The sequence below is a fragment of the Gouania willdenowi genome, chromosome 15 (assembly GCF_900634775.1).
Source record: "Gouania willdenowi chromosome 15, fGouWil2.1, whole genome shotgun sequence".
NCBI classification, from domain to species: Eukaryota; Metazoa; Chordata; class Actinopteri; order Blenniiformes; family Gobiesocidae; genus Gouania; species Gouania willdenowi.
The window spans coordinates 27,084,807-27,156,895 of NC_041058.1; the positions used below are offsets into that span (position 1 = coordinate 27,084,807).

Consider the following 72,089-nt stretch of genomic DNA (forward strand, 5'->3'; position numbering starts at 1 on the left):
CATCATCCCGGGACGCCTAACCATACTCCCCCCCACAATTTATGGATTACCAAGATGGTACGCCAAATAATTCCAAGATGCCATGGCCTTGGTCAGAGTCAAAGGCAAACCAGACTTCTTCCTCAGATCGCTTTTTGAAGGTCAGCAGACCCATCAAAGACCAGACATCATTGCCAGAGTATTCCACATGAAGACGGAAGCTCTACTCACAGACCTCCTGAAACATGACTTACTGGGACATGTGGATGCATTTGTGATGGTGAAAGAAACTTAAAAAAGACATCATCCTCATATACAGTACATATGCTCATCACCATTGTGCAACGTGACAAACCCAGGACCTCCACTGATATCGATTGCATTGTATCTGCAGAGATTCCAAACAAAGACACAAAATCACATCTGCATCACATTGTCACATCACATATGATTCACCGCCCATGTGGACAATGGAATCTTAACAGACGGTGAAAGCTTCTCAGACATCCCTTACTCACTGTACAGAAGACGAGCTGAAGATGCACCTGGCTCTCCCATCTTAAAGACAATCAAAGGGGGCATAAATGTGTCTGTCAATAATGAGTGGGTTTTGCTATACAATCCATAACTCCTGCTCCGATACAATGCACACATTAACCTTGAAATTGTCCAGATCAATGTATTGTGAGGTTGGATGTTGCTGACCGTGAGCAACTGCGACACAATGAGATGACGCGCTATAAGTTTGAACAGTACATCACTGCATCTGAGGCCTACTGGCCTCAGATGCAGTGATGTACATCCAACTAAAAAAAACACCCGTAAAAACGCTGGTAATTCATGTAGACGTTCAATGATGAGAGCGCTGGACCACCTGAAACTACACTGACTGCCTTTTTTAAAGCAATGTCTCTACATCCACACATGCGACACATTGTGTAAACAGATGTATTTCAACACTTCACATATACAGATAAGACATTTCAATTGCAAAAAAAAAAAAAGACTAAGTTCCCACGATTATCGCATGGCCGACACCGTTGGACGCATTCCAATGATTGCCTTCAACCCACACACTGCACAACTGTTCAATCTCCGCAACCTTTTATACCGTATCCCAGGACCTCCTTCCTTCAGAGACCTCCGTAAAGTTGTAGATGTGGTTATGGGCACCTATCTAGCTGCCTCCATTGCATAGGGCATTGTTGACAATGACCAGGAAGTGGATTCTGTTATGGAGGAAGCAGCAAATGTGACCTTTGGCCCAGCACTACGTGAAGTATTTGCCACCATGCTCATGTTTGTGCTTAGAGGAGAGCACTTGCAGTTTTGGAAAAGACACAAATGTGTTCTTTGTGAAGACTTCATGCACAGGGCTGCAATGAATGAGCCAAATGAGAACATTCTAAATCAAGTGCTACTTGACCTCAAGGACCACATTGAAAGACATAGCTTCACACTGAGTGGAAACTTTGGACTCCCTGAGCCTAATCCACGTCATGATCAAAATCAGACTCCCCACATCATCCAGCACGAGACAGAGCACAACATGGAGGAACTTCACGCTCAAATTACTCAAACAGAAAACACACTTAATCACGAGCAGCAAAGTGTTGTCAAAACAGTGATAGAGAGTGTGGAACAGGGACTTGGAAAGATGATCGCGCTTGATGCAAGCGGTGGGACAGGAAAATCCTTTGTATTGTGCCACATCCTGAACAAAGTCTGTGCAAAAGGCAAAGTGGCTCTTGCAACAGCTGCGACTGGCATCACAGCAACCTGTTGATGTAGAGACCAAGCGGTTGTCCTGCTACACCTCGCGACACGGCAAGTGTTAACCCGCTGTCATAGCCTGGGCCCTGCTACAGAAGATTATCACGGCTTCATTTTAACCCCACTTTTGCGTTGACATCTCAGGTCACGTCCTTTCGCCCCCGTGGCAAGGAGGTGAGGACCGTCAATCCCTCTTAGATTCAGCAAGGGAGAGATCCGTGCAGGGTTTACGGCCCTCTCACAAGACGAAGTCCGGTCTGACGATTCCTATACCGACCCGTAGGTCCTCTAGTACTCTGTCGCCTCCCTTCAGATGCTGGTCGCCTTAACCCGTTTCTTGAGTTTCTCTCTCAGTAATGTGCCTCAGCCAACTTCCTTTTAATCCCTAATACCTTATGAACTGACATATTATTGCACTGAGCGTCTAGCCCTCAGACAGGAATTTCCTAAAGGGTTTTCTCCTAATGATTACCAGCAGATTGAGTGATCAGTACTATGACTGACACTTACCAGAGGTCTAGGTGTAGGCTGTCTCAAAATACAGTGTCACCAGACAAAGTATAGAAGTCTTCTTTGAAGTTTCAATTAATTGGTTTAATCAAAAACAAAAAATCAAAAAGAAAAGTACAAAGTATAAGTAAGCTCGCAGGCTTCAAGGTCTTCAGATAAGCAATCAGCAACAGGGTCCGTGTCTCATGCAAGAGTTCGGCCCTGGCATGCAAAAACATTTGGCTTATATAGTTTCCTGATGGAAACTTTTACGTCACTTGTGGTTACAAAGCTGCGTGGGCAAGCAAGCCTTTAATGGGTAAATATCAACACCCCTCCTTTTCTGACCACAGAGTCAAACTGGCTAAAAGCAGTTGAGAGGTGGTTTACAACTTTTTTGGGTGTCAAACAAGTCAGAAGCAGTTCAAACAAGCTAGAAGCAGTTGAGAGGTGGTTTACAACTCTTGGGTGTGGTTCTTGGCCTTGCTAAGTAGGTCATGAAGCAATGCAACATTTCTATATGTCCATATTGTGCAACACAACCCTACTGCCAAAAAGCACCACCTTTCACAGTAAAACAAAATGTCCTTTCATTCTCACTGATGAATCCACTTGCGCTGTCAGTGAAAATGACAACACTGTCACACTCATTAGGATGGCACATCTCATGGTTGTGAATGACGATGATGGATCGCCGTGCATTATAAGCAGCAGGCCGTACATTTCAGTGGCTTCATAGATCAGACAAACCAATTGGTGGCATCACAATGGTCTTTGGTGGCTACTGGAGGCACCGATCATAGGACGGTGTTGCAAGAGCTCATACCTATGGAAAAATGTTGAAACTTTCAGTCTAACAATAAACATGAGAATCTCTCAAGAACATCAACAAGCTGAAGAAAACTTTGCCAAATTCCACTTAGACTTTGGCAAGGCAAAAATTCCAATAGTTCCAGAGGAAGGTGAATTCGCAATTGAACTCAACGACACACTGACAATTCCTGGTGACAAACTAAAAGACATTGTAAATTGGGTGTATGAAGACATGCTGGCCAACATTTCCCGTTCAACGTGGTTATGTGAACATGTGATATTATGCGCAACTAACACTGAAGTCGACACAGTAAATGAGTACATGACCAAGATCTTTCCAGGACCAGAACACGTTTGCAACAGCGTTGACACAGCAGATTCTGAGGGTCATCATATGTACCCAACTGAGTTTTTAAACACACTCTGCCCTTCCGTAATGCCTCCTAATCGCATTTCTTTAAAAGTTGGAATGGTGATCATGCTACTGCGAAACTTTGACCAACAAACTGGACATTGTAATGACTCAAGATACATTATCAAAGAAATCCTGCCGCACCTCTTGATTAAAAAATCTGTAATTGGTGTAAATGCTGGACGCACACTCTTAATTCCACGAATCACACTCATACCATCTGACAACATCTTCTCATTCACCTTAAGACGGAAACAATTTCCAGTGAGACCATGCTTTGCCATGACTGTGAATTAGTCACAAGATCAATCTTTGCAGCATGTTGGTGGTTTCAGCACAAGAGATTTCTTCAGCCATGGACAATTTTATGTTGCCGCCAGCAGATTTGGAAGATCAAACAGACGTTGTATATTTGCTCTAGACAAAGAAACTAAGAAAAAGCGACACTTTCTAAGCAATGTTATATATACTGAAGTACTGACTGAGTAAACCACTCTCTCATGCTCACTCAGTAGTTGGGGGGGAGGATGGAAGCAGTGAGACCCAGTTGTGGTGAAGCCCAAACATGCTCCCACTTCTGACTTGGCTTACAGTTCTCTTAACCCTTATACTACACAGAATCTGAGGGTGTGCTTTCATTATTTTTAACTTCTTTATTAATTACGTTTAAAAACATTTATTTTGATTTTGAAATCAACACAAATTAGACGAAACGAGACATGAGCGGGAGGAGCGCCTGAGCGGCACGCACACTGATACTACGTACTATTACTACTAACACTAACAACTAACAAACTAACATCTAACATGGTGTGATGGTGGGAATCCAGCCGTATAAGGACTCACTCAGTGTGTTCCTGTGTGCCAGTCCCAAGCCTGGATAAATGGAGTGGGGCACCTTTAGTGTAAAACCCACCAGTTTTCTGTGTCTCTTCTCTATGGTCATATGTTGGATGTACATGACGTTTGTGTGTAATTAATTTTCCCACTGGGTTTTGTGTTTTTCCTTGCCAAGGGAGGGTCTACAGACAGGGAGGGGATGCTCTGGAACATTTATTATCCATTTACCTAAGTCCAGCAAACATTGGTGCAACCTTTATCTACTGTATATGTCATGCGCATGTTCCATAGAATTAAACCAAGGAAATCACACGCTATTTTACTTTGCACCCACAAAACACGACAGAGTATGTGCACCTCTTTGTACATCCAACCCTAACCCTTGACAATAATTGACAACTCTAATTAAGCTCCTCCCACTATATGAATGCATACTTCTGACAGGCACTGTACTAGTCTATCTATAAAGCAGCAAAGGTCTGTGTGTGTGTTAGGGATGGGCGATATTGACAAAAAAAAAAAAAAATGTATCCCGATAATTTATAGTATTTATCACGATAACGATAAAAATCACGATAAATAAAAACTATAAATAAAAAAAATCACAACTTCGTGTAAACAGGTTCCTTACAAACAAACACAAATAAATCTTAATACATCAACACATTTAAAATGGCTACAAGAGCTGCTGACTCAAACAGCTCATGAGCTGATATTTTATTCAATATATTTGTTAATGTGGATTACTATTAGTGTTATTTACTCACTTGACATAAAATTATTAAAAAGCACATTATAAGCGCAAATAACTTTTATTATTTGTCATCCCTCGTTTATATCGAGGGATGACAAATTCTTACCGGTGAGAATGTTTTTGATGATAAATCATAAATGATAAAATATAAAATATCAGAGTGTGAGGGGGCGCTAGCACACCATCTATATCCATTTCACTGCACAGCTCACGTTCGGTGCATGCCAGAGCTCCTGTGGACTTCCCTTTTGAGGAATAATACTTTTTTATTGTTCCATATTTGGTGATGACGTTTCAAAATGTTTATTTTCATGTTAGTTTGACCTTTCACTATTTAGACCGGGAAGTTTTGACGCGACCCGGAAATTATTGACGGGCAATGGCTGCTGTGTTGAAAGCTGCACATTTCTCTGTGGTGCGTGTGTGAGAGAGAACCAGCGAAGGAGATTAGAGTCCCAGGTAGAGAGTCTCACACACACACGTTGATCAGGTGCGCTTCACTATCGATCACGTGACATGTGTGCAGGTATGTGAGTGTTGAGTCTATAACGGACCACCATTTACTCCGTTTACAGTCTGTCTGTATTTCACTTTGCACCTGCAAATATACCCCTTTATAACACTACAGAGTAGAGTATGTACACCTCTTTGTACGTCCAACCTTCAAACACATACTCATTTGGTCATAATTGACAACTTCACTTATGATCCCACTATATGAATACATACTTCCAACGGGCACTGTACTAGTTTATTCAAACCTGGACATAGGGTTTATGTCAAAAAGCCTAAAGATGTAAACATTTCGGTAAAGTCAATTATATTGACCCAGGAAGATCCATATTATGGTAAAACAAAAACAAAAAACAGCACAGTAAACAATATTATGAAAACAGGATATAGAGAACATTCAGTAAAGAAAAGTGTTGTGTTTATTAAAGGTTGTTTATCTTATTTAGAAAAGGACTGTGCATGTAAAAAAACATGCCAAAATTAGCCAAAGAAGGCAAATTTGCAATAAAATAGTACAAAATAGAGAACACTAAAGTAATGTAATGTGTAATTGATTCTTAGAAAATTAGATATAACGAAAAATTATCTTTTTGTTTTATCTAAAGACCTGCCTGTCATTGCCCGATCTCGTCAGGTCTCGGAGCTAAGCAGGCCGGTTAGTAGTTGGATAGGAGACCACTGAGAATTCCAGGTCCCAGAGTTGCTCTAGTCCAGGGGTCTGCAACCTTTACTCTCAAAGGAGCCATTTAACCTCATCTCACCCCGAATAAAGTCCTCCTGGAGCCGGAAAAATACCGCCTCAATGTATACAATACAGTGTATTAAATTATATACAGTTAAAATTATATAGAATAATGTTTTATTTAATTTGATTTGATTTATATTGATCAAGTAAATGGCAACTTAAAAGCAGTTTAAAATAAAATAAAATGAATTGACATAAAAAAATAACAAAACCTTGCATCTTCAAATTCTTACGCATTTCAGTTTACATGAACACAATTTATATAAATAACATTTTTTATGTTAATGTATTTAATGTATTAATGCATGATCATGTGGTCAACACATGCTAATTGCTATTTTCTTGCCACACATAAAGCATGCATATTTAACCGGCACATTGGTAGTTAAAAGAATCTGTTCCCACACAATTAAAATCTCTTTTTTCTTCCAGAATAGTGTTTTTGTTGGTTTAGTTATCTTACCAGGGATTTAAAACTTAAGGTTAACCACAGGTGCAGGAAAGTTGATGGTCTGTAGATGTTGCAGGAGATGAAGTAGGAAGGTGCACTACGTGATTTATTTTTAAGTTAACAAATTGTTATATCATGATTTTATTTGTCATTAATCATTAATAGCCTCTGTAAGAAAATAACTCTTTATTTCAGTATTTTTTTAAAGCTATATGGAGCCATGGCAAAGGACTCAAAGAGCCACATGAGGCTCCAGAGCCGCAGGTTGCAGACCCCTGCTCTAGTCGTATCTGTCATTGTGTCCTTAGGCAAGGCACTTCACCCACATTGCCTATGAATGTGGTGTGTGCGTGACGGTTGGTGGTGTTCGGAAAGACTGGTGGCGCACTGGCAACCTCACTTCTGTCAGTCTGCCCCAAGGCGGCTGTGGCTACAATAGTAGTTTATCACCACTGTGTGTGGAGTGAAATAATGCACATCAATATAAAAGCGCTTTGATTGACTATGAGTGCTATGTAAAAAATCCAGTGAATTTTTATTATTGCCACAATTTGGCTCCTCAGTGAGGTCTAGAGAGCCCTGTTAAGTGTATATTGAGACCAATGTTTCCCAAAACCTCCTAAAAGTTAGAAATCAATGGTTTCGTAAAATCTGTTAGTCAGTCAGATAAGCATGTGATTGTTTCCTTGCCCTGAGGCTGTTTCTCTAATAGTGTTGAAAAGGGTGAGTCTCTGCAGCTCAAAGGAACCAGCAGAAAGGGCCAGAAGAAGGTACCAGAGAACAACAGATAAAGAGAAGTTATCTTATGATTTATATAGTGTTAAAAGTGTCAATATGTGTAAATATCATATTAAAAGACAGGAACTCATGATTTGGTGTGGACAGCCATCTTGCTTCTGACGGCTGTGCAAATAACTTTGTCTTTTCTATGTTCACACAGCAGATGTTAAGAAAAAATCGAATAAAGTATAATTCCAACAAAATAATTTAAATACAATTAGGAACCACCAAGAAATATAGAATTCCAAAAGATAGATACCAAAAGGTATCACATTTACAAAATGATTGATAGTCATTTGTACAGTCCACTTTTAGACATTCCATTTCCTTTATGAGGACAACTTTAGTTCCTGATAGTGTCCTTTCTATAGATCTGATGAGACAGAGAGAAACATCAGCCTCTCTAATAGAGAAGACGGATGGGTTCGGAATGCTGCCCATCGCCCTCTCCTTCATTCCCAGTCCTTGTCACAGTATTCACATGGATGATGGACGACACCTGTCGCTGCATGGGCTAGATGAATGTACAAGTACACATAGTGATTTATAGGAAAGTTCTAAGGAAGCCTAAAGGTCACTTAATGTCTGCGTGAGGATGAGCCCAATGTTTGAGAGCTTTAAAACAGAGCACAAAGATTGATGGTTTTGATATTTTGCAGGCACTCATCTTCATGTTTACATGTGAACACCTAATGTGTGTCTGTAGTTGTATGCTTTCTGTGTCTTTCCTATAGTGTAGACTTTCCAGGCCAAGAGGAAAGTGCAAAACATAAAAGTACAGGGAGAAAATACACTGTGCCCTGTCTGAACGATGGAAAACTCTTGGTCTTTCCTAATTCTTTTCTCCATCTGTCATCTAAAGAAGTAAAGCTTGCTTGTAAATTCTGCTGCATCCACCAGTGCTTTGATCTGAGCTGTCAGATGGCTGTGACAGTCTTGGCAAATACTTGTTGCTTTTTGCTGCATGATAGATGCAGTCATTGGTATCACCATAGCCTAAAAACTACATTGAAATGTTGCACTAAAGGAGAAAAGACATTTGAACAATGCCCAATAAAAACCCTTCCTCTGCCAGGGATGTAACGATTCACTCGATTCCGATTCACGATACTGGGTTCACAATACGATTCTCTCACGATTTATTTTACAAAATGGGACTGTAGACAAATGACTGAAAAACATTCCTTTATTTTTTTGGGGGGAAAATACTGTACTATTTTCCTTTTATTTTTCATTGTCAAAAGACTCCCTTGATAAACTATTTAAAACAATGCAATTTAACTAAAAATAAATCTTGAATGAAATAAATAAAGGAATTATACAAATGAAGAAGAAGCCTTTATGTTAAATTCTGGTTCTACAGCAAACAATGCAAAACTGCATAATAGTTCTTTTTGTTTTTAGAAGTGCAACTAAAAATTTATTTTGTGCCTTAACAATTGGACTTTTTTTAAAAAAGAAAACAGTCATTTCACTGTATTTACGTCAGATATTTGTTTGGACCAGCAGAGGGCGCTGGTAACCCAGTGGTCGGTTGGCACGCAGAAATTCTTGCAGTGAAGAAGAGATGCTATTATACATGAATTATCCAAATGAAGAAGAAGCCTTTATTTTAAATTCTGGTTCTACAGCAAACAATGCAAAACTGCATAATAGTTCTTTTTCTTTTTAGAAGTGCAACTAAAAATTTATTTTGTGCCTTAACAATTGGACTTTTTTAAAAAAAAAAAAAAGAAAACAGTCATTTCACTGTATTTACGTCAGATATTTGTTTGGACCAGCAGAGGGCGCTGGTAACCCAGTGGTCGGTTGGCACGCAGAAATTCTTGCAGTGAAGAAGAGATGCTATTCGCTAGCAGCAATATTACAGATATTATTTTGGTGCTAAAGGGGTCAGGAATCATTTATGAACATGTATAAGAGTAGAAGGCGGCCAGAAAGAAAGTAGTAGCAACTCCTCAGACCAATCTGGGACAATATATCCCAGATGACCAAAGCCAAATTTTAGGCTGCACTGGACAATGATCTAAATTTGATCAAAAGTTAACTCAAAGCCATAAAAGTGGAGCTTTAGATCAGTATAGCAACCTAGTTAGCCCTACCAAGTTAGCCTGGTAGGGCTAACAAATATGGTTAACCACATTTAAAGCTGCCTATTCATATGCTCGAATGATATTACCATAGGATCTAGTAGTGAACAGTGGAACGCCTTTCTGCCAAAGTGGAAAGGTTGGAAAATAAACGCGAAAATCAATCGCATGATAGTAATATAAGAAGTATCGACATTCTCAAAGATGCTGTGTGTGGCTCTAAACTCATTAGCAGACATGCTCAAAGAGGCTCTCGCCCTAAAGGCAGCACCACAACTTGATCAAGCACATTGTACACCTAAACCAAAGCCAGGGCAACGTGCTTGGGCTTTCATAGCCATACTCCACTACTATTCTGGCCGTGTAGACATTCTTCAGGGGGGAGTTGAGGCACGGTGAGATTCAAGACATGGCCATTGCTGTGTTCCCGGACTCAGCCAAGACTGCCTATGACCATGCTGCTTTCAACAACATGATACGGAGGCTCTGATAAATACTAGGGGTCTGGTTTGGAACCATCTGGAACAGCAGCAGAACAATGCCAGGATGCTCATTGTGGACCACAGTTCAGCATTTAACACAATCCTACCAGACATCCTGATCACATGTTGGGCCTCCCCCCTCACATGCACCTGGATGATTGACTTTTTAACCAACAGACCCCAGACATTGAGACTTGGCCCCTACCACCCGTTCACCACAGAACTGCATGCTGAGCCCCCTCCCATGCTGCTTCTATACCTATAACTATAGTCTGGCCCATGATAACAAGATAATTGTCAAATTTGCTGACAGCACCATAGTTGTCGGACTGATCTCAAAAGAAGATGAGACAATCTACAGAGAGGAGATCCAGAAGCTTATAACCTGGTGTTCAGACAACAACTTGGCTTTGAACACTACAAAAAACAAAGGCGATGTTCTAACATTAAAAGATTATAAAACGTTACTGCTTCAGTTAAATCTTTCCAGCACTTGCTTGTGTTATCATACAGTTGTTTGTGTGGATGGCAGTGTGTGGCTGCCACTTTCCTCAACTTTCCACTTTCAAATCATGCTGCTTTTTTCTGTGTGAGGCAGCCTGCATCTGACACAACAGTAACCAAACCAATGCCAAGCCTGACACAGAAATCCTTCCTGCTACCTACTAGGAAAGCATTCGGAAATATCAACAGATGAGCGTTAACACTGGCGCTAATGGGACTGGACCCAAAAACTATCTGTCTTACGGTAACGATAGTCCTGTGGGGCTCGGTCAGGTATCTATCCTCTATCATATTACTGAGGTAGAGTTTATTATAGGGATGATTTTGTCATTGCTTTCATTAGCAGCTCTGTAGTTGAAGATTAAAAGTGGAGGAGGGCAAACAAACCAAGATACGGCCTACAGCCAGCTCTGATTGGTTCATCAGTGTGTGTCACACATGGTACATACACAGCAATGCGAGGGATAAAATGTGCACTATAGCACGTTGTCACATTCCAATCCTTTATTATCTAAAATCGTCACATAACATACCTTTACTTTTCTCTCGATCTCACCTTAATGGTGGGTGTAACTCTCGGCCGTATCACTGCATCAATTCAGGCCTAAGCTAATACCAAACAACACACAACTTAACTGCTCCAGGAGCCCCATGGACGTTCTGTCAGTGGCAGGTGTCGGTGTCCACTGGACTGTGTTGCAACACCACACTTTATTTTGAGGAAAAATGCAAACAGTGCAGGGAGAAAAATGCGTCTCCAAGAAAAAAGGTGCTGCAAGCAAAACATAGCAACAAGCTTCATTTTAGGTGGCAGAAATAGGGCAATAGTGTTCATGCAGTGTCCTGTTCCTGAATAATCCTTTTGTCTACAGTGCCTGACGATGTTTTCCATTAACTGATAACAGCAAAGTTACAGGACCTGATGGAGCAGCCACATTAAATTAAGGGGGAAAAATAACATTAAGTTTTAAAGTTTATTTTTTAAGTTTAACAGGATTTTTATTTGTTTATTTAGTTTTCTACATTATTGAATGTTTGTGCAGCAGACAGAGAAGTCCACCTGCCTCTAATTTAACTTTCTCAAATGTCTTTTTGTGCTTCTGTGCACTCACCTCTCTACGTTAAATGAGCAAATTGTTATTTAAATAGGGCAGTCTCAGCTGCATCTATAAACGTGCCCCAATCTGTGACACCAATGACTGCCCGAGGAACAGTCCATCTTTGAGTGTTCAGTCGATTTACAAACCATTACATGCAAAGGTGAAGGCGTCAAGTCTAACCACTAAAGTCCAACTCAGACTTCAGATGTCAAGCCGGACAAAGCAGGTGATTAAGGGGTGGAGGGTGAAGGCTTGATGTTACCTCTATTTCCAGCTGCTGTTCTTAACTTACAGACAGGGAATTAAGGACATTTCCTCAAATATGGCTTTAATGCAGTCAGTAATGGAACTGGACCCATCCTTGCTTCTTCTAAATAGCAGCTGCGACAGGGTCACTCAATGAACAGAATGATGTGTTACATGAGCAGTACAGCATGTGTGTGGTCTAACGTCGTTACAATATAGAGGTAGAGACCTTGAAGATTCCCATTTGTAGTATATTGAAATTGGATGCAGACAGAGGATCTACTTTCTAGGTCACATAAGCACTTGAACCCTCTTCATCTTTCTTTTTGTTTGATTTGGGTTTCAAGCTGAGGAGGAGAAAAATAAACAAAAAATAAGATATATGGATTATGAATCACAATCAGAATATTGTTTATCGATTGTATATATATATATATATATATATATATATATGCACACACGCAACTTCCTCTTCCTTGCGGACATGCCGAGTCTCACTGCTTGCCCCGTTTGTTTTTATCATTTTATCTCACCATCGCCACACTCCAATAATCCGCTAAAGTTCCACACATGCTGTGCGCTAGTAGGAACATCGACATCATCTCTCGTAGCGCCAATTTCTGTCGTGTAAACTCCTTTCCTCTCCCTCTGAGCTCTGCATCCAAAGGTGCACTCCTACCACCTATATGTCACCTATTATTTTGCTATCTGACTCACAGTTGAGGCCCACCCACCCATCCACATGAACCAAAATGAGAAACTTGGGTTGTTCGGTGTGACACGTTTTGGCAGTTGATGGCTTCAGTTGCAAAATTGTTGCCAACGCCACAATGCCAGTGAAAAATAACCTTGTCATTTATGAGGAAGTTTACAGGTGCGTACATTTAGAACCAATGTTATTGCAATAATAATTTCTGTACTTAGTATATTATCCTAATGTTGAAAAGATTGTCTTTAAATGCATTGCAGTTGTGTGCACCTGTACTCTTTCTTTGATTCCAGATCTGCAGTAGTCAACCATGGGATGAGGGACCAACTTAGGGTCAACCATGGCAGGGAGTTTTACCTGTGCTTGTACATGCAAGAGTAGCTCTCAAGACACAGACATAACCTCAGCCGGCCACCATACATGCAACCAACATCAACAAGAGTGAGTTTATTGTAGTACAAATTGAAAATTATTATGAGTTTCTACATAGTTTTTTGTTGCAGACTGTGCTAGGGGTGGGGTAAAAAAAAAAAAAATGATTCATAAACTTCAAAAATCTATTTATTATTTTTTTTCGCTTTGCAACATACAAGACAATACAACAGACAGGAACAAATAACAATGTGATAACTCAACAGCAGAGAACAACATTTAAAATGTCATGCAGTACAGTAAACTGTGTGTGTGTTTCACAGGATGGAAGGGATGTTTTAGTCCATGGGACACCCGATGAACTTGTAGCAAACGTATATACAAGAGTTGAGATCCTCGTTGACGTGGGCATTTGCTTTTGGGAATGACCCATTTTCATCTGAGGAGAATAGATATCATGCAGAACAGGACTTTGCAGAGAATTACCCTGACATCTCTCTTCTTTTTAATCATGTGGTAAATAATGACTATACTATTTTCCAGGATGCCCTAACGTACCTCATCAATGTAACCTTGAAAAAGTAACTGAAATGCTGTTGTGTTTTTCCCCAAACTGGGGTGTTGTTGAGTACCAAAGTAAACAGACTATGTGTTCTGCTCTGTGTTAATCTTCTTAAATCAAAAAACCACCATGTTATGCAGCTAATATTTTGCTCTCAAATCAGTTTAATAAATTGACAAAACCACATTTTAGCATTAAATGGTTGTATTTAACTTTTTAGTTGGAATAGAATCTTGCATACAAAAGCTTATTCAAAATAAAAGTATTTCACCAGTAGGGCCAAAAAGCCTGACCTGAGATGTTTTGTTCTAAAAAATATACAACATAAAAATTTCCGGTTTTAACTTTGCTTTCACAGCATTGAGTGTCTTTACTTGTATACTTCTTACTGTATAAAAGTGATCCTAAAGTATGTCCAAGTTTAAAAACATTTGGACCATTAACAGCATAAAATAGTGCAAATCAGAGTGTACTTAACTTTCACAGCATTGAAACATGGCAAAACAACAAATATCCTTGTTAGATAAGTACCTACATTGTGCTCTAACTGCAGACATTTTTTAAAGGTAACAATACACTTAGGAACATCCAACACACCCCATTGCACATGTTTATACACAAAACAATTTTACTTCCTGAGTACGCTTCCCAGTGCAGCCAAAGCTTCAGAGAGTCCAGTGAGCCTTTGTGTGTTGACACTAAAATCATCAGCTCGACATTTTGGGCAAAAGACAGAATTGTTCTGCCACTCCTCGATGCAGATCCTGACACCGATAATGCTTTGGCAGCATGATGACACCATAGGTTCAACCACTGGACCTGCAAATGTAATTCAAAAAGTTTTTCAATATATGAGAATTGATTAGGTTTTTTTTTCTAAATAACATGTAAGTCTTCATGAAAAAAGGTAAATTAGTTGCACTTATTAATCTGTATTAACTGACAAAACTGTGTCAATGGTGCTTTCTTTTTATTTACTCTATGTACATTGGTAATTGTTTTGAACACCTATCCTGTGATATTTTCCCTCCATAAGAACATTTTCAGCAAATATCAATCATTGCTAAACAAGAGTTTACAAAATGTAACCATTTTGAACATCTTTTGCAAGTTATTATTATATTTAAACAAATACCTCTGCAGACAACGCAGGCAACTTTAACAGCTGCTGCTTGGGCCTAGCTCTGTCAGGGATACGGTTGTTCTGCGGTTGCCATTTGCAAACTCCATCAAGCCCTTGATTGTAGTGGACACATTTTGCAATCCCTGGGCTGCGAGACCACCTCTTCAACTCCAAAACATCATTGAGGCCAGTATCTTCCCGTCAGCTGAAACACATCCACACGCAAATTTCATCCTACTTATTAGTACTGTCATTGTAGTCCTAATATTTCAAACCTAGATCCCTTACCTGTGGTTACTTTTATTTATCTGGGAATTTAATTTTCTTTTCTTTTTTTTTTCAGAATTATTTTTAATAACACAATCAAAATCAAATTCATAAGGAGATAATAAGGAGGTAATGTTAGAAACTTAAAATGTCATGCAATGGACAACATCCCAGAAACTAGAAAGGAAGATAGCAGCACCCACACCAAAATGAAGATTGTGAATCAGTCACATCAATATGTGGATGCAATTCTTTTTGAAATATTTATTTTGAAAATTATGTGATTATTTCTACTGCACTCTACATTGACAAAACATCTCACAGATAAATAAAAAAAAAACAACAAAAAAAACAGGACTCCTCACTTATCAATTTTGGAGAAATTATGCAGCCTGATGATGTCCAAAAAATGCAAATGTGTTTAAGTATCTCAGTTTCCTCTTTTTACTTCCTTGTAACTGCAGGAAGCCATCCTCTGTCACAGCAAACACCTTTCTTGCATTTTGCTTCCAAAATGGTGATCCTGTATTAACAATAATTGATTAGTGGTACAAAAGGTGTAACATGTCTAAGGAGATGGGGTGGCTTGCTTAAAACATCAAGAGTGACAATGTTGAAAGCTAATGATTCTAGAAGCCACTGGACTGTCTATCAATCCCCCTAATATTAATACATCAAAAGTATGCTGGATTTACATCATTTTATTTTGATTTTGTATGGTAAGTAATACTAAGTCACGTGTTTAACTATACCTCTGGTCCCTTCTCCATGATTTTGTTTCCTTGGCCATCAGTGAGGATGAGTGACTTCTGTTCTTCAAGGGCATCATTGACTTTACCAGTCATGGCCACAACAGTGTCTTGCTTGTCTCCAACTTACCATCCACAACTGCAGCAATGAAGATGTTCCTGAATATTGATATGAAACCACATTTTTAGTTAACTTGTTTTATATTAGAGCCTTCAATAAATATAGCATACATTTGCTTTTCAAACTTGACATAAGTTTACTTAAAGTAAGGAATATAAATGTTTTTATCTGTGGAGTATTTTCACAGAGTGCTCTCACTCGCAAAAATAATTTTAAATCAATCAGTGTTAAATGCTCAAATCACTTTTGTCAATAAATAATGTCTTACTGTTGGAGTTATGGCCCGAATAACAAGATAGCAGTTCAAAAAGACAAGAACACGAGGACAGTCATATACTGGCAAACATGTGTGTGATGCTCCTACCAACGTGATATGAACAGTATATGAGGAGTGAAAAGTTTAATTAGTCACCTTTTGGAATTATTTTGCCATCGTGGCTCTCGGAATTGCAGAAGCCCTCGCAGTTGCAGCAGAACCAGCAGCATAACTGTGTGGTCGGTGAAAGGAAAAGTGGGCTGGGTTGTGTGCTACTGGCACACTCGATGAGTCCTCCAAACCAACACTCTCGTCGTGCACTTCGTAATGTCCCCTTACTGTAAGGTCTAAATTGCTGAAGTGGCCATCAATCACAGGAAATATGGCTACATTGCTGTCATCAGTGCCTTGTTTGGGGGCTGCTGTTCCGCAATGGGTGTGTGCCGTTGAAGTGCCTCCTTCCCGCGGTGGCGGCCGCCACACAATTGGAACAAACCTTAGAGGTTCACAAGGAGGCTTGGCGAAGGGAGGCAAATTGTGTTTAGAAAGGGCATAAGTGCTTTCTGTAAATTTATATTTCTTTCCATATTTTAATATTTACTCTTTAATCTACTTGTATATAATATTTCAAATCAATTTCTGATACACACACACACCATGATGTCATTTTAAACTTAAAATGTAGTTGTACCAATTAGTGTGAAAGCAAACACCAATAGACCAAGTTTAAGCTTTTCAAAAATATATTTTATTACAGCCAACGTGCACTCACCTATGACTCACCTAACAAAAATACCTAAGTTGAGGACAATACTCATGACACAAAAAACAAACATTGGGGGGGGGGTTTCCCAAAATCTAGATAATGCCAGGCTTATCCTGCATGAGTTAATCCAGGATGTAACTCGTACCCTTTCATCAAAGACTAAACATCAGTTGTCTTGGAGATTTATTCTGTGCCATTAGCCTGCTCCTGAAAGGCAGGGTGATCTTGGACTGCTGCTCAGACCTCTGTAGCAGCTGGAATCCTATAAAAACTCTGATCAATCCCTGCCATTCGGCCAAAGTGAAAGAACCAATCGGATGTATTTGTCTGGTCCTGCCCACGCCGGGTTAAGGAAGCGGGCATGTAATCAGTATAGGAGGAACCATCTACCAACCACGGTTCGGGGGGCAGACACCCTCTCTACCTTTAAGGTTAGGCTCAAAACATTCCTCTTTGATAAAGCTTTTAGTTAGGAACCAGCTCATGGCTCATAATTAAGATGCAATAGGCATAGACTGCCGGGGGGGGGGGGGGGGGGGGGGGGGGGGGTCTGGCATGCTCGGTTGGAGAGAGGTTGGAGAGGGCGTTAAGAGAGAGGTCATTTAGGTTAGAGAGGGACCGGAGAGGGTCCCATTCCTCTTTCAAACACTCCCTCTATGTCTGCTTCTTCCCTTGTGTGTTTGCTCCTGTACTCCTTCTGGCTTTTGTCTTGCAGGTCCGTGGGATCCTCAGTGTGGAGTTACAGAGTCTCAACAACTCTGTCTCCACCCTTTCCTCTGCACACACCCAACACAGCATAACGTGGATGGCTGTTCATCATAGGAATGGGATCCACACAAGGTTCCTGCTGCTTAACAGAAGGTTTTCCTTCCCGCCATGATGAATTCATGTTGGGTGTGGGATACATTTGTATGAATCAGAGGGTAACTGGTTCCAATACACCCTAGACCATCACTGTAGGGTGTTGAGCAAGTCCCTTAACCATAACTACTTCTCAGGTGCTACAACGTGGCTGCCCACTGCTCTCAGGGATGGGATAAATGCAGAGAACACATTTTGTTTAGGTACCTGATCAAATATGACAATAAAATATAGGCTGTTGCTATTGGTCCGCACCCGGACCTCAGACAATCCTGACTATAGTTCCGGCACTTCCTGTGCGCATGTGTAAGCAGCTTCCCGTACAGCTTCCGTAGCAGCCGTTTGCACTGCAGCGAGAGGGAGCAGGGAGGGGCAGCAGCCTCCGCTCTACACACAGTGAAGGAGGAGGGATTTGTCGCTTAAAAAGTTTAGTTTTTCAAATTACACGTCGCTTTAGGGGAGATAACTTGAGATTGCGTCATTTACATTGATTTTAATGTAATCGCGTTGCTTCATTCACTTCAGTCACATTCGGTGTGAAAGCACCTTAGCACGTTAGACCATTTAGCTTTTCCGAGCATGGGTTAGACAACGCATCAACTGTGGAGGGACACGTCAACCGCGCCCGCCATCTTGGAACGGTGGTGGTAGAGGCAACAGTGCATGGACATTACAACAAAGAGGGGTTTTTCAATCTCCAAGTAGAATTATTCGTTGAATTTTGAACCGATTTCCAAACTGTTTAATTTTTAAAGACATCACACATGTAGCTATGATTCAAGGTGCTTGGATATATTTACTGAAAAGCATGCTGGTTTTACTACTCAACACTTAATCTCCACACTCACATCCTTGAATATTTCAATTATTTGATACCTGGTTAATAAACGAAACAATCAGTGCAGGAAACGTCATTCAGTGTAACAATGTCATAGGAGCAGGAGCATATAGATCACTGCGTCAGGACTTCAGTAAAGTTAAAAAGACCCAAATAATGTCAGTCTAACCGTCATGAGATAGCCAATGAGCTACAAGCTGCAACGAGCTGATCTTCAATACAATTATTGATCATTTCAGCAGGGAATATCCCATTGTTTCCTATGAGAAGATTACGCTGAGACGTTGCGCAGAGACCGTCAACAAAGTGCAACCACCGATACAATAAATATTGAATATTCAATGAGTCTGTCATCATGCATAGCAACGTGACCAAATTTACTGCGGACATTGGTGGTCTTCGTTTGGTCATTCTACAACTCTTGTTTAGCTAAAATACCCTTTTGTATATTTTTGATAATATGTATATTGTATGGATCATTTTTTGTTATTTTTATTCTTTTTCAAATTTCAAAAACCTTTTCAAAAAGCACTTTGATGATCTGAAAACATTTGATAATCTTTATTAGGCCAATTTACCAGTACATACCAGTTTTAGATATAACCACTCATTCCTTCCCTCTGTTCATGTCATGTAACACTGCCCATTTAACTACCCTGATTCCCTCTTCCCTGTTCTCTTCTACCTCTCCTAGGTGCAACACTGACCACTCTTTTTTATATCCTCCCTTTAATAAAGTTGTTCTTATCCTTCCTGGTGATGATCACATCTATGCAATAAAATAAATGCATTTATTTAATTGCAATAATAAAACTAAACTTAAATTACAACTTTAAGATTTCTATATAATTAGTGGTTTTTTTTTTTTTGTTGTTGTTGCAAAATTACTGTTTTTTACTTTGTTTGCACATGCTGTCAAAGGATCAACACTACAAGAAATGCAATCTTTTTAAGACAGCAATGCATGTTTTGTTATTGCATTAAAATGAATGAATTTATTTTATTGCATAATTGTGTCCATCACCAGGAAGGGTGAGAAACACTTTATTAAAGGAAGGATATAAAAAGAGAGGGCAGTGTTACACCTAGGTGAGGGGGAGAGAGTGGATCTTGTTGGGCTCTTTCTTTCTTACTATGGACTTTATATTTTGTTAAGCGTACTGAGATTACATAGTTGTAATTTGCACTATATAAATAAAGTTGAATTGAATTGAATGGAACAGGGAAGAAGGAGTCAGGGTAGGAAAATGGGCAGTGTTACATCACGTGAACAGAGGGAAGGAATGAGTGGTTATACCTAAAACTGGTATTTGGGATCAACATGTCAAAGGTTAAGCCCAGTACAAGCTTATCCAACAGCCCAAGGCCAGTGCATTCATGACCAATGTTTGTGCAAGAACTGCTTCTGCGAACCAGGCGCTGCTCCAGGGATGAAGGTGCAGTCAGGCCAGCAGTTACTTCAAAATATATTTTCTGTAGTATTCATAAGAAGACCCAATAAAAATGATATTTAGTTTTAAATTTTGTGTTTCTTTTAGAGGCTATATAAAATAATATACAGTTGCCTATTGTTAAAATAAACAAAAATCATGAAATATTTTTTAATTATATTATTACATAACAGCTGTTGTAGTACTATCAGAATGGCTTGTTAAACATTTGCATGATTTGCAGAAGGGGGAAAACCAAGACAGTGAAGTAATACATTTTATTGTTAGCTTTTCGGTGTTGCACTTTGTAGACGGTCCCTTATACTGCTCTCGATCGGCAGCTCTTTGACAACTTTGGCTCTTTTTCAGATCAGCAGACGGACTCTATTGATGAAAACCGTTATATGTAGTATGTGCTATGTGTTACAATGAATAGATAGAGGTGGAGATCGTGCTTGTACCACTTTTTTTTATCGCGAGTTATTGAGCTGATGAATCCAAATGTGCCAATGTGCTTCTAACTTTACTGACATCATCAGTCTTTTTACAGTACGCACACTAATGTGTATATTATCTGTAATAGCAAAGCATAATGCTATTTCAGCCTGTGTCAGGCCTTGATTGAAAAGAAACCTGATGTGGTGATCTACGCGCTCCTGCTCCTCTGACACTGTTACACTGAATGAGATTTCCCGCAATGATTGATTATACTAGAATATTGTTTTTTTTATTATCCCGTTATCTCGGGAAGACAAATTAAGTTAACTTTTTATTACAGGAAAACGAAGTCTCGTTATCTCCAGATCTCGAGAAAATTAAGTTGTTTATCACGGGAAAACGGAAGAAATAAAATATATGAATGCATGGCCCTTTATGGCTTCCATACCTCTGCACTGTCAAATGCCAGTTCAAGTGTGTATAGGCATGGCTTTAGACGGAACACTGACGGTAGGGTGTGGAGCTTACAGGAGGTGTAAACTTCAAATCTTGTTTTTTTTACTGAGTTTCATGAAACAAATTTGTCAAAACACTAATAAATGATATAGTATGTAAAGGCAGTGTAGGGGATTTTTGAAAGCTAGCATGATTTTGAATGTAGCTTCCCCGAGGGCTCCGCCTTTACCCCCTCCCCTCTGTGATCAGTCTCACTCACTCGCTGCTCCAGAAGCGGACCTCAGCTCATTGCTTGTATTGTGTAGAAAGTTTTTTCATTGTTCAAAGTTTTTACAGGTTTACAGCTGCTACAGATGACAGATTTTCTTTGTCTTTTTTTCAGAGCACATAAGTTCTTAATTTCTGTCAGGACATAAAGAACATTTCAACCAAAAACCTAAAAAGTGCATCTGGTGAAAATTACCTACCCTACCTTTAACTGTGACATACTGCATCATCATTTTTCTTTGAAAACTGACAGGCATAAAAACCACAGTATTACTACTCAGCAAGCGCACATGAATCACTGCCTGATTGTATATGCTTTAGTTGCTCTCTATTGTAACTTTACTGAGTAACAACAACCAACCATTTACAATTTTTGAAATGCTTAATCTTTTGAATCCAATTTTTATGTCCTTTATTCTCACTTTTTTTTACTTGTTCGTCACTCAATAACAAATGACATCACATCCTCTTCATCTCAGCAATACTTTCTTTTGGCTGTTTACTAAGCGTAAAACTTGCGTCACATGCGTCCCCATACATATTTGATCAGTAAATCTGGGATCTACCTGACGGGTCTTGTGTAGAAAGCTGTGAATATGCACTTATCCTAAACGGTAGCAGCTGGCTAAGTCTCATCTTAGTTTGATGAAACAGAAAAAGCCAGGCATCATCATGTTATCCAGGATCTTTTAATTCCAATTTGGTGAAATACCCCCCAGAAGTTTTAAGGTACAATACAGCAAACAAATGGCATGATCTAATGTACTCTGGGATTTCTGTGCTATACAGGCTGGAAACATTATCAGCATGCAGTGCTCTCTTGGACAGAAATGACTGGACAGTGTTGTTCAAACTATACCTCATCTAATTTTCCAGGTGAAGTCTACACATGCAGGAGACCCAACAGGCCTACAGTATTAATTTGAAAGGATGAATCAGACAGCATTGGTAATAAAGTAGGCTTGAAAAGAAAGTGAAGGATTTTTCGATTCTACTGGGTAACTAGAGAATATATAGACACGCCATATAGAATGCCAAAAAACCTTGGACCATAGGAAACATCGTCATTTAGATATACACAGTCAACAAACACTTAAAGCCACAATGTAACACACATGAAAAGATATTTACCGGTACTCTGAAATTGCCACTCTGGATTCTCCTCTTGGAGTTTTCAATTCTTTGAACAACAGAGCGTTACAACACAGAGTGACCTCGGTCAGAGCTCTCACTCAAAACATGGCTGTAATATGAGCAGTCACATCTTGTTGTTATCTGACTTTGTCACAGCTGAATTTATTTTCACATGAATCTCTGGGCCCACTGGGACATCTCTAGCAATCTGAGATCATGTCCACACATTAATGTAGGTCTGATGTCATAGACATAAACACACACCGAGCACAAGAGTAGGATTGGGTACACCTTCCATATGTTCCTTTTGTCAGCATAACTCCTGATTGTAGCGGTTTTCATTCTATTGTTTTGGATAAGATAAAAGAGGATACAACAATTATTGTGTCAGTTCAAAAGGAAAATAAGTTTGTGATTGCAGATAAAGACCACTGTGAGGTAGAGGCTTACTCCTTTCAACGATTCTTCTTCGTCCAGCAACGATGAGCATTTTTCCCTGGGAACTGCTTTTTACCAATAATTGTAAATCATAACCCAATGTACCTTTTAAACTTAAAGTGTGTAACAAACCCCAGTAAAAAAATAAGTTCACAAAACCCTTTGTGCCATACTACAGTAACCTGTCCTCCAGTACAACTTTTACATAATGCAGTTTTCTTTTCTTTTTTTGAAAAAAAAAAAACCAGTAAAGAATATACAATAAGCTTAAAACAACAAAGTTCATATCTTTTTTTAGCTTCTCTTCGTAATCACATAAAATGTGTGGTAATAGCACAGTAAGAACACTGTTTATCACTTACTTTTTGACACATACCAATCTTTGGAATTTCTTTTTCAGATCTGACTGCAAATTAAAAACAAATACAAAATATTACCATTACATGGGTATAATTTACAACAAAAAAAGCCATGCAAGAGTTCATGCTCACAACATAATTTAGATGCCCTTTGTTGTGTTCCTAAAAGCTTTGCCTTCAATAGCATTTAGTGGTGCAATTATACAAAAAAAAAAAAAAAAAAGTGCAATAAAATAATGAATAAACATTTCCAACGGTTGGAAGAAGATTTAAAAAAAAAAGAAAAGAAAAGAAAAATACATACATCCCAGATCTATTCAGGGTTTTGTAAACTTGTGTGAAGCAAACTCTAAATATAGTGACACAGATGCACTGATTCTTGTAAAACATTTTTCCATAAAGGTAAGGAACATGACCAGTACACTGGGCAAAGACACCATTTGGTTCGACGGTATTTTTTTTCCCCATAGCGTAGTGACTCACTTTGCATCATACAACTGTGTTGTGACATAAAAAAAACCTTGGTGATACTGAACAAACATGTATCACATTTAAAGACGTTTACACTCAATGTAATGCAGCATTTTCTGCAGCTGATGGCAATTGCTTTTAATTAGGAGCTGTGATGCTTTCTGAGCATGGCTTTCACTGCATCGACTTTGAGTTGGCTGCATTACTGCACATGCAGTCCACATACTGTGTAGAGTGCTTCTCAGAGTTACTGTATATGTCTGAGTATAAGTCAACTCCTGGCTCTTTATAAATAACTGGTCCTCATAGATCTGCAACAGAGCCAAACAAAGACAGACATTTCCTAGTCCTATCAACCATCTAACCAAAGATGAAAGCTTTACCTAAACTAGTGTATGCGGGCTGCACTAATTAATCTAATGTATCAAATTACTGTAAATCTTTATATATATTCAGTGGACTGCTGCCTGCTGTTTCTTTTGGAACAGAAGAGATAAATAGAATCTAGACACCAAAAGAGTGTACGTAAACAAGGCTTTCTCGAGAGAAGCCTTTACTAGGCTTCAAAAGAATAGACAAGGAAGGAGAAGAAATGTTGGAAATGTTATTGTATCTGAGAAAACAATGGCTGTCCCAGAATAAATTCAATTAAAGATGTTTTTTTACCTTCTAAATCTGTCTTCAATGCAATAATTACTGAGTTCAATCAATCAAGGGCATGCTAATGTGATACAGAATCAGCACAAAAAGGTGACCATATCCTAAGGAATTCTTGAAAAAAAAAAAAAACAGGTCCGCTTGACAGTGTCAACACAAGATCAAATTCAAAATATATATACAGTAACTCTACTCACACTTGCATTCACCCTGAAATAGGACAAAGTGGGCCTGTAAATGGATGGATGTATATAACTCTGCAGTTCTTTCTTATTTCCTATTCAAAATAAAATACACACCTCAAACACATACTCAACATCTAACTCTCAGTAGTCTCTAACATTTTTTCTTTAACATCCTCCCAAGACATTCCCAAAACATTTAGCCTTCATTAATGTCCAACGTGCTGGTGAAAGACTGCATGTACTGGGTTAAACTGACACACTTGGGGTTTTTTGGCTACACTGGGCACACTTTGTTCTCTGGAATGGGTAGCTGAGCATACAAACCCCCGTCAGTAGGGGAATCATCACATATGGGCAATGTGGTGCTGCCCACAGGGATGCGAGCGGCAATGGCTGACATTTCTCCAGTTTGACTCTCGGCAGTGATTCCAGGCCGCTCTGATGTCTGGTTCATGTGGCTCTCTGGAATGTTCCCCACACCCATAAAGTGTTGGATCACGCATTTCCTGAACTGGACAAAAAACAATATATTGAAAAATTGTTAGCTTGGTTTTCATATATTAGCACGAGTAGCTTTATGTGGTGAAAGGATATCCACCAGATTTTTTTTCTTTATCTGCCCTCTGTGATTATCCTGACGATAAGTCACACCCACTTCCTTACTTTCTGTAAGAAAGTGGGTATGGTTATGCCGCCGTTTCTGCTCACTTACTTGGTTCAAAAGAAACCGAGCCAATCAGAGCCGTACAGAAGATCATCATATTTCCTGCGCCAAGCAGTGTCAAAACAAATACGTTTGGAGCTACGCTCTACTCCAGGGGTCTCAAACTCAAATTACCTGGGGTCCACAGTAGGCAGAGTCTGGGTGATGCTAGGCCGGATCAGGTATTCCACAAAAAAACTTTGGTAAAAAAAATGAAATCTTCATAAACGTCATTACTAACAGTTCTTTAAAGGTAGGGCAGGCAATTTTCGAAAGTTAGCATGATTTTTAATGTAGCCTCCCTGACGGCTCTGCCTTTACCCCTCCCCTCTGTGCTCCGTCTCACTCACATGCATGCTCACAGCTGCTGCAGAAGAGGAGCTCAGCTCATCGCTTGTATTGTGGAGAAATGTTGTTGTCTCATGTCTCATTCAGCAGTATGTAAACAATAAACTTTCCCGTCATATATGATAAAAATGTGACCAAAAACTCTGTTTTAACTCTGTCAGCGGTGATGCGTTTTCAGTGTGAGCTTGTGCATGCGAGGGATCAAGAACGAGCAGGGAGAAAAAGAAACGTTTTTTTTTTTTTTTTCATTGGTTGAAGTTATTACAGGTTTACAGCTGCTACAGATGACATATTTTCTTCGTTCCTTTTTCAGAGCACATAAGTTCTTAATTTCTGTCAGGACATAAAGACAATTTTAACCCAAACATTAAAGACTGTATCTCTATCAACCCTAGCTTTAATTTCAGGTATTCCACAAACAACTTTGGTGAAAAAAAAAAAATCTTCATAAATGTTATTACTAACAATTATTTAATTTCAATGGGTTCAGAAGAACATGAACTGCCCTGAACGAGAATGCAACATTGACAAATGAACATTTCTTCTGAATATGGCTTCTCTTGTCTACTTCCTGCTGCCAGAGACCTGGCAGTGCTTCCTCTCACATAGCTGAGCTACATTTGGCTTGAGGGAAGAAATAGTCTGTGCTCATCACCAACCTTTCTCTTGACATATTGTCGGCTAATTCTCCTAATAAAGTTTTTTTTTTTTTTTTTCAAGCAATACAGTTCAAGTCACGTGTTTAGTCAACTAGACACACGAAGAACATAATTTCTGCTTTTTCTTATAACCCCATGGAATCTGGGTCCTACGTTACTGAGTTTTGTTCCACGTGTAGTTTATTCAATGTTTAACAGGTGTTGTGGTTTCCCATGGCATTTGAAGCATCGTTACATGCAGCTTTCTCTGCTAATGTTCGTCTTTGTTTACGTGTTCTGCGTGTTGATTAGCTGGGAGGCTGGGGAAGGGCGGGTGTAAGCGGAGATTGAGGGGTACATAATGTTTTAAAGGACGGGCCGGGAGAATGAGACCTCTGCTCTACTCTCTTTTAAAAGATCTGAATATATCGTTGAAACTACAACAAAAAAGTGGCTTTAAACCCAAAAGTCTGTAACGTACTACATGCTACTTTCCTCTGCTCCATGACTTAGCTTGTTACGCTATGGTCATCACGTCCACATCCCGCCTCACTCAGCCCCCCAGGACTCAAACGCCTGGTGAGCGCTTCCAGACTAATTGCCTGTATTAAACATTGAATAATACAAAGATATTAGGATGGATTCCAGGATATTCTGTGATGTGAAGTCCTTGAGGTGTTTAGTCTAAAAACTTTACAGGTATTTAAAAAAAACAAAAAAAAACAAACGAAAAATACTGTAAAATTACCCTTCACACTAACTCACCTACAATAAAGTAACAGTTCTCTTCTCAGTTGTTGATAGTAGAGGCTGACTAATTCTAATCTAGGCAAATGAAAGACAAACACTTAAATGCCCACACGCTACTGAAGTTTATTATTTTTTGAAAACCACTCATTAACTATGTAGTTGATGAGTGTTGCTGTCAAAACAGGATTGTTGGTTTTTGTGTCCTTTTATTACATTAGTTTAACCAAATTTATTATAATCTGTTTTTATCATTTAAGAGACGTAGGTAAACAATAGTTACACAATGTGGTGCAGGCATTACTCACTCAATGGCAATGACAAGTATTCTGAGAAGAACACAACCATTTTCAGGAGATCCTCAGTAAAAGCAACACAATCGTTTAATTCCCCATTAGTTTCAATCAATAACCGCTAATTGACCTTTTGTGGTGCTTCTATTCTGTGAAGCCTTAGGGAGAAACCCCGAGCCCTGACCATTAATGACCTGCCGTATTCAGCACACAAGCTTCTTAGCTGCTCCCCTTAAAACCAGTAGTGCCTCTCAGAAAGCAGCAATACTGCCTCTGGGCTACTGTGATGCCATGATAAATCAGTATTCCTACTAGTTGTGTAACCTTTTATAACCTCATTCACTTCTCAGTGGTTGTTAAGTGTTTAAGAGAAAGAAAAAAAAAAAACAAAGCCTGAAACACATTTGTTCTCAGTACGAACAAAAAATGATGCTTGAATTAAATAGTTACCAGGAAAGAATAGTTGCAACAGCTGTGTGAACTAAACAGCATATGCTGCTAGGAAGCTGCCACTGGCTGTGTGTAATATGAAGTGTATATGGTAATTGAAAGAATGGAGCAATTAGGGTATTTCTATTGCTCTCAGAGTAAATAAAGATATCTGGCAGAATATTAAAATGTTATTTGTAAATAACACTTGCAAATAGGAATGTACACTTTAAGATTAGCAATTATTCAGCAGATTTTGTGAGCTACAGTTCTTACAATGTATCTCTTCATTGTTTATACAAGTTGTTTCAAGTCAAGCATTGATGTCAAATGACAAGATACAAGCCAAGGAGCAGACCTTTTTTTTAAAAAAAGAAACAATATATATACTGTATATATATTTTTAAATGCATTTGTTTGTATTGACCACATATACAAATTATCTGTGTATCTGTGTAACATTTCTCAGAATAGTGAAGCGCCTTCTTTTGTCTTGCAGAGAGTTTCAATCTGCACTATGAACAATGTTACTTCCCAAAGGTGGAGCATATACACAATATTAGGATGACAGTTTAGTTTATCTGCCCATCTTAGGAACTCCAGTGTTTTCTCATCTGTTTAGCAGTCATTTTGTCAATTTAATGTACTGTACATAAAATAAATAAATACAAATAGTAACTTAGCCCTACTTGTTATTTGTTTCTTTTTTATTGTAAATAACTTCAAATGTGTGACGTACTGAACATCTTTTCTTTTTTTCAGCTGACCAGGTTTGAATGGTGTGTTGGTTTTTGTTTTCTATGATTTGAAAGCAGACGGACTGTTGTAATGGGTAAAAAAGATTGAAGCACAATACTAAAATACAGCTCAATGGCTTTGCTTTAAGAATATAAATTAGTCCATTGGGTATGTGCTTGGTGTGCTCACTGCACTGAGGTACCAAGGACAGAAGTAATGACAGTGTAGCACCTGTGTCAACGTTGTGATTGTGCAAAAAATATTGAGAGCACGTTTACCTTTGTCTGCGCCTGCTGTCGAAGGTCAACACTACAAGAAGTGCAATCTTTTAAAGACAGCAATGCATGTTTTTCTATTGCAATTAAATAAATGAATGTACTTTATTGCATAATTGTGACCATCACCAGCCCTCCCTAAGGAAGGGTAAGAAACACTTTATCAAAGGGAGAATATAAAAAGAGAGGGCAGTGTTAACACCTTGGTGAGGGGGAAGGGAACAGAGAAGAGGGAGTCAAGGTAGGAAATGGAAAGGGTGGGGAGGAGTTGACTGCTTTAAAGTGAGAGTGAGATGCAATGTTATAGTTGTGCATATTGTTTATATGTTGGTAATGGTTAACAACCTCAGAAACCATGTATACAATGCCTTTAAGTAGAGCAACCTGTCAGGCCTGCCTCGTGTCAAGAGAACTCATTTAGCAATGTTTGTTAGTGATTTCTTTTCTTTAGTCATCACATTTTGGTTGAAGGGTATGAGCACCTCTGGAACCTGAGCAACCCAGAACTGCTCCCAATGACATTGTGGATGGTGGACTCATCTGGTCCTTCCACCTAACACTTTCTATCTGGACACAAACTAAAAAACGCAACACCACGCCTGTCTCAAAATGTGTCCTACACATCCCTACCTCATCCATGCAATTATCATTTTTGTTGAATTTTGCATCGTAGTATATAAATATATAAAGTTTTAAAACTACATTGTTTTTTTTATTAATACTGTTAATAATTTGTTCTGTAACTTTAATTTTATTTACTTTGCTTTATTCCAGGTTTACTGATTTGCTCTAGTGAACCTTTAAGCCAATTTACAACCAATTCAAATCAACACCAGCCAACGGATATTTTCACATTTGAACTTTTAGCCTTTAAAGGTTACTGGAGGTTGTCATGCCTCGTGAAAATCTCCTGAGACTCTGTTTCTCCTCAGTTACGTAAAACGAGAAACTCAAGAGAAAGACGGAAAGATCCCCAATTAATTAGTGCAGGTCAGGTGACTGATATAAGCTGGAGCAGACTATCTGCAGCATGGGAACTTTGTCTAGAACTGAATCTGTCTACAGGCTGCTATTTACATTCAGTCAAAGTCGAAATGAAAGCCCCGACTCCAGCAATTAAACATTGTATACAGTGTAGAAATGGAGCAGACAGAATACATACGGCTCAGGCATATGATACAGGCTTCATGCCAAGCACATATATGGGTCATATGACTTTTGTTCTACTTACTTAGAATAAATCCCTTTAAGGTGTGCTTTGGGTAAGTGTTGCCGATCCAAAGAGGTCACAAGAGTATGTCATTAAGCATAATGGCAGCACTATAAAGTCTACATCGTTATGCCTGGTTGAACCTTTTCTTTATATAATAAGTCTCTTAAACCTATTATATAAAAGAAACATGTGTGCTCACATCCAGGCAGATTTGAACATTCAAGGGATAAGTGCTTGGATCATACGCACAGATTCTTACATCTGGATTTTAATGAAAGTATGCCTGTTTCTCGCCTTTGTCTTTGTACATGAGGCCCCAGGTCTACAAACACAACACTAAGATACCATTAACAGGTGAATGTAGTGCAGGTATGAAATGTGTATGGCCAGCATTTTATTTTAGAACTAGAAAAGGTTGCTTTGTGTCACATGTCACACCATGGCTGATATGCAATAGAAAAACCACAGTGTGAGCACATAAACAGAGGAGAGACTGATGTCTTGTATAAGAGCATAAAGACTAAAGAAACGTGTTTTTTTTTAGCAGTGCGAGAGTGAGGAAGACACCATGCAGTGAGGTGATAAAAGCATGGAGAAGAGAAGATGTGACTGCAGGGGTCAAAGGAAAAGTGGCTCAAAACACCTCTCAGATGGGAAAAGGATGTGTGATTTTTAGTGCTTGAAAAATTACATTTAGTTGTCAGTAATTTCATTTGAAAGCTTCATATTCTAAGGGTTTTAAAGATATGTTGTACATTTCTAACGAATATTCTGTTTATTAACATTTTAAATTTAAGTAAAATGTCATGTTATTCACACATCTTTCTATTCTGTTTCTCCGGTGAGCAGAGGTGAAACTAATGGATTACAAGTACTGACGTTGCTGTAACTGAGTTTCTTTTTGTACTTTGTTGAGTATATTTCTAAATCAGTATTTTTGCTTGTATTTAAGTATCTTTTAAAACAAATTAAATTCATTACACCCAACGGTTATTGAATAACTTATTATTTTTAGTGATTATTTTAAATATACAGTACTTAAACTGCTGACCTCAGGTCATTGAACATAAACCATATGGTCTTAGTCGTGCCATTTCTGATCAACGCTCAGCCACTTTCTTGGGTTCAGGTTGGGGTTTCTTACTTAATATGTTGTTACCCACATGGCACATTTGGCATGGCACTGCTTTACAGTTAGAAATGTAGCTATACTTTGAGAGCCTTTGTTATTTTGAATAGAATTGATTGGTGTTATTTTATTTTAAAGTGTACATTTTGACAAATCTTTTCTTTTATACACATGCCTTTGTGTAAAATCAATTAAGTTTCAATTGTGCAAAATTGAATCTCTTCCTTTTTGTTTATACATGAGAAATGTACCGTATGCAAGGGAACCGTGGCAAGATGTATTACCAAAAATAAACGTGGGGGTGAAAGTAACAAGTAAGTTATACTTTGAGTACTATTTAATTGAGCTACTTTTTATTTGTATTTGAGTACAATTTCCATCAAGTAACAGCACTTCTATTTGAGAAGAATATATCAGTAGTATTTTCTTTACACAGTGAGCACCAGGCAGTAACCCTTGGTGCTCCCCTGAGGAGCAGACCAAAAAGTTATGTTCACCCCAGACGTAAACCAAAAATTCAAAGGATTCTAGGGAGTTACATGAAATTGACTGATATACCAAACTTTTTAGTATTGTACTGTATTTATTGCATACAAATTTGTAGGCAGAAGAAGGTCCTGCCTCTACCAGTCGGCTTATTTTTGACTTATAAATGTGTTTGTGTGTGACTTGTTAAGCTTAATAAGAAGCTAATGTAGCGTATGGTTGATACATGCCTCGAGCCAATTAGGAGTGCTTTAATCCAGTTGTTTAAATCCTGTAATCACAGTGGGTGGCTCGTGTCAGGCCTCCGTTATTAACCTGATACTAAATAAAGACTCAGTGTGGTTTACATTCACATGCACCCAATTTCAATGAATATCATGTAATAATGATTGTAATGCATCATTGCTAAATAAAGCAACTGGTACTTGTGTAATATTGAAATAATGTTTTGATGATAATGACAAAAAAAATGCTAGAAAGTAGGTTAGTCGAATAAAAAAAATCTAAATGTCTCTAGGAAGCCTAGTCACATAGACAATACATCATAAGAGTGATACAGATATAGCTTATGTATTTTTTAGCATAGCCACACCTTGCACAATTGAAGTCAATTTTACTAGGGCGGCACCGATCAAAAAAGCCTGACCTGCCGAACCCAATTTTTTTTTTTTTTTTAATAACTGACGGCATACACCTTGAAATTTCCAGTATTATTTTATCGCAAAACATTGAACAATACCCATAAAACAATACAAACTTGTTGTTTTAACTGCACATGAGGCAGTTATCTCAAATATAAATTAAAAGTTTAGAACACTGCTGTCCAAAATACTGAATTATATTTAGTCTTTCATTTTTTCACATTTTAAAAACAACAGGTTACACTGCAGACCTGTTTTGAGCTTTTTGCCAAACAATAAAGTGCACAGCAGTATTTGGTTTTATAAATAAAGAAAATCACAAGGTTTGAGATAGATAATAAAATTATAATCTACAGGACCAACACTTTAAACCACCAATAGAGTGTACTGAGTTCTAAGTTTCCTTGTAGTGCAAAAAGAAAAGAAAAAATCCAAATGCAGCAGCTTTGTGGATATTTAAATGTTAAAAAAATATCTAAAAATAACCGTTTACAGGACAAAAGTTCATAAAAGTCAAACATTCATACTGAAAAAATAAAGTGCAGCATGTGTATCATTTTCAAAAGTCATCCGGTAATGAGTAAAATTAACATGGCACAGGTTAGTTGTTCTCAGACTTCTTGCAGTTACTTGTAAATTAGTGGCAGCTCACAGTGGCCCGCTCTTTGTTAGCGCTAGGTTTAGTTTTAGCATTAGCTTGATTGCTCGCTTCAAAATGCTGCATGCCTACTCAATGGTGTGGTGGTTTCTTAAATGGTGAATGAGGGAGTATTTTGTTTTCAACCCCACCAAGACTTATTTAGGCATTACAAAAATTACAAAATTGTGATCCTTTGCTCTCTTTCTGTGTGTAATACTGCTGAACTGCGTAAATGCTCAGTGGCTATTGTCGTTAACCTGTGTACGCCCAGAGGCATGCCCATGTGCGCACATGCACAAATGACCTGGTAGGCGGGCCTGTCTCACAGCAGAAGGAGAATTAAAGGCCTTTGCAAAGGTGGATAAGATTTGCAGAAAAGATCGAATTAATTGGCGCATACTTAAATTTTACTGTTGATCAATTCATACATCATATATTATTAAAGTTATTATTAAACCCTATACAGCCGCACTTCCTTTCCCAGTGACTCTGCAATCTACCAGAAGCCACGCCTCTACTTTTCTGCATGCGCATCGCGGAACATAACAAGGTGGCATTGGGTCACATTGATATAGATCTATGGTCAGGTAAGAGCCAAAATCACATTTACCTGTTTACTGTTGTGACCCGCGGCCCTGTTTCCGTGCACAGTTCCGCATTCACTTTGATTGACAGTCTCAAAACAGGAAGTCGAAGCCTATTGGCTCGGCACCCTCTGCAATCATTTCCATTTGTATAGGGATTTATAGGACAAAGGCGGGACTTATATACATGAACGTACTGTATATGAATGACCACCAGCAGTCGACCAAAGTAAAAAACTAGTTAGGTATTTTTTTGCATTTCAAAAAAATCATACATGAACATAAGATTTCTCAGAAACTCAGGATATCAGCTTTAAGCATTGAGCAACAGCGATGAACACAAACAGACACAGGGAGAGCGACAATGAGACGAGAGCTATATCTTGAAGTCTTTGTTACTACGCAGAGGTGGCGTAACAGTTAAGGAAGCAAGCTTGTAATCTGAGGTTCACTGGCTCAAATCCAACCTCGACTATTGAGCAAGTCCTTTTACCCTAACTGCTCATGTTACATGTTGCTTTGGATAAAAGTGTCTGCTAAATGAAATTGTGATTTGTAATTTACAGTGAGTGAGGTTCCCAATTAAAAAAGACAATTCAAGCTGAGTGTCAAACCCTTGTCTAATGAATTGTATTAAACAATAAGGAGTTACCTGTTTGTTCATGAAGACGTAAATGATTGGATTGTAGACTGCAGCTGTCTTAGAGAAGAAGGCTGGGATGGCAGCAAGCCTGGGATCAAGTTCGATGGTTGGATGAGCCGTGACCAGAATGGAAAATGTGGCGTATGGCGTCCATCCTACCATGAAGGCCACAATCATCACCACCACCATGCGAGTCACCTGACGCTCAGGCTTTCTAGCAGTAGCAAGACGACCATTGGATACCTGGAAAATAGGAGATTTGAACAACTACATGTAAAGATGTTAAGTTGAAAGATCAAAAAATACACTGCATTTTTAATCATCTTTGTAGTTCTAAATCACTATTTGGATAACAGTAAAAGTTGGTAGGCTACCATTCTATAATGAGGTCAACTATGCTTTAATGCTTTCATCAAGCACATGCATAAAAAATAAAAAAAATAAAAGTAAAAATCAAATCACGTGTTTGTATTTACCATTGGTTCTTAAATTGAAAACTTATTGCAGCATTTTCTTTCAAATAAAGATTTATTAATTCATGCCTTCTCTGCAGGTTGTATATATCTGACCTTCCTGAGCTTCCGGAGTAGTTTTCCGTAGCAGTAGAAAATCACTCCGAGGGGAAATATGAAACAGGTGATGAAGAAGGTAATGATGTAACTGTGAGCTGTCACATCCCTTGAATACCTGTTAATAAATGGACAAGAAAGTGTAAATTAGCATGGTAAAATGAGCACAGTGCTAAATCTGATGTAGCCATCTTTTTATTTGTAGGTAATGTAACTGCACATAGTCCTTTAAATAAAGAGAAAGCAAAAAATCACTTTTTACTTGTTATTGAAATGCTAAATGACAGATGATTGTGGTGGAAATTAAAGTACGTATTAATAAACAAAAATTTTAAATATTTTTCCTTCCACAGCAATGCAAACATAGTTTTTATTTAATTCAAGTTTCAGGTTGAATAATTTGCATTCACTATAGAGTATATGGATATGGGGATTTTGTAAAATATTTTGTAGCTGTTTATTTTTGTTTATGCCACATCACTTCTGAGGGGTTTTCCAAAAAGCGGGTTATGTTCAAACTCTGAGTATGTTCGGGCTCAAATGAGCGAAACTCTGAGTTTCCGATTCTAGAAAGCAAGGTAAGTTGTACTCTGAGTCTGTCACCACGGTAACATTCTCCGTGAACTGAACCTGCTGGCTGGCAGGTTGTCTAATTACCTACCTCCACCCACCTGAACACCGCTTCTCAAGGAACACTTTAATTTACCTTAACACTCTTCTATAACCACACATTTGTAACATCACACACTGCAGACGTGCACTCACATCGTTATAAATGTTGTGTGCTGCTTTACTTTTTTTGCAAACGGTAGTTTTCTGTACAACATTGGGGATGCAGAGTATTTAGGGTAAGGCACTGTATGCAGAGCAATCACAAAAGTTGCTCTGCATTAAAACGCCTACTGCCGTCTTTTCTTAAGTTTCCTGGATACAAACCTGTGGTAAATGTAAAGGGGGATATGTCAATTTAAGGCTTGATATTTACATTATTTCTTACTGAAATACTGTTGAATATATACTCATTGACCGTAAAGTGCCAGTTGTAATACGAATGCTATGGTGGCGTAACGGTTAAGTAAGTACCTTAAAGAGCATAGGGTCATGGGTATGAATCCAACCTGGGTCATCGTTTTTATGATGTTTTCTTGGGATGTCCTTTTTCCTTTTCCAGACAACTGGCAACTACATTACATTCAAAATCAATGTAAATGACGCGATGTCAAGCGGCCGTCACTGTCTTTAGAGTCAAGACTGCAGCGGAAGGCTGTACACTTCCCCAACTTACTAGGGCCAAATGAAAGTGGAACACTCCTTGAATAAGTCTTTTAAATTCTAAGCGATGAAGTGTTGAAGCGACCAAAAAGTGCAACGATGTTAAAGCCACTCATCACAGGTGACTTCAGTGAGTCGCGTTTGGTTAGAACGCACCTGTAGAATAGGCTCATATTCCCCAAACACATGCTTATTTCACCCTCTGATGTCCTCCAGGACATTTACAGCACCCGTCCCACCCCCAAACCCCTCTGTATTGTGGGTGACTCCACCCACCCACTACACAACTTTTTCAGTCTGCTGCCATCTTGGAGGAGGCTGCAGAGTCTCTGGGCCAGGACCAGCAGACAAAGGGACAGCTTCAACCCCCAGGCTGTCAGAAAACGCACACAAAATCTGAACCAACTGATAATCACGTTTACACCAGCCACTTCATGCAGCATCACACTGCTTTGCACTACTGTAATATGTCATAGTTTTCTTATATATTTATTTTCATATTCATATCTGCACTCTCACTGTAAATATTGTAAATACTTGTTATGCGGTTGTTGTGCTGTCTATCATTTATATATTCTATATTGTTGTGTTTTTGTGTTTGTAAATATTTGGGGAGGAGAGAACAATAATTATGATTCTCTACATGCCTTGTACATGTAATGGATTCAACAATAAAGCTGACTTTGACTTTGACCGTGGTTAAAATAAACTACTTTACTGCTAGACTTGATTTGACTACATCAAAATCATCATTTTGGAATGTATTCACTTTACTTTTTCTTAGTGTTAGCAGCTGGCCTCATAAAAAAATATGAACACATCAAACACTTTCTAAATACTACCATGAAACACAACTTAAACAGTTGTCTTTGCATACAAGACTAAAATGTATTACTTACCTGTTTAAATCAGCTTAATATACATTGCCTTGTTGGAGAAATAAACATTTACTGTAAATGTACTTTCAAGAATAAATAATAACATGCTTAAATCAGCTGACAAACTTATAGCTGTTACATAAACTCAAAAGGCATGCTAATGTTAGCTCTTTACGTTACATTAGCTTAGATACTTTTGTTTTATTTGGCCATCTATTTCCTATAGCCATAAACTTGTCCATAAACCTTAAGTAAGCCAGTGCACAAGTATTACTGTTATTTAATCGTCCTTCATTATAACTTCAATTTAAAATGACTCATATTTGTTTTTGAAAAATACTAACCAGAATATCACATCACCTCTGGTTTGAAAAGGTGATCTTTAGGCCCACAAACAAAGGGACATATAAGGAATAACACATTAAACAGATGGTTAAATTTATGCTTTAAAAAAAAAAAATCTTTTCCTTTGGCACATTGATTCTGTGCGACCATGTAAAAATATTTTAACACCACTCTTAACCCTAAATAAGCATTTTAAGGTAAGTCAGTGGCAACATGCTATACATTGAATTTGGAACCTGCTCCAAGGGCACAAACACGTATTACCATTCCACTGACACCAGCTTCTCCTGCATGGGCCTTCAAAAGCTCACCTTTACATATTTTAACATTCACAGGCCTGTCAGCATTTAATATTCTTATGTATGTGGCGATAAACGATGTACTTGAAAATACGGCATTTAAAATGCATTAGGCTGTCAATGTGGCCTGATTCTAGGTCCTTACACACCTGTGCAGTTCAGCATCCTGCTGCTAACCACATGAGCCATCACGGCATGACACTAGAGGTGGATCAGGTCATCTGTGTACAACATACATCTATAAATGGGTCTCCTACATGTATTGTCTAAACCACATGTTATCCCTGAGCTTAGCTGTGGTTTTCCAACAGTTAAAGGGAAATGCTTTCCCTCATATACAGTATGTGCGGTGATGATCAAAGCAGCTAAATAGCATGAATGACATCCTAAGGGCCAAGGTTAGAACTGGCTAAATTTTGTACTCATATCATCAGGCATACAGTACAAGCAGTGTGTGGGGGAACTATAGTTAGAGTTGAAGGAGTTCAGAACATTTTAGCGTTTTTAAAACATTGGACTCTAGGCTTGATATGAGAAAATATTATGTATTTTCCCAAGGTGAAGTGTAAGCATTTGAATGAGGTTGACATGTGCCAAACTAATGGTTAGATGACTGAGCCTGAGCATGAGCCTCTTTCAAGCAGTTGTGAATTATTCCTGCTGCCGTGCACCATCACCTCAGCAGCGATCACGTCGATCGGACTCAGAATAAAGACACAATAGCTTCTGAAAAAACATAACTTAACGTAATCACCGTAAATGCATACGAGCCAGCACCGGTATTTTATTTTTATTTCAATGATCAGAAATCTTGTTTTACATAGAAATATATAAATAAAAACAAAAATTCAGCAGATGCATGACTTCTGCTGTCATTCGCTCCCACCACCATGACGCCTCCGTCCTATGATTAAGGCTCTGAGTGTTTTCACTTTCCCCACATTATCCGACGCTCGTTTCTGAACGTTCAGTTCACCGTGATGTTCAGTGGCTGTTACAGTTCATTCATTCCACTGTAGGGGTGATTGTCAGTAATATTCTGCCTCCCGACGCCCGCTTTCACTTGACACGTGTGTGTGATGGACTGAAAAATACACACATAGAGCGCACGTCACATTGGCTGCACCCTCAACTTTAAAGGAAAAAAATAGCATCCCATACGCCGCAGTACTTTTACTTGTACTGAAGTACAATGTCTACCAAGTAGTGGTGCTTTTACTTAATTACAATATTTCAATACACTTTCCACCTCTACATAAAAGTTAGAAAGACGTGCAGAAATTTTGACTTCACAAATTGATGAAATCTTTTTTAACACACCTTTAATGCATTCAGATTTGGTTGATGCATTATTTGTAGGTCAACATACTTGTTTTTGCCATATTGATATTTTTATGACCAGACCTGGAAGCAGGGACTAGGGATGTAGTCAACCAAGGAAATGGTTGGTCGACCAAGACTATGGCACACAGAGCAATTAGTCTACCAAAAAAAAAGAAGAAAAAAAAGACGGAGAATGAAAAAAAAAAAAAAATGGAGGATGAATGAGCAGGTGCAGAGAAGTAAGAGGAGAAGTAAAAAAAGAGAGAAATATTTTTTTTTTGGCATTTTTTGGAGCAGATTTGCTTTTAAACACAGATCATTTATAATATGAACCTTATTCAAGCTTTGACCAGAACCTGACAAAGCAAAAGTGAAACCTACAAGTCCGACAGACCCTGGTGGTATCTCCACACAAATAAATAGATTGCTTCACAGGCATGACTCTTCTGCAGCAAGAGTGTACATAGCAAAAGTCATGAGTAATCCTTTTGTTTTTTTCATGCTGTTGAAGGTCAACATTATTGAGGAGATTATTAAAGGGAAAGTGCCATATATTTATTTTAGGATTTTTTGTTTTTGTTTCAAAAACTTAAACAACTATTGGTTCTCATTAAACCTTTAAAATGTGATGAAAATTGACTACATCTTGTTAAATTGTTGTGAATCCGAGCCCTTAACTTTATTGTTGTAAAATAATTCAATGGCAACATTTCTTTTTGCAAATTAATATGGCAAACAATAAAGTCACATATTAACAATAATAATAATGGCACTACTTTTGCTGCAAATTTTCTTAAAAGCTGTCACAAAATAATGCATTTTATGCTGCAGTTATGAGCCACGAAATAAAAAAAATTATTAGAAGAACATTTGAGCATGTGTGTTTATTCTTAACATACCTGGCACTTACCGTTAATAATTCAGACTACGGCATTTTTTCCGTCATTTCATTTTTTTTACGATACCATATAATATGGCCTTAATACCATAACGATACTGTAGCAGCAGTGTTTGAACCCAATGAATAAACTTATCATAGGTGAACCAAATTTTGTCTACCAACCCATATTTATAAAATGTATATAAGTTGTATAAATTATAAAATTGTTTTTCCCTCCATGTGATCCATTGGAAGCATGAGCGAGACTCACTTTTAGGTCCTAACGTTAAGTAAGAGTCAGACAAATACTAAATTGAATAATTAAAGATCGATTCTCTTCTATATCTGTGGTCTTCAATAATCATAGATCTTTTTGGATTTTATTTTAATAAAATGCTCTTCACTCACCAGTCTGGTTCACAGGTGGTGCCAATCTTGCTGATAGTGTATCTGTTCCAGCCGAGCACAGGTGGGAAGGTCCAGATGAAGGAGAAGGTCCAAACAAACATCAGACCCAGAATGGCGTGCTTGGCCTGTAGTCGGATGTTCCCAAGTGGGCGACAAATCACAAAGAAGCGCTCAAAGGACAGAACAGCCAGGGACCAGAGAGCCACGATCCCTGAGGGAACAGTAGGAGACATAGTCATAATTAGAAATCTATTCACCACGAATTACTACTGGTCAACAGATACAAAAACTGGAAAAACACAATTGAAGTGAAAGCAGGTGTATGAAAAAAATCACAGATCTAATTGTAAATTATTGTGCAGTGACAACAGAGGCATTGTAGAATGTTTTAAATGAAGAAAACAATGTCCTTTAAATTTAAAAAAAAAAAAAAGCCCTGTATATTGTTTAAAAACAAATGCCTATATATTATCTTCTTTTTTGGGAGGTTTTTATTCATCCATCCATTCATTAATTCATCTTCTTGACACATTTATGCAGAGCAGAGTAGTGCGGCAGCAGAGCCAATGTCATCAAATAAAGGAGTATATGGCAAGATTCATAAAATAAAAACAAAAAAAAAACATTCATTTTAAGTCTTTTAATGCTAATGGGTGATGAAGCATTAAAAATCAAAGATAATGAGTCCACACACATTTCTCTCTTTTGCTTTGAACAGACTTTGTGATGTATTTTGTTCTGCAATTCCGGGGCCGATTTTCCCACGTAGTCCTACAGACATGACGTCAAATGATGCTGAATGCGCATTCTTGGCGGCTTGGAGAGGTGAAGAAGTCGACTTGGAGGCTGGAAGAAGACAAGCACAGTGGACCAAAAGGTGGACCAAACTACTGTTTGGATCCGCAGAGACATGCAGGGAGGTCTCACAGTAAACAGTCATGTAAACAGCAAGAAAATAAATATCTGTGTCACAACCATGCATGGTAGCCGGCAGCAGTCTCTCTGACGTCACTCCTGTGACTTTCTCTAATCGTGGATGCAGACACACACTCCTCCACACAGCACAGGTTAAACCAAAAGGCTGACTAACTGACGAGAACTTAAACTTCCAACCAAAACCTGGACGCAACACTGGAAATGAAACAACACCTCCGCCTGCCAGTCGTGGACTGACAAATGCTCCTAATCACTGATCTGCTGTCAGTGTGCAGAGATGCGCACACTAGAGCCACACACGCAGCCACAGGAAACAGACAGGAAACAGAGCTGCACACATGGAGACATGCAGCAACAGACAGGCAGATGTAAGCAGCAAACTCCACCTTTTTGTGTCAGTGCGTACTCATCCAGGTTGGAAACCCCTTAAGGCTTAAGTTATCATTTTGACAACAAGCTTCATAGTACAGCTGCTCTGGGATTGCAAATGTTTGGTTAAGTGAAGCACGTTAACGGAGAGATATCCCGTATATGTTTATATAGTTTCATGGTACAGGCCCAAGAAGTACTTGTGTTGTACATTCCATATATCCTATTCCATACCAGAATGTTTAACGTCATGAGTTTGATTGGCTCCATCCACATGGGCCATCTGGGTATGTCGTACTTTCATCCATATTTCTGACAAGAAAAAAAAACACTTCAACACCTCACAAAGGTGGAAGCGTCCAAGCTGTTTCTAGAAATAGTTTAATGATCCAGGGTGGGTGCATTAGGCAGTACATAAATGGGATAAAATAGGCAGGATTTAATTGTGGTAATAAGTCACTCTCAGAGATCAGTTAATTACACATCTCCCCACAGTCAGAAAGTCTTTGTGTCTGCCTGCCTGACACACTGGAAAGGACAAAGGGAAACATTGGAAATGAAGATATTTAGCTAAAGAGATCTAAAAAAGATTTGGCCTTGAGATATACATACATGTATTTATAGTCATCTGCTTTCCATTGATATTTTGATCATCACATTTATTATTATTATTATTATTATTATTATTATTATTATTATTATTATTATTATTATTGTTCTGTAAAACTGCCTGTGAGCTGCCTTTCACCCTCCTGCTAAGCAGGGGAGGGGCCTTGTGGAAGCCCCTCCCACATGTGAGTGTGCACACCTGATTCTTTTAATTACAAACCAGCCACTGTGGGAGCATTGAGGCAATGGCAATGCATGCCTCGGAGAAGAAAGTTCTGTTTCCTCAGCTGGGACTGAACTTTGTGCAAAAACTCTTATTATGAATGTATGGGCAGCTGGTAAGCACCTACATAACCACAAGCATTAAAAACTTCTGTTAGTTGGACAATTCATTTAAAATAGACAGGAAACAGATTGACATTGTTTGGCATTGAAAAAATTAAGTTGAATGCATTTTTTTCTTCTTAATTTATTTGTAAAGTTTAGCAAATTGTTTACTGGTTACTGGCAAATGCAAGGATTGTTATTGAGTTTGATGCTTGTTTCATTTAAAGGGTTATCATGTTTATTTCCAGCGCCATGTTAACTGCAGAGATAAGCTAAGATACAATGGTTACACATATTTGGTTAAATAAGTAAGTAAAAAATGTTTTACATTGTTAAAAATGCTGTGGTTTAAAAATACCTGAGTTAAAAGTACTAAGTGAACTTACTTTAACAGTCTGATTTTGTTAAAGAATTTAGTTAAGAAGGATGAATACATATTTGATTTGGTTTGGTTCTTTGTTAAAACTGGGCAAATGGATACCAGACAAAGATGTTAAAATACCAATAAATTAATATGTTTGGTAAGATAAAAAGGGTGAAAAGCTAAATTTGATTTCAATTCACAAATGGTTGTCTAATTGGTTTTGTACTGTGTATTTTCTTTTTGAGGTTTTTCACCTGAACTGATGTTCCGACCCACAGAAATTACGTTAAATAAAGAGAAAAAGTAATTGAAGGTCTGGTTCATTGAGTGAAGTCCCGGAGCAGTTCCCTCAAGTCAGGAACAGCACAAAAATTGAGATTGACTTGACAATTATTATTATTATGTGAAAATAATTAGGCTATTGCTACAAATGAAAGTAGAACATCAATTTTGGCGTATTAACAATTCTTTATATAGAGTTGATTATTTATCTTTTCTATTCATTTATCCTATTCAGGACTGCTGGAGACGCACTCTGCTTACTAAGGTCAGAGGGTATTTCAATTCAATTCAAATTTAATCAAAGTGCGCTGTCTGTGACCCCTATGGCATTTTTCATTTCATAACAGAGTTACTGATCAGAGATGTCAAGGTCAATTGTTACCGAGTAAAAAGAGTGAGAAGAGGAAACAGAGTGGGGAAAAAAAGGACGTACATGTTTAACACCGAATTTCCACTGGATGCGTAACTACTCAATAATGTCTCATAATAGCTGTACGCCAATCCCCACTGCCTAAGTCTGTGATTCATGCGTAATCATGGGATATAGCGAATTGTAGCTCTAGCGTCCGGCAAAAATAGAAGGTCTGTGTATGTGTTGCAGAGGACACCAACATTACGGAGTAGTTACGCAGCAGTAATGGACCACATACGCATGCGGTCAAAATTGACACATTGACAGAATAAAAACATGTCAGCTCCATTGCTGTTATGCAGCAGTTACGCATCCAGTGGAAATTGGGGCTTAGACGTTTCTTGTAGTCTCAACAATTTAAAAGCAGTAAACGGTTAAAGTCAGTGTTATTAAGGGTGTATTCACACCAATAGAATACAATATTTGCACATTTAATTTGGCTTGTTTGTGTTCACACGGCAACAGCCGGTATCGGTACAAAGTTGTAAACAAGTGCCATTCTCAGTCAGCAGCTGTTCTCTCATTGGTTAGAAATCCTGGAAGAAAAAAGTTAAAGTAAAACAGCATTTCAGCATTCTCCAGGGTAGGATGACGAAAAGTTAATGAAGTATTGTCATTTCCGGGCTATAAAGCACATTGTTTTATTAGCCGCATTACAATCATTTAGCAATTTTCTAAGAAAAATCCACATAAATGCCACAGCTTAACAAAGGCCACACCCTATTGGCTGATGAGGGTGCCCTTCAGACAATTCGGCCAATCAGAACAAGCAGGTAGGCAGGCTGCTGTGCTCAATTTAGGTTGCACGGAAATGTACGTGTTTCAACTGCTTTTTATGGTCCTTTTTACTGGAACCAGCCTGTATCCAGGCTGTTCTGATCTCTGCTCTGTCTGTCCGTCCTCCTTACGAAAGGGTCTCCATCATCCTCAGAGTTCAGATCACTGATCAATCCTGAACAAACCTAACGTGGTGATTTACAACTATGCTGTTAATCCTTCTATTAAGAACTGGCTGACTTCATCCACGTTGCTGCTGCTGCAGCGTGCGCTCTCTCTCTCTCTCTCTCTCTCTCTGCATCGTCGCTATGATGAGGCAGTGTCCATCACAAAATGAGTAACTGATCAGAATGATTCAGCAAAAGCAAGAACAATTTAATGTTAACAATTTAATTGTTCCATCTGGTCTAATGTGACAGAGCTCAATTTTGTGGCGCCATGAAGCATATAAAATCCACAATTAAGCCGGGTAATTTTTTAAGCCGCAGGGTTTAAAGCGTGAGAAAAAAGTAGCGGCTTATAGTCCGGAAATTACGGTAGTTGTATATATGCGAATACTGTGGATCTGGACCTTTGGCCTTTGTTATAGCTGACTCGATAGACGTAAAAAGCATGACAGGTGCATTATAAGGGTCGGTTATGTTGAACAATCAAATTTTGTGTGATATCGTTCAATATCAATATGAGTAAAGTGTACAGTAAATTCTACAGGCTTGAAGCGGACATCATGCTTCTCCTGCCAACATGGCGATGTAAACAAAACTAGTCACCAGAAGTCGGGATCTCTATGGAACACCAACAGCATGTGACGCTAGTTTGTTTTTGTGGGTTTCTGTGGTTACTCTGCCAGTGTTACATGAATGAAGAAAATGTCCATTTCTAGCGGGAATCTACACTGCACATGGTAATAATGACTTACCCCATATGATGAGAGGAAGGTGTCCCGCCTCAACATAGACGGACTGCGATGGGCAACTTTCTGCACATCACATATTCCCACACACTACAGACGGTGTGTCAGGTAAGCTCATCTGTAAGATGCTCATCTGCCCAGATTTTGATGAGGCATCTGACCTTCTCCTATTGTTTTGGTTGCTTTGGTTGATGGCTGGCAGCCAGGTGTATCACTGCACCTCTTTATTGGTGAATGAACCGCAGCGGTACTGGCACCCTGTCCAGGGTGCACCCCCGCCTATTGAGAGCTGGAGAAAGGCACCCACAGACCCCCGCGACCCTAAAAATCGGAACAAGTGGGTCAGAAAATGGAAGGATGAACCACAGTGATACATCAGTTATGTTGGTTGCTGTGTTGATTATGTTCTCACTTCAAATGAACCGCTATAGGTGTCAAATGTAATCGAGCCGAGACCATCTCTTCTAGGCGATCTTGGGCCACTTGGTTTATGTCGCTACAGAGAGAGATTGCTGTGTTCACATAGGTCCAAACAAATCAATCTTTGGAGAAAAGTTGGAACTAACAGGCAGGTGTGAATAGGCCCTTCGTCATTTTTTCATAGAGAAAAACTGAAGCAGCATGTATGATCAGATACAGTTCTGTGTGAGTTGGCTAAGTAGTTACTGTACTGTGTTTTTTACACCTGTCAGTGTTTAAAAGAATGACGTTGCAATAAGTGACATTACATAATATGTCATTTATGAGACTTGGGGCAGTGGTGGCCTCGCGGTTAGGAAGTGGGCTTGTAATCGCTACACAATGACTGTCCACTGCTCCTAAGGGATGGGTTAAATGCAGAGAACTAGTTTTGTGTATATAGCTGTACATATATGACAATAAAGTCTATTCTAATTGTGAATGTTTTGATGCAGCTGTGGTATTGGATGGGAGGCTGCAACAGAGCGCACACGTATTGCAGCTTCCCTGGAAAAGCGATACCATGGGGGGAGGTACTCAAAAGCCGGCCCCTGGTCTGGATCTGGCCCCGAGCCGCATATTTGCAGACCATGACTGTGTGACTCCATCACGTGTCTTTTGGTTTGGTCACTAGAGATGCAGTCTTAAGGTAAAATGAAAGTTTTTTATTCTTTGTTGGAAAAGCACCTTCTGTATTAGCATTTGGAATTTTAAGTTTAAAAAAAATGTGAGTGGCAGAGTGTATTACGTTAAGTTGTTGTTATTTTCATGTGAATGAAGAATTAAAAGATGCACTTTTTTCATAAAGCTAGGCCTAGGTGTTTTCAACATAAATCTTAAATTCTGTTGGTTCAGGAAGGACACCATGACAGACTGCCGGCCAGTGACATGCCGTCAGGGTAGGCAAGGTAGGCAGTGCCTACCCAAGGGTGAATTGATATTTTGATTATTTGTTTTAATTATAATATAATTGTAAATTATTTATTTTTCCATTTCCAATAGCCTACAGTACATATAAGTTTGAAAGTGTCAGCATTTTGTGCGTTTCATAGCCCAAAATACTAAATAGCGCTATTTCCTGGAACGGCTGCCTTCCACTGTCAGGCAGGAGGAGGCCACGCCTCCTCCCAAAGGCACGTTGCTGCTCTGCCTTAGTTCCCATTGTATGTTTTTATGTTTGCGCATGCGCAGTCAGTTCACCAAGATGACAACCATTTACGTCAAAAGGCAGCGTAGAGAGCTGCCTTTGGACCTAACCGCGCTATGCTAAATGCTATACCTAAGTTCACAGTACATTAGTGAATTAATTCCACGTGACCGCTGCTGCTACGTTCTCTAGCTAGTGGGTGGGATAACACCAGGCATGTGCAGTCAGGGTAGGCAAGGTAGGCAGTGCCTACCCAGGGTGAATTTAAATGAATGACGTATTCATTTTTATTATTTTTAATCTTTTTCTTTTTTTTTTTTTTTGTTTGTTTTAATCATAATATATATTTTTTCAATTTTCGATAGCCTACAGTACCTATAAGTTTGAAAGTGTCTGCATTTTTGTGCTTTTCATAGCCCAAATAAGGGACTAAACATCGCTATGCCTATTTCCTGAACCGGCAGAGACACTGCACACTATTACGGGGAGGAAGACACACCTCTCCCCAAGGCACACTGCTGCTCTGCCTTTAGGGGCTAAAGTTTAGCCCCATATCACGTGAACGGATGTTTGCACATGCACAGTCAGTTCCCCACAGACCCACTATGAAAAACCATTTACGCAAAAAGGCAAATAGCCACGCTGCCTTTGGACGTAACCGTGCTATGTTAATTCCTATACGTACAATCACAGTGCATTAGTGAATACAAAATAGATATCACGTGGCCACATCTAGTTGACAGGATACCACCCGGGATTACACTACAGGTAGGAAGACAACGATGGAGAGGATAAATACATTTTCACAACTTTCTTTTAAAGAAAAGTGACAGCTTTTAAAAGATGGGAGACCAACACCTGAGCGACCAGACCTTCAGCAAAAGAAAGGTCAGAAAAGTGTGCGGACTTTCCAAAGTGAATGGTACAGAAGGAATTAATTTTATATTTTGATAAGCGCATTGAGATGAATTTGTTGTAAATTGCTTTATACAAATAAAGTTGAATTGAATTAACACTTGCCAGCAGAAACATATGAAATTGTCATTGGTGGTCTCGATTTGTAACGTGCCTACCCAACCCTAGTGGTCACGACACGTCACTGCTGCCAGCTCCCACTGCCAATTTATATTTTATTGAATGCTACCTCTGACTATGAATGCATTATTTTGTACTTTCATATTGCTACTTGAACTTTATTTTTGAATTTTGAGTTGAATAGCAATAAACATGTATTACATTGTTAAGGAATTCATGTTTTTTTTTTTTTTTTTTCAATTTAGATATGTTAATCAACATGTTTGAATTACTTTTAGTAAATTAATGGGGAGATAATCGATAATCGAATCAAACTGGGAAAATGAATTGTCGCGAGATTAAACGTTTAAAAAATAATCGTTTATCCCATCCCTAGTTAGTATTAAACTAGAGACTAGAGTTTTACTGAACTTATTGACCTCTAATGAACCCCAGGGTCTAAAATCACTTTTTTTCTCTCATTAGGAGACAATGATGTTCATTTATCATAGACTTCTCATTTTCCAGAAATCTATCACCTGTGGCGGGTAGTTGTGTTTATTTTATTACATTTCATTATTACTCCATAAACTCTTGTGCAGAGTATCTAAGTTATAAAAGCTAATCAAAGTGTACAGTACATCCCTCAAATAATCACAGTTTGGAATATCTCTTATTCTAATCCAAAACTGTCTTTTTAAAGCAGCTCTTGTTACTCACATAGCAATAATTTAATATTATTCTAATAAAGTCACATGGCACTTATCAAATGTCCCCAGTAGATGAATAACAAATGACTGTCCTCTCTTATCTGGCAGTTTGACAGTCTGTGATAAAGATTTTCTCACTATCTGTTGTCCACAAAACTGAAACAGAATAACATTATAATTGTTAGCAAATCCAATCAGTCTTCATGAATCCCCTTTTCTGTGTGATTGCTTGCATAAGTACAACAGATCTCACTAACATAATGTTTAATAAACAATGTTCAGTAATTTACAAGTTACAAAGATCTAGATATTTTGGAGGGATGTTGGCATGTATATTGTACGCGTCAAAAACTGGGTCGAAGCTGAACATCACTGGACCTCAGTGTGCATCACCTGACGTTAGCAAAGGCAGCAGCTCAGCAAGCTAACGTTAGCGTGCCATCGTTTGGCAACAATACATGATCGCGTGCATGTGTGTGTGTGTGTATTACAGCTGGGCGATATATTGAGATTCAAGATATATTGAGTTTTCTATTTTGGGGGGGAAAAAAAATTACAATAAAACCTATATTGGTATATTTTTTATAGCTTATTTTGTTTTAAAATACTTGTTTTAGGAGTCACTGCTTTCACTACTTCTAAGAACAGCATAAAAAGCACAGTTAATTGGTAAATGGACTTGATTTATATAGCACTTTATCACCACACTGAAGCAGTCTCAAAGAGCTTTACATATCAGCTCATTCACCCAATCACTCTCACATTCACACACCAGTGGGACAGGACTGCCATGCAAGGCGCTAGTCGACCACTGGGAGCAACTTAGGGTTCAGTGTCTTGCCCAAGGACACTTCGACACATAGAGTCAGGTACTGGGATTGAACCCCCAACCTCTCGATCAGAAGACGACCCTCTACCGTAACAAGCCACGCTACAGAACATGTATGGCGTTTGGATCATCAAATTTAACCCAGAATTGTCTTTCTGGTAAGACTTTATTCTAAATAGAATTATTGAGATTAATATTAATATTAGTAATATGAGTGAGATGTCTAACCAGACAACCCTTCTTGCTCAAACGAGTGAAAAGAGGTGCTTAATTGAATGAGGAACTGCCCATCTGCCCTTCCTCTTACAGGAGGTGGGAGTGTCCCTGGCGGATGGACAAGTTTTTCTGAGAAACTTTGAGAAAAAGTGCTTCTGATGGCTGCTAGGAGCGTGCATCTCATAGTGAGACATCTCACTCATATTACTCACAGAACCGGGGTTATGTAAATAACCTAAAGTTTTGGTCCATTTAGCCCAGCTCTGGTGTGTGTGTACTAATACTCGTTCCTGTGTGCGTTTAAAATAGCATGAGAGATCGGGTGTGTGACAGACATTAAAAGTGATCATATTGAAGATGTTTTTAAATTTACTGAGCATATCTGCTAAATAGTCAGAGCTTCACCGCTTTGTATTTAGTAGGTCGTTATTCCACACTTCTATGTCTTTCTCCATCATACTGTCTTATCATTTGGTTGCCAAATGTGAGACCCGAAAATGTTATTATTGAGAGTTCTGATGACTGATTTGTCATTTGAACATCTGTTTATTTTGTTTACTTTTTTAGAGTCCATAGTTTCATGTTGTTTAATGTTGAACTAAGGAAATGCCACATTTTGATTCCAGTGGTCATTGGTTTGATTTCAGTGTGGTTTGCTTACTTGAAATCATCACTGAGGAGATACCTTGATGTTCAGCAGTTTTCAGCTGATCATCTGTCTCACAGTGAGCACATCTCAGTAGTAGTTAAAACTAATAACTTGTTATGCAGAGGATCCTTTCACATTTTAAATGCAATATTATTAAAGAAAATATTTTCCCTTGTAGATTATTTTTGTGCTGAAATTGAACTGTTTTAGAAAAACCTTGTGTAATAAACTAGTTGATAAGGAAACATCAGTGTAGTCGGCAAGGCAAAAAAGTCGGTTAGCAACATGCCTTATATTTTGCATGACTGTTCTTCCTTTCAGCCTTTTTTACACATATATTTCTCTTTGTCATTTGTATTTATTACTGTATGTTACTCTTAAGCTGCCGTATCCATCTGTCTATATATATTTAAAATGGACTTTTTTCTAAAACCACATGGCACACATAATGAAGATCTAAATCATCATGGTTCAGTCATTTATTATATCTTGTGTATCTGTCCAGTGTTGTCTAGGCTCCACTGGACCTTATCCCAGCTTCTTTAGTATAAAACTTTATTGATCCATGATTTCCCAGAGCCGATCTCTGCACTGTAAAGCACTGCAAACTGATGCAGCATCAGGCAGCCCTTACAATAAATGTTAAATATGGATTGAATTACATGTTGCTGTCTATTCAAATCAACAAAAGTGACATTCACTAACACACAAACTATGTTCCACTCGCTAAAGAAGCATTTTTCACAGAGTAGACAAACAAACTTTACATTAACTTTGTTATTTCTCTTGTGGCGTATGCAAAGGTCAAAAACATTCAAAGTAGCAACTACTGTGTTAGAGTACAAAATGTTGGAGTAATGCATTTGGATAAGCTTTTAAATGTCCTTTTATGTTACAGGGCATATTTTTAGAGGAATAATGTTTACTTTCTGCTCTTCATTTGATTACTTTATCATAACTAAACTCAAAACTCACCTTTTCATACAGTCCTACACCACCCACTCACACACTCACCATCTCAATGCCAGAGTTAGGGCTGTTTTATTCTGTTGCCCCCTTTTTCATTCTTTTTATGACTCCACTACACAGTGTCCTTGGTGTTTTGAAATTTTTGTATTTTGTATTTGAATTTTGTATTATTATTATTATTATTATTATTATAATGTGCCTTTGAGTCAACATTGTAATCCTGTTACATTTGTCTTCCAAACATGTAATTACAGACGCTTATATCATGTGCACATTTACCTTATTGTGCGAAATAAGCAACAAATACTTTGTGAAGTTATAATTTATCAGACTGATATCTGATATTGAAGCACACAAACCAAAACTTTGTAAGTTATTAAATACACATTTTTGTCCAATGTGCACAATACCACATCATTTACAGTATGTGTTGTACTATAGCTCATCAGCACATTAGATACATAAAGATGTATAAAACAGTTTGCATTGTTTTAACACCAACATTCTTTCACAACAGAATAGTGGGAAGTCCATATATTGAATCAGTGACAGACAAATGTATAGTTAAAAAAAAAAAAAGAAAAGAAAATAAGATAAGATATATTTGAAAACTGTTCAAATAACTTCTACCTCTGTAAGATGTTAAAGTCCAGTGGGATGTGGTAAAGTTATCTGAGGGACATGGAGCTCTACTGATGCACTGCAGCTAAGTAGTTAATAGAAGTGTAAACGTACCGAAAAAAGTCACAGCAAACCCTTCCACGACACAAGCCCATCTCCCCAGGAAGAAATATCCCCGTGCGTTGGTGAGGAAACTTATTAGTCCACCAGTGAGAGAGACAAGGAAGTCAGCGATGGCCAGGTTCACTATGATGTAATTTAAGGGTTGTCTCAGTTGTTTAAATTTGAAAGTAACAAACATGACGAGGAAATTTTCAGTCAGAGACAACGATGTGATGACGAACATGAGCACAGCCAGGATGGTGAAGTTCCATGGCGCGACATTGCTGATGGGTCCATTAAAGGGGTCGTCGGTGGTGACTTCAGCCACCACGGTGGAGGACGCAGGGTTCACTGACAAGCTGAAGTTATCCATTGCCCATTCCCTAGTGTCCGCTGCTTGCTGGGTGACACCAAAGAAAGAGAAACTACACTTTACACTTGTTTTCTCATGCTCGCAACTTTACGCGAAGTCTCAATCTTGCACAGGCGTGCGCTTCAATTTGCGTAAAGACACCGCGTAAAGTCCCGCGCGATGCGGGATTGTTGTTGTTACACAAAGTTTATGAGCCTAACCTCGTTCATATTGAAAACTCCCGAGAGAGAATAGGAGAAAAAGAACAGGCTTTGTTGGACATGCGCGTAAAGGCGCTGATGCGCGCGGCAGCCAGAGACGCGTGGAGAGTGCGGGTGCGCGTATGAGCCATCAGCCTCTTGGTGGCTCTTTTATAGCCAAGCTTGCGGTCCTACAGAAGAAAGGCGACAGTGCATCCTCCTCGTGCGCGCGTCTCCAATGAAAGCTCGCAGTGGTGCACACTGAATCCACCACAAAAGGTCGACCGCAGTTTCTTTTCACAGCAGAACAATAATTACCAACATTTTCTTTTAATTACTTAATTAGGCTCCATTTTCCATGTGGCCATTATAAATTATTGACCATTTTTTTTTAAAGCAAAATGCCCAATGACGCAAAGTCCCTCGTTTGCATATATGCTAGCATCTTCCGGGATAATGACCCAACTTCATAAACTGCTTTGCTTGGAATTCAAATAAATAAATAAAAATAAATCGTGCCACCCAGTAGATTTGTAAAGACATTGCTCATAAAATATAGACCCAACAAAAATGTATCTGGTTTATGTCAATGGGCATTATCAGACAAGGTTTGCATTAACATTATGATATATATAACTTGAAAACTTATACAGGACACATTGAAATCGGGTAGAAAATAATTAATCTTAGTAATATTGAAGATTTTTTTCAAAACAGGTCATGGCCAAACAGTATACATGATATATATATATTTCCATCATAATGTTAATGCAAACCTTGCATTATATATATATATATATATATATATATATATATATATATATATATATATATATATATATATATATATATATATATATATATATATATAAATATAAAACTTATACAGGACACATTGAAATAGGGCAGAAAATAATTAATCTTAGTAATTTTAAAGATTTTTTTCAAAACAGGTCATGGCCAGAGAGTCGCACCACCTGATATTTTGACACATTGAATAACAGAATAAATTACATACGTAATTTAGTAAGTAACAAATTAAAGTGAGCGCATATACTAAGTTACTACATAATTGGTATCTTTTTATGCATTTTAACCTTTTTTAAGTAAAATAAATGCAGTTGGGCGGTGTCGTGTTGTGGGGCTGTGCAGGTGCTGGCATTGATGTACCCTTTGCAGTGTGGCTCCTTGTGGCGGTGCGGTGGGCTGGACCCCTGGGGGGTGTGGTTGGCCTCCTGTCATGCTAAGGGGCCATGGTGCACCATGAGGCACGGTGTGGTTTGGGGTGTGTTGCAGGTTTGGGTTTCCAGATGTGCTACTTGGCACTATCCAGTGGCCAATGGCACTGGGGCCAGGCTCCCATGGGATGGGTCTCCTGGCCAGGGGCGTTGCACCAGATTTTGGGCCCTAGAAACTATACTAGTATTCTTGCATTGTATATAAGCTTTATTTTTTTCTTCACAATAATAACCCAGAGGTTCCCAACCTTTTTTGGGGTCATGACCCCATTTTAATATCACAAGTGTCTTGTGACACTTAGAATTAGTTTTTGATCAAGTTTATTAAAGTGTGTTACAAATACAGAGTAGCCAGGACTTTATACTACATTTTATTGAACTAGATTTATGTTTGAGAATGTTTAAGTATAGGATACAGTTATTTGATATTTAATGTGTGTTTACATGCGTGTGTGTATTTGAAAAATAATAATAATTAAATAAAACTTTAATCGTTTTTTAACTATGTTTTGTTTTTGTTTTTTTTTATTACCAATTACTAGACATTTTAGGCAACCCCATTTAAATTCCAGGCGACAACTCAAAGTTGAAAAAAACTGCAAAAACCTAAAGACTCCATATCTATTGCATGTATTTTATAAATGTGTTTTACTATGTTTCAGTGCTTTATTAAATATTGTGCTTGGGACATACTTTTGCTACAATGTAGGGGTGGCTGGTAATTTATATATATATATATATATATATATATATATATATATATATATATACACACACACACACACACTAGCGGGTGAACAGTTTTAGAACATTACACTTTTTCCAGTTTTTTACTGAAAACTATTCAGTTTATTGTGTCATTGCACTCTGAAATGAAAGCATAGAACAATCAAGCAATTTCAGTTGAAAAAGAAATGATGGAATCCATGAACAATATTGTTCACCTGATGCTCATGAGGGTGTGGTACCACAGTGTGTTCCAACACTGCTTTTATGCAAACACAGGAGGTTGGAAGTAAGTTGGAACCAAGAAAAGTTGGAACACTAGGAATTAGTTAAGGCTGATTCAACCTTAATTGCTGCAGAACAGCTTTAAATTGTTCCATGAAAAAAGCCTATTTGTATAATTCTGAAATGTTCATCATTTTTAAGTTTTTAAGCTATTCATTGGACTTGCACGACTTGAATTGCAATAATTAACTGGAAAAAATTAGGATGTTCTAAAACTTTTGACACACACACGCACTGTTCGAATCTTTGGTTTGAGCCCTCTGAAAGGCTGAGCCAGGTTCACACAAATTTCACATCTCGTGTTTGTCGGTTTTTATTAGAACTTTATTTGACCACAGTAGACCGCTGACCACACTACACAACAGTAGACCACAGGTTATAAACTTGAACACACACACACACACGCACACACACACACACACACACACACACACACACACACACACACACACACACACACACACACACACACACACACACACACACACACACACACACACAGCAAACGTGTACAAAGGTATTAAAAGGTAAATATAGAATGATTAGAATCATGGAGACACTCTGGCCACCTACTTAAGATATAAATATAGTTTTATTTCCAGTTAAGATTTTGATACACTTAAAATGGCGCCAAAGAATGTCGCGCCACGGAGCACAGCGGCACCCCCATCCCCTAGGCACAGCCGAGCACCAGCCATACCCCCCAGCGGTGGCAAACCGTCAGATCAGGTTAAAGACAATAACTGATTGTGAGCGCTCACGCTGCACTTCGGATTATTTACCTTCTGGATTATTCATATACTGAATGTAAAGATATATCTGTTGCTAAAAGGACGAGTGGTTAAGGGAGCAGGCTTGAATCGTTGGCTCACTGGTTCAAATCTTCTTGGTCCATCACTGTGAAATGTTGATCGGTCCCTTATATTAACTCTAACTGCTCCCTGGGCGCTACACCGTGGCTGCCCACTGCTCCTCAGGGAGGGGTTAAATGCAGAGAACACATTTTGTGTATTGCTTTACATAAATGACAATAAAGTATATTTCATATTAAACTGCAGTGTTTGTTTTACATCTGAGGTAGTTTGAGAGGGAGGAGCTCACATTCTTATGTAGGGTAGGAGGAGCAAGGATTGTCAGGAGGAGGAGTTTCCACCTTATGAAGTATTATTGGGGGGAAAATCCCACTCGCCTGTTTGAAGCTGACTTTTTTTACAAAATGTGGAATAACAAGGGAGGGAGGAAACAGAACTTTTTCATCTTTGGCCCTCTGAATGAGGCTGAAGGAATGCGAACTCTGAAAAGTCACTTTCTGAGCAATTCTACACAAACAGGCTGATTTGCGGCTTACTTATAAATATTCATGAGTGGGCGAGTCTATAGACGAGACACTGACTTCCTCCTCCCCGCATGGTGACGTAGAGCCAGAGGACGTCCCGCCCTCCTCCCACCCACTCTGTAGCCAAGCTCATGCTGCTTTATAAACACGGGACAGAGCGTGGGGGCGGGGCTTTGCCGGCACATACATAGACTGTAGAAAATACATATATAGCACTGTGCGAAGGACGCTGAAATGCTCACCTTCGTGGGCGTGTCTGTTTACATGTCAATCACGAAAAAGAGCTTCCTGGAGGCGTGGCTTCTCCTGCTCAGTGCAGCGTCAAATTCATCACCCAAATGGGAACGCGTCATCAAACTGAATCGAGGTGTTTGGGCTGACCCTGTATTAAGAAAGGAGCAAATCAACCACGAACTAACGATTGAGGGAATCAATTAAAAAAACACTTTGTGCATGTGTATGAAGCCCTAATAGCACTTTATGATGTTTAAAGCAGAGAAAAGTTTATTTAGCATAATATGGGCCCTTTAGAAAAAAGTGTTGAATTAATAGTGAATTTTTACCTCTGTGAATTTTTGTTGAATGGATGGTTGGGTGGGTAGATGAATTGATAGTCAAATGGATAGATAAATGAACAAATCCTGATAAATAATTTAAATCAACTGAAAATCCTAAATAGCTTGCTGGCATTTCCTGATAATGCAATTAAATTAATATTGCATTTACCTCAGGTTCAAACATCCTCGGACAGAGCGGGTGTCCACCAGGCCAGTGAGCACAAGCTCAAGATTTATGACCGTACAGACTCTGCGACACACACTACCTGTTTTTTTGTCTTTGTTTTAATCCTTTTCTTTTGGTGGTGTTTATGTGAGGTTTTGGGTTTTTTGTAGTTTTTTGTTCGTTGTGTTGAGAGTGAGTTTACTAAACACATGAATTGACCTAAACTGTTAATCTCACAGCTTCATTGATCAATAGATAGCAATGACTTGGAATGAAGCTTGTAAAAGAGAAATAGCTTTGATGTAGTTAAGCTGTTTTGATAATTGTATTGCTTGCTACATTTCTCAGGTGGCTATCTTCAGTATAGTGAAGGACAGAGGAGCAGAGCAGCAGGTGCACACAGCACGGAATAAGAGAAAAGAAATCCCGAGTATCGAGTGGGACTAAAAGGAAGAGAATGTTTATGTCCCACACACAAAGTACACTTTAGTGAATACACTAAAATAAATTGCTGTTACTGCAGTTATGCTCTTAGCAGAGAAGGAATTGCACCTTATCGCCTCCAATTCAATGGCTTAGCAATTTAGCACTTTCGTCCATTTAAATAGGGCGCTCTCAATCACACTGATTTACACTGCAATCTTAGATGAGCTGCAATGGGAGGTGAAGCTACATCTTGACACATGATTACAGTAATTGTCCATCCTTTTTCCGACCTTCTTGCTCCTTTTTCTGGTGCCTATCTCCAGCTTTCTTTAAGTGCAAGGCGGGGGGTACACCATGGACAGGGCGCCAGTCCGTCACAGGGCAGCACACAGACAACCATTCACACTTCCAATCACTCCTACGGGAAGTTTAGATTTACAATTAACCTACAGTTTTTTTCTGGATTGTGGAATGAAGCCAGAGTACCAAAAAAAACTACACAAGCATGGGGAGAACATGCAAACTCCACAAAGAAAGGACCCAAGTGTCCACCACAGGGCTTTTGGTGTTGTGAGGCAGACATGCTTAGCACTACTCTACTGTCAAGTCCACCTCTTGTTCAACCTCCAAAGGACATGAGGACAACTCAAATTTACAACTGAAATTACTTTTATTTCTCTTGTCGCTTTGCCATTTGGTTTGTCTTACCAATCATTCAATCAATCAATCAATCAATCAATCAATCAATCAATCAATCAATCTTTTATTTGTATAGCGCCAAATCATAACCAATGGTATCTCAAGACACTTTACAGTAGAGCAGTCTTAAGGACGGACTCTTCATTTTATGGATACACACATATGCATATATCAATCAATCAATCAATCAATCAATCTTTATTTGTATAGCGCCAAATCATAACCAATGGTATCTCAAGGCACTTTACAGTAGAGCAGTCTTAAGGATGGACTCTTCATTTTATGGATACACACATATGCATATATACGTATATACACATACATATGTATCCCACACCCAACATGAATTCATCATGGCGGCAAGGAAAACCTTCTGTTAAGCAGCAGGAACCTTGTGTGGATCCCATTCCTATGATGAACAGCCATCCACGTTATGCTGTGTTGGGTGTGTGCAGAGAAAAGGGTGGAGACAGAGCCGCTGAGTCTCTGTAACTCCACACTGAGGATCCCACGGACCTGCAAGACAAAAGCCAGAAGGAGTACAGGAGCAAACACACAAGGGAAGAAGCAGACATAGAGGGAGTGTTTGAAAGAGGAATGGGACCCTCTCCGGTCCCTCTCTAACCTAAATGACCTCTCTCTTAACGCCCTCTCCAACCTCTCTCCAACCGAGCATGCCAGACCCCCCCCCCCCCGGCAGTCTATGCCTATTGCATCTTAATTATGAGCTATGAGCTGGTTCCTAACTAAAAGCTTTATCAAAGAGGAATGTTTTGAGCCTAACCTTAAAGGTAGAGAGGGTGTCTGCCCCCCGAACCGTGGTTGGTAGATGGTTCCAGAGAAGTGGGGCCTGATAACTGAAAGCTCTTCCTCCTATACTACTTTTAGAGATGAATGGAACAACGAGTAGTCCAGCATTTTGAGAGCGTAGTGCTCTGGGGGGATTGTATGGCACTACAAGCTCCTTGAGATAGACTGGTGCCTGTCCATTTAGGGCTTTATAAGTGAGAAGAAGAATCTTGAATTCTATTCTATATTTTATGGGAAGCCAATGCAGAGAGGCTAATACAGGAGTAATGTGATCTCTTCTCCTAGTTTTAGTCAGTACACGTGCTGCAGCATTTTGAACCAGCTGAAGTGTCTTAAGCGACTTGCTCGGGCAGCCTGCTAAAAGAGAATTACAATAATCCAGTCGAGAGGTAACAAAAGCATGGACTAGTTTTTCGGCGTCGCCCTGAGACAGGATAGATCTGATTTTAGCAATGTTACGGAGATGAAAGAAGGCAGTTCTTGAAGTTTGTTTTATGTGAGAGTTGAAGGATAAGTCCTGATCAAATAGAACCCCAAGGTTTCTAACAGTTGTGCTTTGTGCCAGAGTAATGCCATCTAGGGCAGTTAGGCTAGCATAGGTTTCTCTAAGGTGTCGCGGGCCCAGTACAATGACCTCAGTCTTGTCTGAGTTGAGAAGAAGAAAATTTTGGTCCATCCAGGCCCTAATGTCCTTTAGACAGGCCTCAAGTTTAGATAGCTGATTTGTCTCACCTGGCTTCATTGATACATACAGTTGGGTATCATCAGCATAGCAGTGGAAGTTAACAGAGTATTTTCTCATAACATTACCAAGGGGGATCATATAGATACAGAAGAGGATTGGACCTAGCACAGAGCCCTGAGGAACCCCGTAGCTTACTTTAGTGTACACAGAAGACTTATTATTCACGTGTACAAACTGGTACCTATCAGATAGGTAGGACTTAAACCAGTTTAGGGCAGTCCCTGTGATTCCAAGTAATTTCTCTAATCTCTCTAGTAGAATATAGTGATCTATAGTGTCAAAAGCTGCACTAAGATCTAATAAAACCAGCACTGAGAGTCGTCCTTCATCTGAAGCCCAGAGTAGATCATTAGTTACTTTAACTAAAGCAGTCTCTGTGCTGTGTTGAGCTCTAAAACCTGACTGGAAGTCCTCGAACAGGCTGTTGTTTTGAAGAAATTCACAGAGCTGAGCTGCCACAACTTTCTCAAGAATCTTTGAAATAAAAGGAAGATTAGATATAGGCCTGTAGTTTGCTAAAGTGCTGGAATCAAGAGTAGGTTTTTTGAGAAGGGGTTTGATTACAGCTACTTTAAAGGACTGTGGCACGTAGCCTATTGATAGGGATATATTTATTGTCTCCAACAAAGATGGGCAGACTAGGGGAACAACTTCTTTAAACAGCTTAGTTGGGATCGGATCTGAAAGGCAGGTCGATGGTTTGGAGGATGAAATAATAGAGTTAAGTTCCTGAAGTCCTATATGTGTGAAACAGTTTAGGTTAGGCCTATTTACATTTAATGGTACAGCAGGCCCAGGTGAAGGCAGGGAGTGGCTAATTTTATCTCTAATCTTGTGAATTTTATCGTTAAAAAATGTCATAAAGTCCTCACAGCTGAGGGCTAGAGGAATCATGGGCTCAATAGAGTTCTGACTTTGTGTTAGCCTGGCTACAGTGCTGAAAAGGTACCTCGGATTATTTTTATTTTCTTCAATTAGTGAGGAGTAGTATGTAGATCGACTATGTCGTAAGGCTGTCATGTATTTACTATGGCTTTCTTGCCAAAGTATTCGTGACTCCTCTGTTTTATTGGAGCGCCACATTCTCTCTAATTTACGGGTTGTTTGTTTGAGTGTGTGAGTTTCAGAGCTAAACTCTGAAACTCACACGTACGTATACGTATGTGTATATATACGTATATACACATACATATGTATCCCACACCCAACATGAATTCATCATGGCAGCAAGGAAAACCTTCTGTTAAGCAGCAGGAACCTTGTGTGGATCCCATTCCTATGATGAACAGCCATCCACGTTATGCTGTGTTGGGTGTGTGCAGAGGAAAGGGTGGAGACAGAGTTGTTGAGACTCTGTAACTCCACACTGAGGATCCCACGGACCTGCAAGACAAAAGCCAGAAGGAGTACAGGAGCAAACACACAAGGGAAGAAGCAGACATAGAGGGAGTGTTAGAGAGAGGAATGGGACCCTCTCCGGTCCCTCTCTAACCTAAATGACCTCTCTCTTAACGCCCTCTCCAACCTCTCTCCAACCGAGCATTAGGTTGTAAACTTTTAAAGTTAATATCTTATACATTATACATTTTAACAGCCTTTTTAAATGACAAGCGGAAAATGTATTGTATAAATTTTCCACACTTTCAGGAAAGTTTTAACAACAAAATTGTAGCAGTATTAACTTTGGATTATCAAATTGTGTTTTATACTTTTCCAAACCCAAAATAAAATGTTGCCTCAGTGCAAGCCCATTCAACACAAATTCTAATCTGCTATAGTTAAACAACTTAAACAAAACATCTATATTTAGCAGAGTTTTAATGACCATGAAAATAAATAAACATTTAATCAACCATTGGCGTCTTTCGACTGAATCCATTGATGAACTTTAAGGGCCTATATTACAAACCTCTTATCTCGCTAACCTCTGGGATTTAATCAGTGTGTGCTGTCCTACAAAGCTTGCTAACGTCTTACTGGGCTAAATTACCATGGTAACTTAGGCTGAACAACAAACCTGGTCAGGACCAGGTTTTGTTCTGGCTAGGATCTGAGCGAGTGCTAAAGCCCCGCCTCCTGACTGATGACATCCTTTAGGAAAGATATAGCACACAATGAAACAATGTCCTCTCATCCCAGTGTGTGTGATAAATAGAAGTCTACCTGAACAGAAACACGTGTGCTGTAATAAAGTTTAACTGATCAGAGTACTGTCTGTTTGTCATCCAATGGATTAATATTATAAATAATCTCACGCTTTTACGTATTAACAGTCTCAGCAGCTTCCTGCCTGTGTTCTTTCATTCCTGCCTTTTCTGTAACAAAAGTGTTGTTTTTGGTCTGAATTATGGATTTTAGTTATTCATAATTTTAAACTTAAACTGCACACCTAACCTAGTCGGGAGGTTATGAAATGGATCAGATCTGAGCGAGTTTAAAAGTCCTGGTGCATGCTGCTCTAACACTGCTGCTCGTCGCTGTCATCATGGTTTGAAATTCATTACATTTATACAAAAAGGTTGCTCTGCCAGTTTTCTCCATTGTAGTGACATTGTAATATCCACCCCTTTTATGGGACTGCGCACGTAACCAGGCTAAAATCACTTGGCTTAAATTATTGTTGTTGTTACGACCTTCGTAGGACAGCTTCTCTCTGACAGGGAAAGTTTGGTTAGGTGAAGCCCACAACTGGAGATTAATCCAGGATATATTGTAATTATCGAGCTGACCTCCTGCTGAGTGTCTTTCTCTGAAGTCTGTTTGTTTGAACGACTGAGCTTCTCACAGTCCCTCTAACTCAGTGATCAGGAATGATCAGGTGACAAGCAGCCTACCTCCAGCTTTCTTTGGGTGCTTCGCGAGGGTACACCCCAGACAGTCTTTTGCAAACTCCACAAAGAAAGGACCCAAGTGTCCGCCACAGGGCTTGAACCCAGGACCTTCTTGGTGTGAGGCAGACAAGCATACCACTACTCTGCCGTGCACCCAATTACAGTAAATTTCAAGTTCCAATTGTTTGCTGTAAACTATATTTTATCTAAAATGCTGCAATTCCTCAAAAGTCTCTGAAGTAAAAAAAAATAATTATTTTGTATTACTATTATACAGGGATTATAGAAAATCTTCTTTGGCAGTCTCTGAGCAAAAAAATAAACACATTTTCAGCATGCATAAAGATACTGCTAAAACATACATAAAATACTTAATGCTCAAAAATGTACAAATAAATTGAAATAGACAGTCAACAAAGTCTGTTGGTATTTCAAAAGAACATCGCAGAGGAAGCAAAATATTGTTTTGGGAAACGTATTTCTGAGCCAGTGGAATTTTTCATCTTTTGACTGATGAGCTGCTGTAACTGAACTATGTAGCGAAGTGCCTTGGGGGATCCTTGGTGATAAGGGTGGCGTACCTGATCACCGAGCAATTTTGGAGAAAATTACTCATATTTCAAGCACTTTTGGCTGCAATAATCTATCTATCTATCTATACTATAATGGTCTATACTATAATGACGGAAAGGTCTGTGTGTGTGGATGTGTGTGTGTGTGTGGAGTAAATATCTCCCAGACACGGTGCGAGTTCAACCTGAAACTCGGTCGACGGGTTCCAAATACCTCGAGTGTGTGTATCTGTTATTTTGGAGTAATTTGGTCTTTTCAAAATGTTTATTTTAATTTTAATTCACTTCTGGACGGCAGCTTTTGACCTCAGAGTGTGAGGGGGCGCTAGCGCACCATATGTTGAGAGACGACTACCGGCATCTATCTTGATCACAGTTGAGTCGACTTCCGGTATCCATTTTGATGGTGAAACAGATGAACGGTGATCAACTGCGACACACCTAAAAAAAAAAAAAAAATCTATCGGCATACACGTTAATCAATCTTATTTTAGAGTAATTTGGTGTAGCAAAACGGTCAATTTAACATTTATTTTATAATTACGGCTCCCTCGGTAAGAGCGCAGTGTTGAGCGCACTACTTCCGGTTCCAGAATTATGACGTCACTGTATTGCAGTTTGGGTTATAAAAAAAAGGTCAATATTAAAAACGTTTTTGTACCGCTAAAAGTCATTTAAGCTAATATTTCATGGTTATTTAATATTATTCCCGTGATTCCAAACTTCCTTTAAATCTCGGGTCACAAACTCACTTCCTCCTTCGTCTCCATGACTGTGGACAGAGGCTGTGCTGACAAACATTCAGAGGAATGTAACGTTTTTGTGAGCGGAAGGATCCACAACACGGCTACACTATGATTATTGTTTGTTGGCGTCCTATTCTGGTAAGTAAACATGCATGTTTATCCGTGAACACAGCATTATAAACGCCCATATTTTCACCACATAAGCAAAACAAAAGCACGTGAGGCTTTTTCTCCTGAGCAGAGCATCACACGCTGGAGAAGTCAAGTCATTTATAGCAGAAAACCCGCAAAGTCCGTGTTAACATGCACATAGTTCTAATGTCGGAAGTTAAGAAAGCTAAGCTAAGCTAAAGCTTATCACATGGTGGTCGAGGTAATAAACCGAGACGTTGCATCCAAAGAAACAGAGATGAATGATGTGGTCATTTAGGCTAGAGAGAGACCGGAGAGGGTCCCATTCCTCTCTCTAACACTCCCTCTATGTCTGCTTCTTCCCTTGTGTGTTTGCTCCTGTACTCCTTCTGGCTTTTGTCTTGCAGGTCCGTGGGATCCTTAGTGTGGAGTTACAGAGTCTCAACAACTCTGTCTCCACTCTTTTCTCTGCACACACCCAACACAGCATAACGTGGATGGCTGTTCATCATAGGAATGGGATCCACACAAGGTTCCTGCTGCTTAACAGAAGGTTTTCCTTGCCGCCATGATGAATTCATGTTGGGTGTGGGATACATATGTATGTGTATATACGTATATATGCATATGTGTGTATCCATAAAATGAAGAGTCCGTCCTTAAGACTGCTCTACTGTAAAGTGCCTTGAGATACCATTGGTTATGATTTGGCGCTATACAAATAAAGATTGATTGATTGATTGATTGATTGATGTGACTACATATTAGTCTTTCTTATTATTGTTTTATCTTATAGTTACTGGTATTCTCATGTAATATTATCATTGCTATTACCTTATTTAATATTTATTATTGTATTATAGTTACTGCATTGCTATTTTTAGTATAACTATTACTACTTCTACTATTAATATTATATCTCTATCTAATTGTACTACTACTGTATTGTTGTTATTGCTATTCTTATATTATTCTTTTTTATTATTCTTTTATGTTATAGTTACTGGTATTCTCATTGTATTATTGTTATTATTGCTATTAACTAATTATTTTATGTTTAGTATTGTTTTTATTATTGTATTACAGTTACTGGATTATCTTTGTTATTTTGTTATTTCCACAATTATTATTTTTATATAATTGTACAACTACTGTATTAATGTATTAATATAATTACTGTAATTAAATTTTTAAACTCCTTTTTAATTATTAATATTTCATATTAGAGTTACTGGTATTCTCTTTGTATTATTAGCATTGCTATATTATCATCATTTTTATTATCATTGTATTAGCATTGCTATATTATCATCATATTACCATATCATTTATTAATTATTTTTTTTAAATGTTTTTTATCATATTATAGTTATTAGATTCTTATTATATTACTTTGTTATTGCTATTATTATTATTATTATTATTATTATTATTATTATTATTATTATTATTATTATTATTATTATTATTATTATAACCATTACTATTATTACTATTACTATTTTCGCTAATACTATTATATCCGTATCATCATCTTTATTGTTATCAGGGCTCTACACAAACTTATCCAGTGGTGGCACTGGACTTTCTCTGTTGGTCAAGGGGGTGTACAGTATAGCCATGCATGCTGATGAATAGTTGACATAACTGGCGTACTGTAGTTTTGTATGAAGTAAAGATTGACAGTGACTCGAGATATATTTGCAAAATGTTTTAGCGTCAATGTTAAGTTTTTCTGTAACAAGCAGTGGCTGAAGTAATTATACACAACACTGCTCCACTATGATTGTTTGTTCTGCGCAAGGGTGAGTCTTTCTTATATTATTCTATGTGCTAAGAAAGATGCTAGCAGCTATAATGTAAACACACACACACACACGGCTGATGCACGTTCGTGCACTACACCGGGATGAAAATACTGAACTCACACAGAGCCGTTTAGAAAGTTGGTGTTGCAAAACGTTTATTTTTTGTGGTACTTCTGTGTTTCTCTTAACAACCTGCGACAGATTATGTGCAAGCCGCGCGTGAGAGATAACGCATGGAGGAGATGGATGGAGAGACATACACACAGTATTTATAATAAAAATAAACTAATAAGTAAAATAAAACAAAAAATAAACAATATTTGTACAAAAAATACACAAAATGACCCCAGAATCACACTACAATGGCAACAAAAAACAATAATTATTCAAAAATGCACAAAAAGACAACTGAAAGATAAAAAAAAAACACAATGATGACATTAAACCAGGAAAATTGCACCCACATTTTGCACCTGCAAATATACCCCTTATGCTCCCACATGAATGCATACTTCCGACGGGCACTGTACTAGTCTATACTATAATGACGGAAACGTCTGTGTGCGTGCGTGTGTGTGTGTGGAGCAAATATCTCCCCGACGCGATGCAAATTCGACCTGAAACTCGGTCAACGAGTTCAAAATACCTTGAGTGTGTGTATCTGTTATTTTGGAGTAATTTGATCATTTCAAAATGTTTATTTTAATTTTATTTTACTTCTGGACGGCTGCTTTTGACCGCAGAGTGTGAGGGGGCGCTAGCGCACAATATGTTGAGAGACGACTTCCGGCATCCATTTTGATGGCGAAACAGATGAACGGTGATCAACTGCGACACACCTAAAAAAAAAAAAAATCTATCGGCATACACGTTAATCAATCTTATTTTAGAGTAATTTGGTGTAGCAAAACGGTCAATTTAACATTTATTTTATAATTACGGCTCCCTCGGTAAGAGCGCAGTGTTGAGCGCACTACTTCCGGGTTCCGGGTTCATGGCGTGACCGTGTCGCAGGTTGGGTTAAAAAAAAAGGTCAATATAAAAGACGTTTTTGTACCGCTAAAAGTCATTTACGTTAATATTTCATGGTTATTTAATATTATTCCCATGATTCCAAACTTACTTTAAATCTCGGGTCACAGACTTCACTTCCTCCTTCATCTCCAGTGGCTGTGCTGACGGTCGTTAGCCGATTATATCACAAACTTTCTGATTCTTCAAACAGAGGAATGTAACGTTATTGTGAGCAGATGGGTCCACTATGATTATTGTTTGTTCTGCACAACGGTGAGTGTTTCTTCTTCTATGTGCTAAGAAAGATGCTAGCAGCTACAATGTAAACAACCACACACACACAGCTGATGCGCATGCGTGCCTGCACTACATCGGCACACACACACATGCACACACACACACACAGTATTATATTATCTCTGTCGAATCGTACTTCTACCGTATTATTGTTATTGTTATTCTTATATTATTTTTTTTTTTTGGATTATTCTTCTATCTTATAGTTACTGGTCTTCTCATTGTATTATTTATATTGCTATGACCTTATTATTTTATGTTGTTATTGTTTTTATTGTATTATAGTTACTGGATTTTCATTATATTTTTTGTTATTGTATAATTTTACTATTGTATTGAAGTAATTGTTATTCTTATAATTACCATGACATTCTTTTTCATTATTAATATATATTTTTTATTATAGTTACTGGTGTTCTCATTATATTATTAGCATTGCTATATTATCATTATATTACCTTATAATTATTTAATATTGTTATTAACATTAATATTACAACATTACTTTTATTACTATTACTACTTTCACTGTTAATATTATATCCTTATCAACATATTTATTATTATCAGGGCTCTACACAAACTTATCCAGTGGTGGCACTGGTGTGACAAACTTTCTCTGTTAGTCGAGGGGTTGTACAGCATAGACTTAACTGGCTATCGTAGTTACCGTGTCTCTCTTAACAACCTGCAACAGATTATGTGCAAGAAGCGTGCGCATGTGTGATAGATAACGCACGGAGGATACACACACACACACACACACACACACACACACACACACACACAGTATTTATAATAAAAATATACTAAATGAGTAAAATGAAACTAAAAACTAAACAATATTTATACAAAAAGTACACAAAATGACAACAGAAATGCATAAAAATATACAAAAAGGCTCCGAAAACACACAAAAGTTACTCCAAAAAACATAAATTACAGAAAAATACACCAAACAACAAAAAAACATATGAAAATGACTCAAAATACACAAAACTAAATATTTATACAAAAATACACAAAATAACAACAAAAATGCACAAAACTACACAAAAAAGATACAAAAATACACAAAAAGATTCCAGAATCACACTGCAGTGGCAACGAAAAACAATAATTATACAAAAAATGCACAATAAGACAACAGAAAGATACAAAAATACACATAATGACTCCAAAAACATACATTACAGAAAATTACACCAGTATAAAAAAACAATGCTCCCACATAAATGCATACTTCCGACGGGCACTGTACTAGTCCCTATAAAAGACCCAAGGCTCCTGAAGTCTGTTTAAAGGCTTTTTAGGTCTTTGCAGCACAAAAGCCTCAATGTGCTCACAAACACATCTGTCAACAACCTTTGCCCCAACACCATTTCCAATTAACAAGCTAAATTAGAAATAACACTGTTTTCCTGCTGGACTACAGAATAGCATCTGCACAGGTCTTGTTTATTTGACTGCTTGTGCTCCTGATCACGCTTTGTTTGCATGAACAGCCTCAGGCATTGAAGCTGTGTGTGCTGATAACATCCTGTGATTTATTTAGGGAAGTCTACATGTGTATAACACTCCCGTCCATCAACTGATGTTGTGAAATACACAAAGCAGTTTGGAGACTTGGTAGTGGGCTGCTTCTCTGAAGTAGTGTTGTGTTCCAGACCACACTATCCGAGACCAAGACTTGCCTGAGACCAGAATGCACCGAGACCAAGCCAAGACCAAGACTTCCAGGAGCCGAGACCTAGTCAAAACCAAGACTGAGACAAGCCGAGACCGAGACCAAGACCATAAGCATGTTTTTTTAAATTAAAAAAAATATATAAATAATAAAATTATGACAAGGTTCAACAGTTAAATAACATTCTCTCTTTAATTTTAGTTAATTTTAAATATGTTTGACGGAGAAAAAAGGTGCCTGCAAAAAATTAACTAAAATATTAAAACTACTACTGCTACTGATAAATTCACAATTATTCTACATATTTGAAAACAAGATTTTTATGTACAGCAAGTCTTTAAAAGTATTTCTGCCAGGAAATGACATGGTCGGTCACCTACACACCGCAGAGTGTTTCCTCTTTGCTAGGGTTGGGCATCGTTTGGATTTTAACGATTCTGATTCCAACAGTTCTTGTTGAGAAAGATTATTATTATTCTGGATACAGTGGAAACAGAAACTATAAAAATGGTTATATTGTGAACCTGTTTATATTGTGGGGAACATATTATATACATAAATGTAATTGGAGTCTAAAGCCACAAAAAAACACCACTTTAAAAAGAAAATAGACTATGCTTATGAACTAAGATATAATACAATGAAATTACTACCTTGCTTATGAACTAAGATATAATAATGTGTTTATACAAGTTAAATCTAACAGTGGAAAATACAACACTGCCAATAGAACTAATAACAGCTGGATTAACCTTGATGTAGAGACAAAACAAGCTGCAAACTTGTGTGTCCAAAAGAGACATTCAGGAGTGGTGACATTATGGATGAAAAGGGAAAAACCTTCCAAACACCTTCAAAAGAGGAATGATTCTTGCACTGGAGGAATGCTAACAACGTCTGGCAGGGAACAAGGCCAACACGAACAACGATAGAGAGGAGGAGGAATAAAAACAAGACAACACTGACTACAGATGAGAATACACAAAAAGGGACTGTTCAGAACAACTCAAGAATGTTTGACCAGAGAGACATGTAAACCCATGTTAATTTGCGATGGTAAAACAGGGGACGGGACCCAGATAAGCAAACTGCTTCTCTCGTCTCCTTTTTCGGCATGTACAAAAAAAAAAAAAAAAAAACGTAAAAAAAAAAAGTGAATGTAACCATGTCGGAAATAAACTGAATAAATAAATAAACTAACATAAGACCTCTTTACAGTTATTTGAGTCCATGCGATGACGCGCTGGTGACGACATAATCCAAGATGTCGGCGGCCCGAACTACAGCCGACACTATGTAATAAAAGCCTTTAAAGACATGGAGATAATGAAAAGAGTGGATGGACAGAGGCATAAACATGCAGACTTTCACACGGACACACGCGGACTTATTAAACACACACGGACCTTGGTAAACGGAACTGGCTTCATTGGACGGCAGGCACTAGGACCCAGAGGCGTGGTAAGTGCGTCTCGGTACTGCATGTACAGACTGTAACATCATCAGTTTATCATTTTACCAGTTGTTAGAGCTACTGTCTGTACCAGGGAGATCATATTTATTACTGGTGATTGTTCCTCAGAGTTTTACTGGGATTTTTACCGGTGATTAGTTTCTATCTCCCTTCCGCGGTCCAAACTGAAACCGTAGCCACACACACACACGTGTCACTCAGTCACATTAAGGAAGGTTATGGTCATTATACAGGGTGGATTAAATAATGAATAAAGGATTGTTTTATCCCGTTCTTCTCCGTGTTATTATCACATTTTAAAAGAGTTTAAAAATAGCAGGAATTAGTGCTGGTCTCGAACGGTCTTGACTGAAAATCCCAAGTCCGAGACAAGACCGAGTCAAAATGCTTCAGAGTCGAGACGAGACATTTAAAATGTGGTCTCTCTCGACTACTACAACACTACTCTGAAGCATTATCCTGATGTTGAATACACAAATGTGTGTCTCAAACTGGGATTTGAAGGAAAGGAATAAGACCAGACAGAGAAAATGCACATTATTACAAAAGTGTGCATGCTGCTTTTAAAAATTATTTCAGTCAGAGTTGGGGTTTATGTGGCACAGAGAAATGTTTTTAGGGAATAACAGGCAGTAAAAGAAAAAGGCACTTAAAAAGGAATGTCATTTTTTCCTAAATTAAAGGTCTCATGTTAAGCTAAATGGACTTTTTTGTGCTTTAATAATAGTTTTTTCTTGATTATGTTAATTTTGCAATCGTTAAGTGTAATAATCAAAATCGTAATTTAATTTTGATCAATTGAGCAGCCCGAGGATGAATAGTCTGTAGCCACGGTGGACGACTCCATGGGCCGAACATTCAAAAATGAGTTTAAGGAATTGTGGGCAGAGCGGATGTGCCGATGCTCTCATAACTTTACAAACACGGGCGGCTAGAATTGCTTCAGGTGTTTGAGCTGATGGACAGCTGGGTACAGAAGCAGCAGTGAGAAGGTAAGTTCATATGTAGATTGAAAGTCAGTCAAGAATACAGTGAATTTACATCAATCCTAACAGGAGTATGAAGTCTGCCTGTACCTGCATGTTGTGATTATGAGTTGTTTGATTGATACCCTCATCAGCCAATTGAGTGCCCTCAAATAACAGAGCCAATCTTTTTATTGGTTTAAGAAGGTGCCAATCATCAGTGCAATCAGCAGGGTGCAAACATACATGTATACAATATCAATATCATTCCAACTGTACAACAGCAGCACAACCTGAACTCATACCTGTCAAGTATCCCGTTTTAGCCGGGAAACTCCCGTATTTTACCCCTCTTTCCCGCCATCTTCCCATATTAGTATTTTCCCGTAAATATCCTGTATTTTAATGTACTAATGATTAAAAGATGCCTCACTAAACTGAACGCCGTCACTAGCCTCGCAAGGACTTCCACCTGAAATGGTCTGAGTGACAGTTCTCATGATATTAGTGTCGACAGCAGCAAAAAACCCGGAAAACAACTCAGAACAGAGATGAATGAATGAAGACGTTCTGGCGAAAAAAACAAAGAACTGGTGTAAATACGTTGTAAAATGTAACAGAGAGTTTATCTTCCTAAAGAGCAGCAGGATGTGACACAGTTACACGTTCTGTTAGATTAATAACTGAGATTTTAACATCTACCACAGCGTAAGAAACCATGTAATTCACCAAGAAAAATCAGCCAATCACAAGCACCACAAATATACACTGCTTTAAAAAAAAGTGTTAAAGAATGTAAAATCTGTAATAAATGTGTCTAATAAGTCATTAGTGAATACCAGAGAACCACATGAGTGAGCATGAGAAATTATAAGAAAATATGTAATAAACATAAAATGTAAATGTCTAACTTAAAGACAAGCAATGTCAAATTAACAGTAAATATGCAACGTGTTGACTTGTATATGAACTGTAAGTATATTAAATAAACACATGCTAAATATATCAATTTATATTTTAATTTAGGCTGTTTTATAATTTAGGAATTAGGGCTGGGCGATATATCGAGATTCAAGATGTATCGCGTTTTCTATTTTGGCGATATAGTAAACTATAATATTTCATATATAAATATATATATATGTATATATTGTAGCTTATTATGTATCAAAATACTAGTTTTAGGAGTCACTGCTTTTACTTCTCAGAACAACATGTAAAGCTCAGTTAGATGAATGAATGAGTGACACATTGTGCTGCAGTTTGTTAATAAATGTCCCTGTGTAGCATTTTGCATCAGCAAATTTAACCCAGAATTGTATTTTTGGTCTGACTTTATTTGATAAAATTATCTAGATTTATATTGTATATCACCATTTTGAGAAAATATATTGAGATATGAGTTTT

At 38.3% G+C, this 72,089-nt stretch overlaps 1 protein-coding gene across 1 annotated transcript; it reads right to left on the minus strand.

Moving 5' to 3' along the window:
• Positions 1-24,704: 24,704 nt before the first annotated feature.
• valopa (vertebrate ancient long opsin a) lies at positions 24,705-52,019 on the minus strand. The gene is made up of 5 exons (XM_028468416.1): positions 51,629-52,019; positions 39,912-40,122; positions 34,507-34,624; positions 33,947-34,180; positions 24,705-24,941 (listed from the first exon to the last, which is right to left on the minus strand). Exons 1-5 carry the CDS (start codon positions 51,987-51,989, stop codon positions 24,705-24,707), a joined length of 1,161 nt encoding a protein of 386 aa, XP_028324217.1. The 5' UTR covers positions 51,990-52,019.
• Positions 52,020-72,089: the final 20,070 nt, after the last annotated feature.

Excerpts from the sequence above, each read along its gene's own strand:
- valopa (XM_028468416.1), bottom strand. The coding sequence starts at position 51,989 with ATGGATAACTTCAGCTTGTCAGTGAACCCTGCGTCCTCCACCGTGGTG. Across the intron at positions 34,625-39,911 it reads ACCACCTGTGAACCAGACTG|GTATTCAAGGGATGTGACAG; the intron begins GTGAGTGAAGAG and ends ATTTATTAACAG. Across the intron at positions 34,181-34,506 it reads TACTCCGGAAGCTCAGGAAG|GTATCCAATGGTCGTCTTGC; the intron begins GTCAGATATATA and ends CCTATTTTCCAG.